Source organism: Paramisgurnus dabryanus, chromosome 16 (genome assembly GCF_030506205.2).
Source record: "Paramisgurnus dabryanus chromosome 16, PD_genome_1.1, whole genome shotgun sequence".
NCBI lineage: Eukaryota > Metazoa > Chordata > Actinopteri > Cypriniformes > Cobitidae > Paramisgurnus > Paramisgurnus dabryanus.
In genome coordinates, this window is record NC_133352.1 from 22193224 (window position 1) to 22265312 (window position 72089).

Genomic DNA, 72089 nt, shown 5'->3' on the forward strand with positions numbered 1-72089 from the left:
TTTATGTGTTATTTCTTGGAAAAATAATGAATTAAAAATAACACAAAATGTATTGTTCCAATCATAACACAGAGATGTGTTAGTTAGGGACAACACATTTAATGTGTTGTCCCTAAACTAACATAGAATGTGTTGTTTTTAACACATCTGTTTTTTGGAGTGTGCATAACATCTCCTTCATGTTAATAGCACGTGTCATATGAAAAAATGTGACTGCACACTCACTTGCAATAAGTTTTACAATTCCAACGTTTCGGCATAAACCATGTGTCTTGTCATGATTATGAAGGTTTCATGTCAGTCTAATGAACACCGCTTCAAGTGTAACCGTTTTGTGTAACCAGTGTCTATGACTAAATCAAATGTATACATAATGTAAAAAAAAACAATTAAACAACTTAATTTAACTTAATATTTTCTAGCACTGCCAACATTTTGTAAGTACCGCCAAATTGATATAGTTTGTTGGTTGAACTCAGTTTCAAGAGAAGTTTTCTTAAAGGAACAGTATGTAAGAAATTTATATCAATTAATCATAAAATGGCCCTGATATGTCACGAGACATTAAGAAATAATTTTCATTTCAAATACTTATATCACTGACAACAGTGATTCGACCAGGATTATGTCATTTAAAAAATGGAGTTGCAGCCCTCAACTAATTGTAACATCCATACCGCCACGCCGCCAGAGGGAGCCCTCGCCGGAGTACTGACGGGGCGCCGCCTCTGCTTCTCTTCCTGTTTCCTGTTTGTCCCTACTTAAGACTCAAGCTAGCCTAGGGCTAGCGCGAAGTATTGCCAGTTTATCTGCATACCAAGCGTTTTCTGATTGTGATTTCTGACTGCCTATTGTTGTGACCATTTGCCTGCTTATCTGTTTATCTGCCTTTTGGATCTGCCCTTTTGCTTAGTTTGCCTGGATTGGATTGTCTATCTGTGTTTTGATCTGCCTGCCTGTATACCTGACTACTCTTCTGCCTCACGTTCTGATTTGTTTGCTTGATTGGTTTGTTTTAAATAAACACCGCAAAATGGATCCCAGTATTCCTGAGCGTTCCTTACAGAATACTTCGCCACCCATCGATCCAGCGGACGTAACCAATCTTATGGCTGCTTACGAACAACAAAGCACGCTTTTGCAAGGCTACCAGGAACAACTCACACGGCTTCAAGCTATCAACAAACACCTCACTGGCTATATTCAAGCGTTACCATCCACCTCTGTGAAACGAGTGAGCGTTTCGGAACCAGATAAGTTTGATGGTACAGCGGAACACGTGAGAGGTTTCCTCCGCCAGCTGGATATATATTTTCAAGATCATGTGAGTGACAAACTATCTGATAGTGCCATGTGTTATAAAGTTTTCTCATTGTTGACTGGTAAAGCGGTCGAGTGGGCATCCGCTGTTTGGGACAACGATCCCCGTATCCGCACATCTTACTCCTATTTTGTACAGCAAATTAAAGAAGTATTTGAATACCCAGCGGGTGGAAGAAGTGCTTCATTACAGATCATAAATATGACCCAGAACCATCGTCCGGTTGCAGAGTATGCCATTGAATTTCGCACACTTGCTGCACAGAGCGGGTGGAATGATCGATCATTAAAGGATGTGTTTCAGAACAGTTTGGATGTTGATCTTCAAGCTGAGTTGGCCTGTAAAGGTGAGAACCTTTCTTTTTCTGATTTTGTGACTTTGGCTGTCCACATTGATAACTTGATGAGAAATGTTCCTGCACGCATGAAACTGAGAGCTTCCGATAGGCCCATGCATGACACTAGTAAAGTGTTTCATACTGCGGTTACCACTAATGACGGTGTAGAACCTATGCAGATGGGGTTCGCGCCTTTGACTATGGCAGAAAGACAACGACGTCGAGAGAAGAATCTATGCTTCTACTGCGGAAAGCCTGGACATCGCATTGATAACTGTCCAGCTAAGAAACCCCGCAACACTAGCACGGTAAATCAGTTTTTTAATCTCCCTTCTTGCTATGATATGTGTTCTCAACCAGTAACCATTTTCCACAATAATGAAACCATGTCATTTACAGCATTAATTGACTCAGGCTCTGCCCTTTACTTCATCAATGAAGATGTGGTCAGTAAATTTCTCATCCCTATCATTCCCTGTCAACCTCCATTAAGCATTTCAGCAGTCAACAATGTACCCATAGGCCATGGTATTACTCACCAGACGATTCCCATCACTCTTCAAGTCGGCTCTCTTCACTATGAAACTGTCACTTTGTATGTAATCTCTTCACCTCGCTATGACATCATCTTAGGGCACCCATGGTTGGTAGCACACAACCCGAAGATCAACTGGAGAACAGGAGAGATTCAACAATGGTCATCTCGATGTATGGAAACCTGTATCACTCCTCTGAAGTGCAAACCTTGTCTGTCTACTCATGTGGACTGGAGAGCCCCACCAGTAAGGAAGTTTTAATCCCTGATGTTTATTCTGAATATACTACAGTATTTAGCAAAAGCAAAGCTACTGAATTACCTCCGCACAGACCCTGGGACTGTGCTATTGAGCTATTACCTAACGCTATGCCTCCTAAATGTAAAGTTTATCCCCTGTCTCAACCTGAAACCCTAGCCATGGAGGATTACATATCTGAAGCACTACGTAATGGCTTCATTCGAACTTCTACATCTCCTGCAGCAGCTGGCTTCTTTTTCGTAGAAAAGAAGGATGGTGGTCTTCGACCGTGCATTGACTATAGAGGTTTGAATAATATCACTGTCAAATTTCCATATCCTTTACCACTTGTACCATCTGCTCTAGAACAACTCAGAGAGGCCAAAGTTTACACCAAATTGGACCTGCGCAGCGCTTACAACCTGGTTCGTATCCGTGAAGGAGATGAATGGAAAACTGCATTCCACACCACTAGAGGGCACTATGAATATTTGGTGATGCCATATGGTCTCTCTAACTCTCCCGCCGTCTTCCAATCATTTATCAATGAGGTATTCCGAGATCTGTTAAGCCAGTATGTTATCGCTTACATTGATGATATTTTGATTTATTCCAATAATATGGAGGACCATATCTGTCATGTCAAAGAAGTCTTGTCCCGCCTCCTTCAGAACAAATTATATGTCAAAGCAGAGAAATGTGAATTTCATGTCTCCAGAACAAACTTCCTGGGCTACAATATTAGTTCACAAGGTGTTGAGATGGACACAGCCAAGGTCACCGCAGTCACAGAATGGCCTCAACCGCGCACCATCAAGGATTTACAGCGCTTTCTGGGATTCGCCAACTTCTACCGTCGATTCATCCGTAACTACAGCACGGTAGCGGCTCCCTTGACCTCCTTGCTGAAAGGTAAACCCAAGAAACTTCTCTGGAACTCACAAGCTGAGCATGCTTTGCTAAAATTGAAAACCTGTTTCACTACTGCTCCTATCCTGAAACACCCTGACCCTGACAAACAGTTCATTGTAGAAGTGGACGCATCAGATACTGGAATAGGAGCCGTACTATCACAACGTCACGGTCCAGAGAATAAGGTATACCCTTGTGCCTACTTTTCTAGGAAACTCACCCAGGCAGAGAAGAACTACGATGTGGGCAACAAAGAACTCCTCGCTATAAAGGCAGCTCTAGAGGAATGGAGACATTGGCTAGAGGGCGCTAAACATCATATTCTCATTCTGACTGACCATAAGAACCTTGAGTATATGAAGGGAGCTCACAGATTGAATGCACGTCAGGCAAGATGGTCTCTGTTTTTCACCCGTTTTAACTTTTCCATTACCTACAGACCTGGCCACAAGAATGGAAAAGCTGATGCTCTGTCAAGATACCATGATCCCACTCCTGTTGACCGCTCACCAGTACCGATTATCCCACCTTCACACATCATTGCTCCGATAGCATGGGACATCATGCAAGAAATCACCCACGAACACCAGAATGATCCTGTTCCACCTGAATGCCCGCCTGACAAGACTTACATACCTTTGACTCTACGGCCCCGCATTATGCAATGGGTGCACACCTCGCTCAGCTCTGGACACCCAGGTATTAATCGCACCACAGCTTTAGTCCAGACCTCCTTCTGGTGGCCTACCTTGAACCATGATGTTGCCCAATTTGTGAGATCCTGTCGTGTGTGTGCCCAATCCAAGACACCTAAAGAACTCCCCTCTGGTCTTCTCAAACCCCTGCCCATACCTCAACGTCCCTGGTCCCATCTCAGTATAGATTTCATCACTGATTTGCCCCACTCTAATGATTATACTGCTATTTTAGTCATTATTGATAGATTTTCTAAATCCTGCAGACTTATACCCCTCAAAGGCTTACCCACTGCCATGGAAACCGCCGAAGCTATGTTTCACCACGTATTCAGAAACTATGGAATACCCGAAGACATCGTCTCAGACCGTGGAACCCAGTTCACCTCACAGGTTTGGAAAGCATTTTGTAAAAATCTGGACATAAATGTAAGCTTAACATCTGGCTATCATCCCCAGTCTAATGGCCAAGTGGAGAGATTAAACCAAGAGATCGGACGCTACCTGAGGTCCTATTGTACTCGAGAACAACACCGCTGGTCAGAATTCCTGCCTTGGGCCGAGTATGCACAGAACTCATTGAGACACTCCTCCACCAATCTCACTCCCTTCCAGTGCGTACTCGGCTATCAACCCCCCATGTTCCCTTGGTCAGGTGAGCCGTCTGATGTTCCGGCCGTGGACGACTGGATGAGAAGAAGTGGAGAAGTCTGGGAAAGCGCTCATGTTCAGCTCCAGAGGGCTATCCGCAACCAGGAATTCCACGCTAACCGTCACAGACGTCCTCATCCCCTGTATCAGCCTGGTCAGAGGGTCTGGCTCTCCACTCGGGATCTGAAACTCCAGTTGCCATCTAAGAAACTGAGTCTGAGGTACGTAGGACCTTTCCGAATCATTAGACAAATCAATGATGTAACATACCAGTTGGAACTCCCTGTTAATTATCGTATTTCTCCCTCTTTCCATGTTTCCCTGCTGAAACCTTACCATGCGGAGTACGACCCCAACGCCGAGCCTCCTGAGCCACCTCCTCCTCTCGACGTTGCGGGGGAACCGGCATACGCCGTGAGAGAGTTGTTGGACTCGAGGCGGCGTGGGGGTCGTCTCCAGTATCTGGTCGATTGGGAGGGCTATGGCCCTGAGGAAAGGTCCTGGGTAGCCTCGGACGACATTCTGGATCCCAACCTCATCGAGGATTTCCATCGAGCCAGACCTGACCGTCCTGCACCACGCCCTAGAGGAAGGCCTCGTAGAGCGCCAGGAGGCGCTCCTAGAGGGGGGGATTCTGTAACATCCATACCGCCACGCCGCCAGAGGGAGCCCTCGCCGGAGTACTGACGGGGCGCCGCCTCTGCTTCTCTTCCTGTTTCCTGTTTGTCCCTACTTAAGACTCAAGCTAGCCTAGGGCTAGCGCGAAATATTGCCAGTTTATCTGCATACCAAGCGTTTTCTGATTGTGATTTCTGACTGCCTATTGTTGTGACCATTTGCCTGCTTATCTGTTTATCTGCCTTTTGGATCTGCCCTTTTGCTTAGTTTGCCTGGATTGGATTGTCTATCTGTGTTTTGATCTGCCTGCCTGTATACCTGACTACTCTTCTGCCTCACGTTCTGATTTGTTTGCTTGATTGGTTTGTTTTAAATAAACACCGCAAAATGGATCCCAGTATTCCTGAGCGTTCCTTACACTAATGTTTATGTTGTCATGCTGTGTACTGGCCACCAGTTGGGTGATTGCAGTACCAGTTTTAGCCACAAGGTTTCTGATTGCAATACCAGTTTTGGCCACAATCCTACATACTGTTCCTTTAACTTAAAATTATTAATGAAGCTGTTTTTCTATTTTTTTTTTTTTTGTACTAATAAGTCCAAACAATATATTTTTTAGAATGTACCATTAAAAACTTATAAACTTTTTTTCTAAAAGTATAAGGCCTTCCTAAAGTAAGCCCATATATAAGTTGAATATATAACATTATATTATCATGTTAAACGTATATAAAAAGAAAGATATATATTTATATCTTTGACCTTTAATTAAATTGAACTTACTCTAAACCACTATGGTTAATTTAGTTAAATAGTGTCTTTGACTTATGTCAATTATTTTAAAAAGTTAACATTTCAGAAAATAATTTTAAAAATAAACACATTTATTGTTGAGAAGAATAATAACAAACACAAGAGTATTTATTAACAAGTACACCAGTGTATTTTATTTATGCAAGCAGTTTGTCCCTACAGATCAGAAAAGCCACTGTCAAGCGGTTGGCACATTTATGTACAAAAACAAATTAATGGTATAGCTGGCTACTAAGCATTCTTTAGTGAGAGTACAAAAGACTAATACTGGGACAGAGAAATTGAGAGAGAGAGAGAAAGAGGTGAGGGTACAGAGAAAGCATTAAGTTAGGGGCTCAACAAGCAATAGTAATAGTAACTGTGAGAGTAAGACTCAGGAGGAGTTAGAGAGGGTCACCACAACGTAAACAGGCACAAATCAAGCACTACCATCAAAGAGAAGGAGTTTCAGCTCAATGTATTCAGCATATGATTCAAATTACTGCACATTATGAAGAAGGGGATGACCCAGCAAGACAGTCGCATATAACAAAGGGTGAAATGTTTTTTTTTTCTTTTTGATTTTTCCCATATCATTATTTATTTATTTATTTATTTATTTTCGACCCAGTTAAACGATTACCATTGAATGCATGACCATGCCACAAATAACACTTAGGTTCACAGTCTTTACCTAACATTACAGGGACCTGACTCTGCAGTTGACATCCCAATGCACTTACACCGAGAAAGAGCTCACAAAATGGTCAAATAAGTGCACAAAACTATCTTTTAGAAACACTGACATAACATGACTTGCCAGGCATTGAAAGAATAAGACATCTCCATTGTCCAATATAATAATGACTTGTTAGCAAGACAACGAGTAACTGTACTGTCATCGAGATACTATTATAAGCTCTTGAAATATTTGTTTCAAGAAAAACCCCACTAAAATACGTGATCTGTCATAAAACATTAACGTGTCGCCTGGATTTTGCTTCTCCTCTGCCTTTTTTCTTAGGTTTTAAAAGAAATACCCTCCCTCTCCCCACCCTATCCTGTCATGGAATGTGTTTTGTCAATCTAATACGATTTCACCTGAAGTTTAAGTGCTAACGTACAAGTACATACATTTACAGAATTACTATATACAAAAGTGGTCAAATTAAAACCCTGTTAACTGTGTCTACATTTATATCTATAGAAAAGCAAAAAAGTGGGGGTCATAACACTGTAGGCTTGTGCATATGTAGCTTGCTGCCAGTAAAGGGAGAGTTGCATTGTTATCGAAGAGAGAGTCTGGTAGATTTGAAAAGCTTAAATAGTGATCACAAGTAGCCCTGTTCCTCTCCCTCTCAGAGAAGTTACAATGCCACCCACTGGCACACTGAGGACTACCTGAATATTAGACTAGCACAGCAAGCAAATAATAACCATTATGTATTCATCTTGATAAGCTATGCAATGACATTTGTAGAAAAATAATAAATAAACACTTTATGGTACATCTGTTATATCTTAATTTTGTTTTTTTGTCTTTCTCAGTTTTGAGTTTTCTTTTACCAAAATAATGCAGAATGATTATGCCATCTGCTGGTGTCGGGCTTTATACCTTCTAACAATAAAAAAAAGACGGAGAAAAGAGAGGGAGAGAGAGAAAGAGAGAGAGAGAGAGAGAGAGAGAGAGAGAATTATTTATTTTTTACCAAAATGTTGTCATGCTTTAAGTCCTTGATAATGAGACCATAAGAGACAAACACATATGAAAAATGTGCTTTTTACCCCCAAAACCACCCATCTACATAAGAATGTTTTATGCATTAATGTTAAATTTAGTTTAAAAAGAGAAATGTTTTTTTTTTTAAGAAAACTGAAGTGGTGGAAAAACCTTCACAATTTCTTATAAACTGAAATACAATAATGTGAAAAAACCTACAACACTACTGCTAGCACTACATAATAATAATAATAATAATAATAATTAATAATAATAATAATAATAATTGTGCGAGAGGTAATGGGTTGGCCATGGGGTTCATCGTTTGACACACCACCTGGACTGCACCAGTGCCAAAACTCCCTTTAACAGGAAGTGAAGGCACTGAGGGTCCTCTCGCCGCTGCCTCCTGTCTTATGTGTAGGCATTAAGCCTTTCCTTGGAGCGCGTAGAGTGGATATCATGCAGCTCCTGCTCCTCCTTGGACTTGCAGTCTTCGTATTTCTGCATTTTACATGCGTCCTTCACATAGGCCCAGTTGGCAGACAGGACCATCAGATAGTGGATCTGATGCAAAGTCATAAAAACAAACAGATTAAATATAAAATACAGATTATATATAAGTGAACTAAATCCTGAATTCGTAATACATTTGTTAATAATTCTGACATTGTAAATGTAAATTTACATTATTTTTTTTGGCCAGTACGTTGCCAGGTTGCAACAACAGGTGTGCAAGCCCTGTAACCTGTTCTTGATTTTAAGCTTTTAATTTGCATTTGCATTTTTTAATGACTTTTAACATTTTATATTTGTAAATAATTATTTTGTATCCCGTTCTCGTGTGTTCATTTTTAAATAAACAAGAACGGCATAAACCAGTGATGACAGACTGGGATGACGTATGTTGGTCTCTCTAAAATTAGCAGTGGCACCAGCAGGAGGCAGCATTACACAGCAGCCAGACATCTCTCATATGAGCTCTGGCACTATGCCTCGGTTTGGTTGAGAATCTACAGTCGACTTGAAAAACATGCATGAAAATGCAGTGATGAAAGTCTAGTACTAATACTCATTATGCAACCGCACCAAAGCATATTCAATGCTGTGTATATTTAATATTATTTAAAAGAATATAAATTGATATTTGTCTCTAAGCATCTATTTTTTTCGAATTTAAACTTACAGATTTTAAACAATCCAATACAAACACTATGTATATGATCAAGTGCTATATCTTGCATACTTCAGTGTATTTCATTATGCAGATCGCATGCACATTATGCATGCTTATTTGAATACGGCCACACCCTGATTTTTCCATTTTAACAAAAGCTTGGTCATTTTTATCCTTCTGGCAGAGTGTGTGGATATGTTGTGTTTAACAATCAGTAAAATTAGCTTTTTTCACAGCAAGGGACAGAAACCCTCTTAATATAATTTGCTACATCATCCCAAACTAACAACCGTGTTCTCTTTCTCTGTTCAGAAAATGGTTCCTCGCAAATTACTAAGCTCTGCCTGCTACAAGCTCTAGGGCCTTTCTTCTCTCAGTTTCCATGACAACCAAAAGACATGCCCAGCGTCTCTCCATGTATGTGTGAGAGAGAGACGAGAAGAGACTTACAAAGAGAGAGAGAGAGAGAGAAGAGAGAGGAGAGGAATGAAGGATAAAAGTTGTTAAATAACAAAAAAGGAAAACCAATAAGAGAGATGCCAGTGCCACCAATGCTTAAAAAACTGCATTGGGAAAGCCGTGACAATGATTCAAGGGTTTATCCTGCTTATTATTATTTAAACCCACATCAAGAAGCTTAAGTAGGTGATGTCATTCATTCAGGCTGCATCATCACTGGGTAAATAAACACATGGTTGACCGTCATGTTACTTTTTTTTTGCAGTAACTCTATGTTTAATGGCAACCTATTGACTTTTAATGAATTAATTTAGCATGGTTTAACACAATTTAATTTGTGATAAAAAAAATGTGCAGACATTATGCAGCATCGTACTGTTGGAATCCAGTATAATCATACTGTAAGGTGGCAAATTAAATGGGCAAATTTGCCAAAACTCACCATTGCAATGACTGCTGCCCCAGCCCCAGCCAATGCACAGACAAACAGATGGAAAGTCATATCCAGCTGTCAGATGAAGAATATTAAGAGATGAGTGGGATATTAATATGGATTCTCTTCATTGTAACTGTTAACTATATTTGAAGACGTCTATAAAATTAGCTTTCCATGTCTACATGTAGAGTATACACATGCCTATGCTATATATATTTATACCAATGTTTACTCACCTCATTCGATTCACACAATTTCGAGAACTTTTCTGTTGGTGCACAAATAGTCTTCTCCTCTCCGAGGGACACAATACCTAAAAATCCATAATATATCTCATTCCACAAGAACAATCTTTTTTATGAGGTTTATTAGAAAAATACACATATATATTATTTTTATTATTATTCTTGCACAGTTAACCACAACTACACATAAACTGGCGAAGCCAATCGATTGTGAAGCTTACCATACTGGCGTGGGTCAAAACATAAATTTGCTCCCCCTAGAGCAGTCGTGTTTTGGCAGATGGTCCAGATGTTGAAATACATGAAGACAGGCAAAGAGGTGAATGCTGTCACGCCCAGCCAAGCCAACATGAAGATGTAGGTCAGCATGATAAACTACAAAAACAAATCAGACTTATATCTAGATGCTCAAACACTAAATAAAGATCAGTAAATTAAAAAAATAAATCAGAATACAGGAGGATTTAAAGGGCACCTATTATGCAAAATCCACTTTTACAAGGTGTTTGAACATAAATTTGTGTTGGCGTGTGAACATTCTGGGCACACCTGAGACTTATATTAAATCTTGTAAAAATGGGCATAATAGGTGCAGTTTAAATAAAAGGCACTCGTAACTGTAGGCATTAAGAATGACAGATAACTCAAACAAAAAACAGACACAGTGAGTATATATATATATACGGGAAAATGTTTATTGTTAAAGAAACTGTTAACACTAATATAGTTGGCAGTCCGTGATTTCACTGGCTGGGGTTCAAATCCATTATAAACACTGGCACAAATGAAATGAGATTTAATGTGTAATCTTTTACAGCCTATAAAAGAAAGTGATCTTTATGTGCTGCATTTACTCCTAGTGGTTACACACTTGCCCTTTACCAAATAACAATGCATGAAGCTTTCACAGTGATTTCTCACCCATGCACTGACGCAGCGTCCACAGGCGGTGATCTTGAAGTCTCCATACAGGTCCTTGATGGCTCCACTGGTGAAGAAGCCTTCTACCATCAGAAGAATGCCATACACGAAAAATGCAGAGGCAATGCCATAGATCACATACTTAATGATGTCAATGCTGAGGAGATAAGAGGGTAAAAATTAAACAAATGTGACCCTGCCTGTGAAAACACAGCTAAAGATTTTTTTTGCGATTTACTGCCAAAACATTCTGCAAAAATACAACCTTGATATTTTTAACTCTTTCCCCACAATTGACGAGTTATCTTGTCAACTAAAAGAAAACATCCTGCCAATGACACTTTCTTGACAAGTTTTTACAGTAATCTGTAATTCTGCTATTATCCACTAGATGGCGCTTTATAAAAAACTGAAGCAAAAACTAATTCAACAACATTTTAAACTCTGTGTATGTTTTGAGCAGCATTCTGAATCTGATCTCTAACAAAAATGCAATTATTTCAGCTTTTTGCTCAATTCTTTTTATTTTTAAGAGACCTATAACCATATTTAAGAGGTTATAAAAAGAGAACAAATGAAGATAGGATGAAACAGGTTTTTTTTTCAATTTTGTGTTTTTGAAAGCAGAGGGTCTGTTCTTGCATTTCATATATTTGTATGTTTATTTATTTATAAAATACATTTTCCTGGAAGGTATTTTGTGAAACTTTTGTGAAAATCACTAAAAATGCTGGCGGGCAACTTAAAAAAAAAGGCTGGCAGGAATGAGTTAAAACTGACTAAGGCCATGTCAAAAATTGAAATTAAAGTGAAATCAATGATTGACTTTTATCCTTTAACTTTGATGCTTTATCTAATAATTATATTATGAGATTTTAGCCTTTCACATACTGTACAGGTTCACAAATACAGTTTTTGTCTAATGTTGCATTAATTTGCATAAATTGATTAGGATTTTATTTGCACTGAAAAATAAAAAATTACCAGCCTGATCTCATGAGACTTCATATGTATTTTACGAGTTGGCTTATCTGACGAGAATTCGTACGTATTTTACAAAAAACATAAAAAAACAATAACAAAACCCCACCCCAAACCCCAACGTCACAGGAGCAAATGCAAACTGTTCAAAAATGTTTGAATATGGTCGTTCGCATTCATACGAATTAGCTACCTCATAAAATGCATACGAATTGTCAAGAGATAACATTGGAATTTGTACGAAGTGAATTGTATAAAACCATACGATTATCATAAAACAAACAATAACAAAACCTGTCGCTTACTCTAACATCACAGAGGCAAAAGCTAATAGTACAAAAATGTAGGAATGTTGTTGTATGAATTAATACGAATTTGCCACCTCAAAAAAAAAAAAAATAAAAAAATACGTATTAACTGCCATAAGATAGCGTTGACATTACATAATCAGGGTTTTGCTCCTTTTCCAGTAAAATGTACAATCTTAAGGGGATAGTTCAAAATTACCCCATGATTTTCTGACCCTCAAGCCACCGAGTTACATATGTCCATATGTACAAATATTTTTTTAAATGTAGCTCTTCATTTACACATAGGCTACTGTATGTTACACAATAAGTTTATCAAGTACATTTATTTTGGTTTAGTATTAGGAGATTCATAATAATTAATTAAAAGGTTTCACTTACATTGTAAAGACATCCAAGGCATCTCCAGGTGCCCTGATCACCTCAAAGTAGTTTTGAAGGATAGTGACCGTTCCAGACAGAGCTTCATGACCACATCCACAGAAAAGTGCCACCCCAGCGTACAGCAGGATAGTAGCAATCAGAGATGGATAAGGGATCCCGCCTAGACACTTCAGACAACACTCCATACATCCTGACAGGAGAAAGAGATAAAGGTTTAGATGCTACATACTTATCTGAAAAGTAACACTGTGGTCAGTGAGTCTGTGATTGATTTTTACAAATTACAAGTGGAGTAACTGGATACTTGCTTTACTTGTAGAAGCTTCTATACATTTACATTTATTGAAGCAGACTCTTTCATTCTCTATCTTCTGCCCCCCCCCAATTTTTTTTTTAATGTGCTGTTAAATACATAGATGCCATCCTCATTCCAAAAGCAAAGCAAATATTTGTTCTTCTTCAGTGCCACTGCATGACATGACTAACAAGTATTCAGACGTTTGGAAATAAATCCTCAATCCATTCACTCTGTGCCAGGGCCAGTGAGGTCCGGTTGACCACTGTTTGTTATTCTCCAATGGTTTGCAAAATTGTTCCTGCAGCAGTCTGTTTCTCTTCTTGGCATCGTATATCAGAGTGAATCATGACAGTATGATTCATGAATAACAAAATGGATGGAGTGCGTGGATGGACTTTGACACAATTCTGATTGAGTTTTTCCAAGTGATTGCATTTATGTATTTGAGTTTCATTACTTTGACCTGAGGTTCGACATGCCTCCACAGCTAGCATGAGTGCGTTAAGCTTGGCAACTCAAACAAATCAAAGCAGTTTTAAATTTGGCTCATGCGTTCATATGTTCGCACTCAGTAAAGGAACTTCAATGATTTAGACTGCAGAAGAGTTATGACTGCGGCCATCGGTTGCGACCGGTTACAATTCAGGCCTTTGATTGTGAATTATGGAAGACTGTCAAACCGTGTTACGGTAATAATGCAGTAAACCTAAGGCCTGGCCTTACAGTGGTATTGGCAAGGGACCAACCTGTTGTCATAGCAACTGCCATGGATGAGAGAGTAAGGAAATAGACGGGATTCTTTCAAGTGTTTGATGGATCTACAGGTTTGCATTGCTACATCGTCACATACATGCATCATTGTTAAACATTCAGTTTCATTGACAAATGTTTTGAAGTCACAAGAAAATTACATTATATTATATTACATTACAATGCGGACTTATAACAAGCACTCAGGGTTGTTTGCTGATGAAACAACATTAAAAATGCATGCAGATTGCACATTTTATTATTACAAGATTTTAAATATATTTGTACTACAAATCCTCAAAGGATCACCTCCCTGACAAGATTCAATACAGATCCCATGCATTTGCGTATCCTGGCAGACACTTTTATACAAAATGACTTTTAGTACCATTTAAAGTATACTTTTAATCATGAATTGGTGTTCCCTTGGAAACAAACCCATAACTTTTTCATTTTTAATACTGCATCCATAGCTAAAATGATTTACGAGACCAAGCTTGAATTAGCACAAGATGCAAGCTTTTCTGTCATCTTTATGATTAATGTTCACTCTTTTAAAAGTGCAACTACTTCAAAAGTATGTTGATGGGAGACACAAAAAATCTGCTATGCTTGTTTATATTTTAGTGATAAAAAGTATATGGCAAAACCATAACACATAGTACCTGAGATCATGCAGAATGATGGTAAATGAGCTGAATCCAAAATTCTTGCAAAGACAGATATTATTTTCAACCCAGCATTCGGTCAAAAAGGGACGAAACCCAACTGGTTGGTTTGAATTCAACCAATGCTGGGTTGTTTCAATCCAAAATGCTGTTTTAACCCATTGTTGGGTCAAATTTAAACATTTTCGAGGTTAATTTTACGCATCAGCAGGGTTTGTCCCATTTTGACCCAATGCTGGGTTTGAGTTTTTAAGAGATTGGGATAAAATAGCAGTAACTGGGTGATTATCACGAAATCCAGACTTGGAAGGTGTACAGCATCAGATTTTTTTAAAAGCCCTTGAAACCAATTTTTTTGCAGATATAAGATTAAGGTCTGAACTTACTATAACCATTTTTTTAGAGGATTTCAAAATATTTCCTATAGAATTATTTAAATTTTTTAGATTATCATTATCAAAAATTATCATTACCGCAACATGAAATTACATTAAATATATGCATTTACAAACTCATGTTTCGGTAATGAGAACTAAAAAGTTACTATGACAAACAAAATGTAAACTTTTATTTGTACAAAAAAAATAAGAACTGCTTACCTGGTAGCCATCTTGAGTGTCACAGTCAATTATGTCTCTTCCAACATTTATTTATTATTTTTTTTTTGTTGTTGAAAATGTTAGTTCCTTAAGGGCTTAAACAATGATTGAAAATTGTTGCGGAGGATAAGAAAAATTTTCTTGGACACATTTATATTCCTTATTATTGTCTCTACATTTACCAATGCTCACAAAATACCACATGTTTCTTTACTGTAAATGTTTATAGTATAACATGCACTGAAGCTTTTAATTTTTAGATTTTTTATTTATAAATATTTACATGTCAAAGAACCCAAATCCAGTCATGGACACGTTGCGGTAATGAAAAATTTCCCCTTAAATGTGGAAAAAACAACAAAATTGGTTTGTATGATTTGAAATCATGTGCAAAATAGTACATGACAAGATGCTTGTAACTGTATGCTTCTTATTTTGATACTCTTTGCATTTACTTTTTTATCAAAATGTTTCATGACACCTCATAAGTCTAATTTCGCGAGAATCACCCAACTATATATTATTATAAAGCTGCTTTAATGCAACTGAACGATGTTCTCAGACACGAAAACAGAAACATATACACACAAAGAAGAGATCTAATCCAAACACCATAAACAAAAGCAGTATCTAAGAGGGCCCTGTATTAATAAAGCTATTGCAACTCCCACCCCATACCCCTCCAAGTCCCCCCCAATTCTAACCCCACCCAGCCCCGACGCCCATCTGTCAGTCTGACAGCCACAGTTCTCCTCCTGCCCCTCCCCCAGCCTCCAATTAATCCCAAACTGTGGGGTCACTATGAGCCACTGGTCACCCTGATATCCAGACGGATATGTTTGAAGGGAAGCGTTCTCACAGGACTCTCAAAGACCATACGACAAAAGGCCATGTTTTAAACACTAATGCTAATCCTCACCATGGAGGGTAGAGAGAAAGAGAGAGTGACGGGATAAGAGATTGCGACAGATGAAAGAGAAAAGACAGTGGGAGACAGGCAGATGGAGAGAAATAGAGACGTAGAGGAAAAGCTTTGATTATTCAGAGCTTTAAAGCTGAAGGTGCTGAAGGTAAAGAGAATGACGATTACGTAACAGACAATGTTTTCTTCATCCGCAGTCATATTTTCATCTCTTGAGCTCAATCAGACCCTCTTCAGCTCTCAGCCTTTGTCTTAATGATATTCAACAGGATTTGAATAATTTGTCAATTAAAAGCCATTAGCATTTCATTAGACTGAATGCAGTTTTTCTGTCGAGATGAAAAGAATCGAAATTCAATTGAACTCTATGGCATTGAGTGGCAACACAAGCGATGCTGTGTTATTTCATCTCTGACCCCTCCCTACAGAAGCAAGCGGGTTTTTATCATGACACGTCTACGCGACTTCTCTGCGCATGTTTAATCAACCAGCAGGGTTGCCATGGCGATGGAGGTGCGGGGCCTGAGAATGGGCCGGGCCTGCGCGCACCATGACCCACTTACAGCGTCGTGTGTCAACATTCAACGGCAATTGGTAAGAAACATTTACAAGGATTACAGGAGGAAAACACATCTCTGCTTAGTGCAGCATCGAATGATACATGGGAAGACTACCCTGCTCCATTTGGTGACGCTGACGCTAGAAGATTCCTGTATTTTTCAAAACCGTTTCAGCTCTTCTCACAACACGAATCCAGTTTAGACATGCTTAAACCACACCCTCGAAAATGCTGGCCAAACCCAACCAATTTTAACCCAACAAATTCAGCATTTTGGGTGGAAATAACCAAGTAGGTTTAAATATAAATCAACAGGTTGTGTCGTTCCTTTTTGACCAAACGGTGGATTGAAAATAGAGTACAGGTTAATTTAAATCAACAGTTGAGTTTGTCCATATTTTACCCATCCAAGGGCTGTAAACAATCCAGCCTTTTTAGTGTGCATTTAGTCTCCTATCTGTCTGAATTTGATGTGTATCAGTTGTGTATATGGCACTTTTGCAAATTACTTTAACATCTGTAAAAACCTGTTCGGCTCGTAGCTGTTCTCATGATCATAGCCTGTTGGAAACAATATGGAGAACAATAGTGTACATAACTAACATACTATAAATAAGCATGAACCATTTTTTACAATAATTAGTAAAACTTCAGGGTCCCTGAGAGGAAAATGTGATAACAATAGAAGGGTCTGGATTCAAAGGTTGCCTATGGATCACAGAAAGTCAGGAAGGAAATGCGATATCTATAAGGGCAACCTGGCAAAGGCATTGAATTAAAGCTACAAGCATTTAAACATTGCAGTTAAGTCCTATTAGTACATTTCAATAACATATCACAGGAAAATAAAGTGGATCAAGCATCTATGAGTAATTGCATGATTGTTCATTATAAAAATCTTATCAGTAGATGTTACAAAGCCAGTTGGGACTGATAAGAATCCATCTAATAGCAAGGGTCTGTCAACAATAGAGGGGGAGAAATTTGCAGGAAAACCCCATAAATAAAAGATGAGTATCAGGATGGTGTGTGCGTGTGTGTTAACAGCCTAATGTCCTGTAATCCAATAATCATGAGAGGTAATGAAATGTCCATTCTCCCATGAGGCTGCTTAGTTCCTCTATTCATCTGATGTGCACTAGGTCAGTGCTCTGGTCAATGCACTTAAGTGAATAAATTACACTTGATCATTGGAAATTTGGGGTTTCCATTATGGATTTCAAAAATCCAGGCAACAAGTGTTTTGGAAATACACATTAGGCCCATCCATTTAAGACGAAAAACACTTGCATTTAAGCTTCAATAAGGTGAATAAGCTTCACTTGTAAAAACACCTAACTACTGTATAAAATACAAAGCCAAGAAGACTCATAATTCTGCTGGGTTATTTTTAATCCAATGCTGAGAAAATAGACAGAACACATGTAGGGTTATAAATAAATCTATTCTGAGTTGTTGTTAACCCAACCATGAATTGAAACAACCCAGCATACCTAGCATTGGGTTACAAATAACCCAGCCAAATTCAGAGTGAAGAAATGTACATACATGTAATAGTCGATCCAGCCAATCATGTCATAGAATCTCTTGATACAACAAATGTTACAATAAAACACCAAAACATGATGCTAAATACGTGATGCTAACTGTATAAGTCATCCTATCGCTGTGAAATGGCATTTAATGCAATACATGTAATCCATGGCTGCTTCCTATCATATATACTGCTTTGGGGGGAGGAGGGGAAATAAAAAAATAAAGAACCAGCATTGATGGAAGTATACTAGATGAAGAGTTCAGAAGACCGCAACCGAGATATTTTGATATTTCCTTTATTTATTTTACTATGCAGACATGCAAAAATGTGCAAAATGTTCTCTATTCAGCATTAAGATGAAAACGACTATATACAATCATTTGAAACCACAGCCCCGACAAATGCTGGTATTATAAATAGCAGGCTCCCTCTTGCACACAAAGCAAACACATGCTTCTGCACACAAATGAGGAAGAAAACCCCATGTAGTCGAGGAAAGAAAATAAATGAGGTTTTGGTAAAAAAAAAAATGCATTCGCTTTGACGATTTAAATGTCCATCGTATGCAAAAGTGGCTTCTAGTGCGTCTGTCTCAACCTCCCACAGACAGACTGACAGAAATGCGCGGCAAACAAAGACAGTTCCCTCAGCTTCATCACACACACACAAAAACATTCACACACAGGACCCATCCTCTGTACACACCCCTCTACACAATCATTGATCAATTGTTTTTGTTTAGACATGGAGTTGCAACATACTTGAAAGAAAATATAAATATAATTTATAATAATAATATAATATAATATAAATAAATAAATAAATAGAAATCTTAATATATGCATACATAATTTGTGAACTAGTTTAATTTGAATAAAAAAAAAATATTGCATCTACATGCACACAAAATACCCCATATTGTGATGTTTTGAATAACCCTCATTTTATAATCCATAAGATCAGAGTCAACGGAGAACACTGAAGGGATTAGGCACAAAGATAAACAACAGAACCAAAAACAAGGATGGAAAAGCATTCCTTTACCCTTCTGGGTCTGTCCTTCATCCATATCCTCCTCCATGTTGCCTTGTCCGCCGGATTCGGGGGTCTCCACAGCAGTGACCAGGATTGCGCCTTTGGGTTTAAAATCCGTTTCTTATTCGCCTTCCCTTGCCTGCTTACCACAATAGAGGCTGAGGCTGGGTCTCAGTGCTCAGGTCCCTCTCTCTCTCTCTTTCTCTCTCTCTATCAGACTCTCGCTCCCTCCTCCCTCTCCTCACTCGCCCGCTCCTGCTACTACCCTGTTTCTCACAGTGGAGAACTGCTGTCAACACTGATTTTTTCCAGTTGATCTCTCTTCTGTGCAAGAAGCTTCAGTGTTGCATCTCAACACAGGCTTATGCAAACCAGTGTGTGCCAAGACATTCAGACTTCTATATAGCTTACAACATTTATTTATGTGTATGAATGGTAACAAGAAGACCTCAGGTGCTACAACAAAAACAACGGCATCCACCCAAAACATGGATCAGCGCACTGGGCAGAAAGAGAAGAGATAGGTGGGTTTTTGGGGGTGTCAAGCACCAAGCCAATATAACCCATTGCTTTGCACCCCTCTTCACACAAGAATGGTTAATGCTGGGTTACATCTTGGTTGAGCTCTGCTGAATCAAACTCAGTGTAAAAGCTGACATTTATATGTGAATGCATCAAATTAATATAATTATTATATTGAAATAAATGGCAAATAGAATGACATTACATTACATCTGAGATGTAAATGATAAAATATTATGATACAATCTAAAAGAGTAGCTTTTGTTCAGCTTTCCATGCTTCTGTGCACATGGATAAAATATACATGCATGTGATTAATATAACATCATATGAGGCAGTTACGTGATGCTTTTAATATACAGTAGGGATGAGCGGGGCAAAAACTAAGGCGGAGTTAATTGTACTTTACATATTTATACAGGGCCGAGCAATGCGTGCTTTTGGTCTTTTTCTCAGAAGTTGATCTCCTGTGAATTAGTGAAAATGTTTGATGTGTTTTCATTAAAATATTGAACAAGTGTTTTGGAGGCATGAAAGTAAATTTCTTCATCTTATGTGTTTTTAGATTTCTGGGTTTGGTATGTTAGTCACCAAATCCAACTTGATGATAATTGTTAATACAATATCATGGGAAATAACTGACAATTATGATTTCTTTTGTCTTGTTGTACATCCATTTCAATATATATATATATGCATTGATGGATAATACAAGGATATAAAGCAGGGGTTCTCAAAGTTTACATTCAAAGGTCCAAATCTGAATTCCCATAATTTTCATAGGTCCGGAAAAACTTTATGTAAATCATTTGTTTATATAACAAATCAACACAAATAGTTTGGGAAAAATATAAGTGTATTTTGCATTTAAAGTTAAAATAAAATAAAATATAAACACAAGAAATATGCCAAAAATAACCAGGTGCAAAATACAGAGCAACCTAATTAGAGAAATGGCACAGTTTGTTCTCCATCATATGCATAAACCATGGCAAAAAAAGTGTGGTTGGTAGGCAGAGACACTGACCAAAATTAGGGGTGCACCTATAAATTGGCTGATGATGCTTGCTATGCTTCTCAATGAATTACGGTGAAATGACGCTACATCCAAAAGCCAGGGGGCGCTCTTGGGCAGAAACTTAATATGTGCTGCAGACGAAGAACCAGACACGCGGAGCTCCAGGAAATGGCTTAAGGATATATTTATATTGCGGTTCTGCAAACCTTTTCAGGTATTTTCATGATAATAAAGCATATGTATAAGATTATGTTTGACGAGTGGTGCTTTTTTAAATGCATGTTTTAAACGACTCAAACCAACAGTGATTGGTAAGGACTGATCAAAAGCCGTAGTACATGAAGTAGCTGTGCATAATATCTGGGTGTGATGGCTACAGCGTCACACAGGACATTTTTAAATAACTCGTTTTATTTTCGGAACAGGAATACTCTTAAATCTAAAAAGAAAAAAAAACTAAACGAATGGTTTACAAGTTTAATATGCATTTGTAAAATAGCAAATGCACACATTTAATCAATGACATAGAAATTAATGCACTTGTAATATGAAGTGGATGCGGGTCCGGGTCAAGTTGCCGTCGGGTCCGGATCCGGACCGGAGTCCGGACTTTGAGAACCCCTGATATAAAGGATCAAGGATGGATGAATGCGTGAATATCTATCTATTAGTTGAATAAACAATATCCACCTTTAGTATATAGACACAATTTTATTGAATTATTTGTGTTTAAACCGAGGGACAAGCTTCCGATCTCAAACCCCATTCACACAGACCTTTGGTCCCAGAAAATACCCTGGAAAATTGCCAGACAAGCGTCTGTGTGAACACAAACTCGTCCTGTTAATCTTCTGGGATCGTTGCCGGAAAGAGGACCTATTCAGATACACAGAAAACCCTCTGTGTGAACACATAAAAGAATATCGCGTCACATGCTCATTTGAGCTATAATAAACCAAGATGCCCGCGCGTCATCCCAACAAGATATATCGTTCAGCTCCTCAAAATCCGGGTTTTAAATGCATATAAACAATCACGATGAGAAATGTCTGAAAACTGTATCCATTCTGAACCTGAGATCATTCACCAGCATCAGTACGGCGCGTCACGCGCTCCTTTATAGTCTTATCATAAACAAAAATTCACGCGAGTTGTTTCTGGAGAGAGAAATAATAAATTATATGCAAACTTAAGACGCTGCGCATAAGAGAGGGCGGGACTTTCAACAGGTCACGTGTCTTTCCGGGACCATCAGATGCCGGCTAATCATGTCAGTGTGAATGAACATTCTAACGATTCCGGAAAAATCCAGGATGCCTTTTCCGTGAATTTTACGGAATGTCTGTGTGAAAAGGGCTCTGATGAAGTCAATACGGAAGTGACTTAAACTGTAATTTATTGACTGGCCGCTAGAGGCTGGCTCCAAAATGGAGTCAATTACCATAGACTCCCATGTTAAATGCTCAACTTTACAGCAGGAAATAATATGTTTACAGCCTGGTACAAAAAGTGTTTTTGGTCTATATAGCTAATTTTACCGTTCATGACAAATGTGATGGGGTGAATTTTTTTGTAACTCATCTGTTTAAGCCTTAAAGTTCTGCATAATTAAGGGCGTGGCCACTTGAGTGACGGGTGAACAGCCACTGTTGTCACTAGAATCAAGCGAGGCAGGAGTGGTTTCAGCAACCAGCCACCTTAGCTTCACCCATGTCCCACCTCTTTACCTATTTTTGGTTATCCGGGAGTGATGCGCGGTGACGTGTGGCCAAGATGGCGACAGCAGGCACCTATGGGGTAAGCTGTAACGTTTGCACTCCTGTCACTTACAGTGTGATTGTACAAGAATGATATTAAACTCATGATTTACTAACCCCCAAGCTGTCCGAGTTGCATATGTCCATCGTTTTTCAGACAAACACATTTTCGGATATTTTAGAAAATGCTTTAGATCTTTCAGTTGATTAAATGTAATGTTACGGGGTCCACGACCTTCAAGTCCAAAAAAAAGTGCGTCCATCCTTCACAAAATAAATCCAAACGGCTTCAGGATGATAAACAAAGGTCTTCTGAGGGTAATCTGCGTGTTGTTGTTGAAATATCCATATTTAAAACTTTATTAACGTAAATAACTACCTTCCGGTAGCGCCGCCATCTTAGTCATGTCCGCATTCAGGATGAGATCTTACGCAGCCTATGGAGGCTTCTCTGCTGCTGCTCTGTCCCCCCGCCCTCCGAATTTGTCATACGTCACTAAGAAAAGTGTGTACACTATGCTAATACTCTCTCCTGAATACAGAGGAGTCTAAGATGGCGGCGCTACCGGAAGGTAGTTATTTACGTTAATAAAGTTTTAAATTTGGATATTTCTACAACAACACCGCGCGGATTACCCTCAGAAGACCTTTGTTTATCATCCTGGAGCCGTTTGGATTTATTTTGTGAAGGATGGACGCACTTTTTTGGACTTGAAGGTCGTGGACCCCGTAACATTACATTTAATCAACTGAAAGATCTAAAACATTTTCTAAAATATCCGAAAATGTGTTTGTCTGAAAAACGATGGACATATGCAACTCGGACAGCTTGGGGGTGAGTAAATCATGGGTTTAATATCATTTTTGGCCGAAGTATCCCTTTAAAAGGATAGTTAATCCAAAAATGAAAATTCTGTCATCATTTACCCACTTTCATGTTGTTAAAACCTACATTTCTTGGTACACAAAGAAAGGTATTTTGAGGAGTGTTTGAAACCAAACTGATCGTGAGCCCTATTCACTTCCATAGTAGGAAAAAAGAATACTATGGAAGTGAATGGGGCTCACAAATCTTATTTGTATATTTTAGTACAGTCTGCTTTTGCTACTGTAATGGTCAGGTTTAGGGTTGGGGTTAAGGAAAAGATTTATCATTGCTTTTTTGATTGTATGATTTACATCAGAGGTACTCAACTTCAAGGGCCTAGAGGGCCACATTTTGATCACATAAGATACAAAGGGCCACTGGCTTATATTAATTTTTATTTAACCTTTTTTTATTCGTTTGAACCAGGTTTTCTAGATAAAGCACATTGTTGCATGGGAAAGGAGTATGAGAAAACTATAACTACACATTACTTCATAGCTTAATAAGCACAAAACATTACTGATGTTTACTTATTATTTTTAAAATAATGCACAAACTGCACAATACTTTTCTTTTCATGGAAACAGTGAAAACAGTTTTCTAGATAAAGCACATTGTTGCATGGGAAAGGAGTATGAGAAAACTATAACTAAACATTACTTCATAGCTTAATAAGCACAAAACATTACTGATGTTTACTTATTATTTTAAAATAATGCACAAACTGCACAATACTTTTCTTTTCATGGAAACAGTGAAAACAATGAACTCCAAATGATATTTCCACACATCTTAAAAACTAAGTTGAAAAGTACATGAAGTGGTATTTTCTTGCAGTCCCAGTATGGTTGCATTGTGGATTTTTACTAGTGAGAGATTTGAGTCTGCATATTTTTCACAAGTACTTTAAGTTCTGGTTGTTGTTCACTTGTAGCTGCTCTGAGATAGTCTGTGAGATGTCTATCAGTTAGACGGAAGCGGAGCTTTGATTTTATAATTCCCATGGCAGAGAAGGAGCTCTCACAAACATATGTAGATCCAAAGCAGGTCAGGATTTTCTGAGCACACTGAAATAGTGCGGGATATTTGTCCTTAGGAACGAAGGATATCCAGAATGTGTCTGCGCTTTCTTCCTTGTGCCTTTCTTTGAGAATGGTATTGTGCTGCAAGTCGATTAGCTGCTCCTCAAACACAGCCCTTTCGACTCCAAGCTGGAGATCTCTTACTGACAGTGAAGTAGAAAGTACGTCACAAGCAAACGGATTTTCCGTAAATGCCAGCACAGGTTTCATGGCCTTGATGTCTGCGAATCGTCGAGAAAACTGCTCTTTTAGTTCAGTGATGTATGGGCAGTAGGCAATGGGTGACAATGATCGTGCAACAGACTGCAGAACAGGGAAGTGTGTCAGGTCCTTTTCCTTAAGTTGTTGAACAAATAGGTCCAGTTTTGTTTCAAATGCGGACACATCATTGAACATCATCGGCAGAATTTTTTGCCTACCCTGAAGTTTGAGATTAAGTGAATTTAAATGACACGTTATGTCTGTTAAAAATGCAGCGTTTTCAATGAATGTGTCATTTAAGAGAGACAGTAAATTATGTTGACCCTTCTCTTCCAAAAACATGCGCACAGCAGGAAGCAGTTGCATAAAACGGCATAACACCTTTCCGCGACTAAGCCATCGGACCTCTGCATGCATTGCCAAGTCACCATATGCACTCTCACACTCTTCTACGAGTGATCGGAACTGTCTATGTTTCAGCGCGTGTGCAAGAATAAAGTTCACTATACGTACCACACTGTCCATTGTTTCTTTGAGTGCTCCGCCTCTTAGTTTGCTGCATAATTGCTCCTGATGCAGAATGCAATGATAAGAAAAGAATGCCGACATTTCAGGATCTTTTCTGAGCAGAGCAATTAAACCTTTCTCCTTTCCGACCATTGAAGGAGCTCCATCGGTGGTCACAGAAACAAGGTTTTTAAGATTGATGCTGTTGCCTGGACCATGGAAAAAGTTTTTTAACGCAGAGTAAATGTCCTCTCCTCGCGTCTGGCCTTTTAATGGTAACAAAGTCAGCATTTCTTCGGCAAACTTTTCCCCTTTGAGAAAACGTACCCAGACCATAAGCTGTGCAATGTCTGTGCCGTCGGTGCATTCATCCAATGCCAGACTAAAATACTCCGCACGTTCAATGTCTTTTAAAAGCTGCGAGAAGAGATCATCTGTAATGACCTCTACTCGCCTGGTAATTGTTGAGTCGGACAACTGTAGTTTAGAAATTTGTCTAATAATGTCATCCTTGTTCTTGAAATCTGAAAATAGTGTTTCCGCGCAGTCCATAAATGTATTTTTCAGAAATTCTCCTTCTGTAGCTGGCTTTTTTGCTTTTGCAATATTCCAGGCGATTTTGAACGATGCCTCCGTAACACTGTCACTGCATTTAACATGACGGTGAAACAGCGATTGTTGTGACTGAAAGCCATCTCGCAAAGTCTGTATTTTATGCTTTCTGAGATTACTGTCAGGAGGATACACGTCCTTGAAGTCCGGGTGAAGTTGTTCGTGGTGTCGTTGCAGATTAGCCCGCTTTAATACAGCAATCGTTTTTTGACAGATGAGACACACTGGTTTGCCCTTTACCTCAAGGAAAGCAAATTCAGATTCCCACGCAGGGTTAAAAGTCCTGTTTTCATCGTCCACTTTTCGTTTTTTGGTCGCCATCAAAATAATAACGTAAGAGTTGAAAAAGTTCTGTGGGTTTTGCTAATGAAGTAAACTGATTTGGCGCTTACAGACTAGTCTCGCGATAGGTTGCATGAAAATTGTACACATGTAATTTATTTTTTGAAATTATTTAAGTTATATAATAAATATAATGATTTGTTCTGTTGTGATCACATAATTTTAATAATAAAATGTAAAAGTTTTTTTTGGTGTTCATGACTTAAAAAGTGTGCTCCACCTCGCTGCACAGACCGCTCGGCGTATGACGTAAAAGTCCCGTGAGAGCAATTCAAGTCTGCGAGGCTGCGGGCCACATCTTAAAGGGACACGGGCCGTATTCGGCCCGCGGGCCGCCTGTTGAGAACCTTGGATTTACATTCTACAAATTCATATGAATTAGCCACATAAAGAGTTACAAATTTCATTGTGATTAAGTTGGAACAGATTACAGTTAACTGACAAAAAGGGTTATTATCAAGTTTAATCATTTAGATTTTTTACCTCAAACTATGCATTAGCATTAGCAGAGTCCTTTCCCTGCTTAAATGAACCGTCTGTGACACTTTGTATTGCAATGTGTTCCTAATGGTAGGTTAATACATTAGTTACATTGAACTAACAATGAACAATTCTAGGGCCCTATTTTAACTATCTTAGCGTATGGGCTAAATCGCACAGCGCAAGTGCACTAAGGATGTGTCCAAATCCACTTTTGCTAGTTTAACGACAGGAAAAATGGTCTATACGCCTGGCGCACAGTCTAAAACATTCCTGTTTTGGGCGTAACGTGCAATAAACCAATGAGGGTCTCATCTCTGATTCCCTTTAAAAGCCAGTCGCGCTCATGCCATGTCGATTCCATATCTACATGGTGGAGTTTGCAAGTGGAAAAACTGTAAGCAGAGGAAGAAGACCACCAGTTTAAGATTAATGTTAAAAAATGCATTGTGTTTTATATATTGAAATTGTTATTTGCGTAATGAAAGCTTTGGTTCTCTTAAAAGTCGTTATTTCAGTCATGTAGTAAAATAAGAAAAATAAGCAGATAAAGTATGATTTTTTATAAGAATAGTTTACAAAATGCAAAAAAGGTATGCATAAATAAAAAATACTTTATATTTGTAACAAACAGAAAATTTTTACAAACGTGTAGAGATGCGAAACGTTTTAGCACTGGGACAGCACAGTGAGTGTTTTGAAAAATATTATAATCTCACCATATCCATATCTATATATTACTGATGCGCTATACAAATAAATGTAGTTTAATAAATAAATGTTGAAAAAGTACATGGCTCATTTAGTTTACGCTAGCTAATGCATTTACTAATGTTAACAAATAAAACCTTATTGTTAAGTGTTACCAAAATGTTAACACTTTCTGTACTGTTTTCTGGCCCCATTCGACTTAGTGACAGCAAGTCCAAGTTCAAAAATATGTCAAAAAATAAAAAACACTGACAAATTTAAATCTAACAGCCAGTATTAAGTTTTTTAATTGCAAAGACTGACCTTTTTCTTAGCTGGAATCTTAGAATAACATTAGATGGTGTGAGATGCAGCTGTTACTTCAAGTATTTAAGAGAACCTTTACATGGAAATCGCTCTCGCATTTTTTTATAAATGCGTCAGATGGACATTTTTTGGCTTCTTCAAGTTGAAGTAGTTGAACTTTGAGAACACATCGTAAGGTCCCTGTTTTCTACTCCGCTACACTCCAGCAGCTCTTAAATCTGCTCCACAAAAAGATTGTTTATTCCGTGACAATAACAGTTTGCCTTATGTGTTGATACTGTTTTGCCATGTTTAACATTCCTATCCTGAGTGCCTATATATAAAGAGCTCTGCATTACTGTACAAGCAGAAAAGGTCAAATGTAGTAACGATAATAAAACTGGTTAGATGAGAATGAAAGGTATTTGATGCGAACAGGCTCACATTTTCCACTTAAGGTATTTAGGCAACATAATTGATTATTTGTACAGTGAAAACTAATGATAGGCAGATTATATATTGGAATTGTCCATTATATAATTCACCTTAATTCATTTTTTGTACCATTCTTGACATAGGTGTACAGGGGGTGAAAATTTTGAGTAATTTTGATCCTAGTCAAAATTGATCTTGCCACACCCATCGATCTAAATAAAGATAATATTTTATTTTTTATTTACCCTTTTTTAAATTCCAAAATGTCTTGTTGATGGATAATTGCATTATTTGCAATTTAGAAGAATATTTTTATATCACATATTTTTAAGTAAATATAGGTAATTGAAATTATTAAATTATCCTAATATAAACATTTGATGTATACATATAAACCCCTGGTCATTAAGTAGACCAATCATATAAATGCATGCATCAGTATAATAGTGTTTTACATTTACATATATGGATTTGGCAGACATCTTTATCTAAAGCAACGGACATACTTGCATTAGCAAGTATACATTTTATCAGTAATTGTGCTCTATAAATATACAAAAAAATACTATAATTATGTTTATATAAAAGCATATATATTTCTATGCATATGTTAATTTAGACAAAATGATTTCCAGTGTGACTGTCACATGCCATCGAGTCTATGCACTGGCAAATACACAGCCACACCCTGGTCCCTGATGATGCAGCTTTTCTAGGAAGGTGCTGAGAGAAAAACATTAGCGCTCCCTGCCAACTGTGTGTGTTGCCCTTATGTGCATGTGTTAACGTGTGATGCATACAGTACACAATGAAAAGGGATGGGTTTTGGAGGCGGAATCCAAAGTTAATGAGCTATACTTTAACACCCGAACCCCCTTCTGGCTAATCATGTTTCTGTTTGAATTAAACACACGAGTCTGAACGGTCCTCCTCTCACTTTCACATACATGCATCCTCCCTGTTTTGCGCTGCAGGCCCAGATGAAAAAATACACAACAGATGGCTTAGCGGCCTCTACAAGGGCATCTAGCCGTCTACATGGAGTTAGCTGGCAGTGGAATGCATCGCACAAAATGTGTTCGGTGTGTGTATTTTGAGATTCTTGCAGGCGCGCTAACATGTTCCACTCGATTGTAGCTCTAGCTGCCTTGTTACCATGGTAACCAGCTTTATATACTTGTCCAAGAGGCGACACATGCACACATACGTTGCAATCAGTGAGCAAAGAATGAATATGAGTATATAACATCACAGCGTTTTATTTATGGTATTTACAATGTAATTACTTTAGCAGCCATCACTTAGCGTCCAAGATGGCATTTTCCAGATGGGTCAAACAGAATACTTCTCAGAAAAAAATGTGCATCTCTAAAAAAATTTTACATTTACAATTTTGAGTTTGTCATCATGTTGGATCAATTAGAACAGATAGTGATTTAAAGGGCCTGGCAATGCCAATAATTAAACAACAAAAATCTCTATTGTTAGTTTTTTTTAAATGTCTGTTTAGGGTAAAATAGTATAAATGTTTAATAGGGAAGAGAGCCAGAAGAAGAAAGAGAGCGTGAGAGAGACTGGGAGGTCTTAAAAGTTAGTTTCTTGGCCACATTCATGAAAAGCAGTACGCTTGCTTTGGATATCCATGGCAACCTGTGAATTGAGTCTAAGAGGAGCATGGTAACAGCAGATACACTTTTTATAGTTTGACAGTGGTAGTGACCGTGTGAGTGTTTCTGAGCGAAAGAAAGACGGGGTGAAAAAAAACAGTCTGACAGTGTCTAAGGGAGAAATAAAGAGGGTAAAGAGAGGCAAAGTGGGTAAAAAGGGTCTCGGGCAGCTTGCCTAAAACCTGCCTGTCTCACAGTCTAATTCACAGTGGGCCTGCAAGAGAATGTGGTGTGCCTCCTTAAAAAAAAACAGAAACATCTTAATAATGTGTCAACAATAGGCCAGGGAGCTGCTGTGGTTAACTGATAAATGCTGGATTTATGCTTACAGACATTTTTATTGCTTTTCCAAAGAGACCACTTAAACAAGCATTGTCATGATACCAGCAACAGTTAGCTGGGATGATGGATCTCTACGTCTATCTGTTTTCACTTTCCAGGACAGGGTTTAGATTAGTCCAGGACTAGGCCTTAGTTATATAGGGGCGGTTTCCCAGACAGGGATTAGAGTAGTCCTAGACTAAAATAAAAGTAAGAACTGTCCAAACTGAAAACAACTTGCACTGACATATCTTAAAATACATCAGTACCCTTTGTTTTGCCTCATAATGCACACAAGTTATGTTTTTAGTAAGGCATGTTTGTTAAAACTAGTTATATTTCCTAATTAAACTAAGGCCTAGTCCTGTTTTAAGATAATCCCTGTCTGGGAAACCACCCCATAGTATATAAGTAGTTTTTATAAACAAACCTTACAAAAAACAATAATGGTGTGCAGTGTTGGGGGTAACGCATTACGTAATAATATTACTTTTCTGAAGTAACAAGTAAAGTAACGCATTACTTTTTAAATGTACACATTAATATTTGAGTTACTTTTTCAAAAACGTAATGCAAGTTACTTTTTTAGTTTAATTAATTTGATTTAAAAAAATTATGTACTGAATTAAACTGAACATAGTGTCATTATCCACTCTATGCGTACATGCCTATGTGGCAACAGTTGGAGTCAGAAACTGATATGGCAGGCCAGAGCTTGATATTTTTGCGATCATAAAAACATGACGTGCAAGGCCTGTACGAGATCAAGCCTCATCAAAGTAAGAAAAAGTAACACAAAAGTACCTTAAAAGTAACGTAAGCATTACTTTCCATGAAAAGTAACTAGTAATGCAATTAGTTACTTTTTTTGGGAGTAAATTAATATTGTAATGCATTACTTTTAAAAGTAACTTCCCCAACACTGCACTTATAGTGTGCATCTTGAAACCAAACAATGAGACTGATATATTTTAAGATATGGCAGTACAAGGTGTTTTTAAATTAAGGCAGCTCAAACATTCATTTAAGTTTGGGACTAGCATAAGCGCTGTCCGGGAAACCGCCCCCCATGTACTAAATTTTTATTCCAGTGAAAAGTATGCACTAATACATATGTTTGCATAGACATGTTAGTTTATTGCAAGTCTCATTGCTACATCCACAAACCTTGAATACATACAAATGATCATCCTATAGATAAAGACCGCTGTTGGACATCTATCTGAAAGAGTCTCTGTATCGTCTCTGGGATCAACAATAAATGTATTAACAATGAATTTGTAGTTAAATGTGTACAATAGACTATTAACAGAAATGAAAAAAGGAAAATAAAGTATAAAGACTTTTGGCTTAAACGTCTCATCTTCTTGTTTGAAAGTTCGAGACAGAATCTTAACAAGCAGCAACACTGGAGTTTATCTGAAGTTCTGGCTCACTCTGGTGGGCTAAAAGTGAAGCAATTCTGACAGCCTGTTCTCCAAGAGTGGGTCTAACATTGAATCGATCTGTCAAGAAGCAAAATAGATATATGTCACCATTAACAAAATACAACTGTAATAAATTCATACTGCATAAAAACTGTATTAAAATATGTAAATCTATCCATTTATTTTCTAAAAATACATCTTAAACCCTAACGTAACATACTCTTTAAAAATCAAACAGAAATCAATGTGATACTTAAAGATGAGCTTACTTGGGTCTTGGTTCCTCTCTTCTTTTCTCTGTTCTATGTGCCGGTGTATGATGGCCTGGACTTTACGCTGGTTGGCCATGATGTTTGGTTCAGCTATAACCTCACTGAGACACAGGTTGTTCTTTATGGCCACTGAAGCTGTGGATCGAGCCACCATGGGCAGCTGTTCTTGATAGGCCTTATCAGTGAAGCCTTGCTCCACCCTCTGGATGCTTTGGATCCTACATGAAACAAAACAAAAATAACAGGCAAGCTTAAACACTAATAGCACTAAAAAGAATGGAAAGTTGTACACTTAGTAAAGATAAAGGATCAAATATGACATCTGCACTTCTTGAATCCTGGTTTTAACATGCCAAAAGCTTTAGAGATACCATAAACATTGAGAGGGTCTGAATCAAATATTTATTATCAATATAAATAAATCTACATTATGATATGATATTTGTTTAGAGTGATGGCTTAGCTTAGTAGAACCGTTTGAGCCAAAGCTGGTGACTGACGTATTCCTGTGGGCGGAGTTTAGTCAAAAACTCTTATATTGATGTCATTCAGCCGGGAAGTAAAGGGCTGTAGCTCAAAAGGGCCGTTCACTGTAGGCTTTGAAAGGGGACTTATGTTAAATAAAATATATATTCGTTGTATGCTCGCTCACCTTCTGTTGGTCAGGATGCTGTAAATGTCCTGGACAAGAAGCTCTGCAGCACCAGGTTTGCAGTGGATTGTGCCATCTATGACTTCCTTCGACAAACCGATGTTTTGCTTCACCAAAAACTTTTTAAGAGCAAAATACTCATTACAGTTCCTTATTAACTTTTAGTATTTTGGTAGAAATAATTTTACACTAGTTAACATTTAAAGTGGATCAAAAAGTGAACCAAAGTGTCCTTAGAGAGGTATTGTTTAAAATTATAAGACGTTTATGAAAGGTTTTGATCCACTTCAAATGTTGACTAGTGTATATCAAGATAATAAATAAATCACAATATACAACTATTCACTATGTGACTGACTTTCTCAATTTGGGACCAGTTTGATTGCTTGGTAGGCAGTGACGCTCCATTTTCATATGAGTGCATATGGAAATCCTTTGGGAAGTACCAGGAAAATATTTCTGCCACCAGGCATCCATTGGAAAAGTCTCTTTAAGTAAAGAAAGTTGAAGAATACAAACATGATAAAGTCTTTGTTATCAATCAATGCATGGCAACATTGTTGGCTACAGATAAAAATATTATTGACCTCCCTTAAAAATTAACCCTTAAGTTTTACTACAGTAAAAAAACATGGTTACTATAGTTAAACCAGTGTAGTAATGGTTTTGCTAACAGCAATCAATTAACCAAAAACCATGGTTAATAATAATTCTTTATTACACTTTTACTTACTAAACTTTTTTACCACAAGTAAAACCATAGGTAATTTTCGTAAGGGCTAACGTTATGCTGTTCGAGATTAATATTTGTACTTTATTGCAAAAGTTTTTCATTTACTGGCATGGCTGTGTTGACTGAATTTCCTTCTTACATAAACACTGCGGGCTCTTCATGAATCTTTTTGTAAATGATAAAGGAAGTAATTAAGCTATTACAATCTTGTATCAAAGACAAGTGCAAATCTATTGAGATCAAAATACTGCTTTTGGGGCTGCAGACAGAGATTTTGTTATCTATCTTACTCACCTGCGCACGTTTTTGGTCGAAAACGATAAATCAAGACTTTGCAGCCATTTTAAAACCTCTCGTGGCAGGCCAGCCTTCTTGGGCGACGGTGAATAGGCCATAACTTAATGATTTTACGACTATGCTACGAGCTCTGTGATATTGTGTCGGTGAAAGAGGACAAAACCTTGTACATTTCTTTGTTTACTGTTGCATGGAAACCCCAGAAACACATTGTGAAGTTGGTGCTGCCACCTGCTGGTCACGTGCGTGCGTATTTATACTAGTGTGCTCCAAAACATCGAGAAAACATCAAGAAAATTCCCATTCAGAAGACATAGCCTAAGCATTAAAAACATATGATTTATTAATTAATTTTAAACTTCAGCTTCTCATCATCCAAAAAATGTAGGCTACTTGAAATTATTTTGGATTCATTGTGCATAAAATTTTGTGCAATTTTGTAAATTGGTTTAGCCATTACTTGCTTTGTTTTTTTTTAATGTTGTTTAAGGATGTGTTGTTTGGTGTCTATAAACAAAACACAGAATAATGATTACGTTATAATTAATCTTTTATTGCTACTTGCTAAATGTTATGTTCATCATAATTTCAACAATATGTAGGCCTACATCTAAGCTTCAAAACACTCCAAAGCTTTTAAGACAATAAATGGTGTATAATTTTTGTTAAATTGCTAACAGTTATTATGCAATACTTTTCAGTAAATTAAATAACTGATTTCGTCTCTGTGCATAATATGTTAAATATGTACATTTGCATTTAATGTTTTTATTATTATACTCTGAAAATATTACAACATGCAACATGCCACATAAGTCCCACAGCAAAACTGACAATATATTCTTTAAATAAAAATTAGACCACCCAAAAAAATTATTGCAAGGAATAAATGTCAGCATTTATGGTTAAAAATTATTCAGCTAGACAGCTAGTGAGGGTAAAGACATTATCTATACTGTAAAAAATCCTTCATAGCTTTTGGGAGGGGCAAATGTGGTATGCAATGCAGTCGGGAAGGACCCAAATTCTCTCTGATTTGCTGACGGCACAGCTGACACAAAGTACGGGGAGTAGCTGCAAAACAAACAATATAGTTAAAGTCTAGTCACATAAAATAGTGACTATACTGGTAAACCTGTTACTAAACTATTTTCCCCCCCAAAATAACCCCAAATCCTTACCTTCATAAATCAACAGGAAGCCCTCTGTTAAACTCCCTGGAGGAGCAACCTCTACGGGCCGTTTATACTCCAGGTTGCGTGCATTTATATCTGCCCCATATTCCAGCAGTAGCTTTAATATGCTTACACAGTCTTTCTGGGCAGCTGCATGAAGAGGAGTTTCCATATTTGAGCCTCTTTGCACATTTGCACCTACGGTGTGTGAAAATGACAAATGTAGTATACTGTAGCTTATACCCAAGATGTACAACTTTAATTATTTGTATGAATTATGAGATGCTTACCTCCGTCAAGCAGCTTGCGGGCACAGATGAACTCCTTACATTGACAAGCAGTGTAGAGAGGGGTGCCCATGTGAGGAATTTCATAATCTACATCCACACCCCACTCGACCAATGCCTCCACTAAATTGCTGTAGCCTTTAAAACAATGTGGAATAATTAAAGTGTCTTTCAACAGGTCAGCTAATTATTGCTAATATTGGTTATGTGGGGCCGTGATTCCCCAGAGCCCTTTTCCCACCTCTGCTGACTGTCTCATGGATTGGGGAAGGCTGGCACAAAGCCAGGGCCTGTGATCTAGCATCACTTTGCAAGAGAAGCTCGAGACAGCGAAGACTGCCAACTGAGCAGGCATTGAACAATGGAGTCACACCATCAATAGTTGTCACATTAACCTGAACATACAGACATAAATTACAGTGGCTGAACAACAGCATGCAGGGACATCAATAACCCTGAAAATAGCTGAAAATACAGTACATTTACTCTATACAAAACTCTGAATGTTTTACATTTTATCTTTACATGTTTTTACTACATTGTTAGGGTTGTCTTATAACTCATTGAATAGATAAAATGTTAAACAATACAAATGTAAGTCTTAATGCAATAATTTATTGTTGTTATTAATAATTAGGGTTGCGAAAGAGTGAAAAGTTTCTGGTTAATTTTCCGGAAACTTTCCATGGGAACTTAATCTGGGGAATTTTGGAAATATTGCAAATTGGAAACTTCATGGGAATTTATGGAAATTTTGTGAAATGTATATAAACTATATCATATGCAAATATAAATAAACATTTTGTTTGGTCATAAACAGACATGCATGCAAGGTAATACATGCAAGTGTCCTTTTTAAACAACTTTTTAAAATGATCTCACCAAAATGTTTTCTTTACAATGGCATAATGTCGTTGCACACTAGCTTACGCACAGAACAAGGAAGTTTTAAACAAATGTAATTTTTGTGAATACATGCAAACATTTTGACATTATTTTATGTGTTATTTTGTTCTTAAAACTACATTTTATTTCCCTCTTATAGGCAACTCTGCATTTTTTTCAAATTTAAATTTTATTCCCATTCCTGTTAATTCACATATATTCATGTTATTATTTGCCATGGAAAGTTTCCAACCCTATTAATAATAATAATAATAAATTTGACTATAAATAACAATAATAATAAAAAATATAAATAGTCAGTATTTTGACACTGTCTATAAAATCCAGGCTAAAATCTCAATTTAAATAATTGATTTCACTTTAATTTTAATATTTGATATGGCCTTACTATACAATATTAAAGATAACAAGATTATATGTTCACAGAATTTTCTTTATATTATGTAGGAGGATTTTATGTATAGTAGAAAACAGTAAATCACCAAAATGACTTTTGTTGGGTTTCACAGATTTAGTCAGTATTCATAAAGTCATTATTTAGGTAACATAGCACAGTCTACAGTACATACTGTCTTCTACAGTGTCTTGAATCACACAGGTTTTCATATAATCTCAGTAAAATAAGCCTTGGCCAAAGCTACTCAAATCCTGTCAAATGAAAATGTTACCAATCAGCCCTGCAGAGACTAACGTTGGCTCCAGCATCTATCAGGGCTCTGGCACAGGCAACATGGTTCCCTACGCACGCTTCATGAAGAGGACTAATGTGGTCTACTGTCAGCACATTCACACTGTGGCCCTGAGGACAGATTAAGAGATACAGTATGAGTATGCATTTGAATGTGCAGGATTGTCCAATTCCAGATGGTGGCAGCAGTGCCCTTTAACTATTGTGAATGACGGCTCACAGTTCTGCTTTGCACTAAATGCATATTAAATTTTTTATCCTGAAGGGTGCATGTGACCACGTATAATAAAATGACATGGTTATCCATTTACAGTTCAAACACGTTATTTGAATTACCTGAGCAATCAGGGTCTTGAGGGCCAGCAGTCGTCCTTGGCAGGCAGCATCATGAAGAGGGGAGCGATCGGACCATGAACCTAAAAAGCAAAAAGTGATTTGGTAAATTAAAGCAACCTGAAACAAAAGCAACATAAATCACAGCGGGTGCAAAAGTCAAATTAGTGACTGCTTCTATTTTGCATTACAATATTTGAATATAAAAATTACAGTATATAAAAATAAAAAGATTTGTATTTTTTTATTATATACCTCATTTCGATACAATGACAGCATGCATTTAAAGTAAGATAAATGGTTTCTGCAAAACTTTCTAAAATATGTTATCCAGTATAATTTTGAAAATATCTATAGACCATCTTGTACTTTTTTATTTAATGTAATATTGTTAATATTTGTTCACATTTGAACAATGACCTAGAAGTGCAGAATCCAAAAGATTTCTTATTAATTTTAGGTTGGCATTTCTTTGTTTTAAAAGTTTTACAGCCCAATAACCCAGTTTATTTTCAAATTTGAATAGGACTTCCTATTCAAGATCTCAGATTTCCAATTTGGTCTTAAAAAAAAAAAACTTTTACAGTATAAGTCAATGTACACACCTGAGTCAATATCCAGAATAACTGCTGATGCATTCCACACGTCATCATCATCATCTTCACCTCTCTTCATCTCTCACTGAACTACAGTATTGTATATAATGCTATGTGCAGAGGGCTAAATCTCAAACCTGATCTCCTTCATGAGACATAAGGCTTTCTATCCATCTTATTAATTTCTCTTAAACATCTACTTATTGCAATTCTGTTCCTTGTTAGCAAGCAAATTAATGGTATCAGGCATATTGGAAAAGTTCAAATTCTGCAGGACCAACTCTCTGTTGTTTACACATCAGTGTTTTTAGTTCCCATCTTCAGTTTCCCATTCAGGAACAATAATTCAAGAATCTAGCTCACTTCAGCACTTACGATATTGTGAAGCACTCCACGTACACATGAAACATATCAAAGCACCAACCTTGGCTGGTTAACCAGCTCAGCAAGACTTCCACTTTGACAGAACTTGCGTCCCTTAAGGAAAATGTTTCCTCCTTATATCATTCTCTTCAAAAATGTTTTTAAAAGAGTCACTAAAGCTGTCTGCTGTTTTCATCTGAGCTGCCCTACTTAAGTTACTTGGTAAATGCCAGACTATGGCAATCCCCTGTGACCATCCCTCAACTCTGTTCCTCTGTCCCTGATCTTAAACTCAGAGAAACGCTCTATGAAACAACTTGTTTACAGCAAAAAAAACCCTCACTGCTGTTTAAACGACCCGGTTGCCCTACACAGATTCCTAGACAACCGTATTTAGTCTGCATCACTTGCTAGACTAAAGATGATGACTGGGTTTCTTGTGTGATCAATGTATGTATGTGTCAGATGACATGGCCTCAATTCTATTTATACAACACTGTAAACAGCAGCCCGGTGGCCATGCGCATAACATGCTTAGTGAAATCCAGCATGGTGGTCATGTGATCTCATGCCATGATGCAAAGCATACAAATAGAAATGATGACAACTTGCTTTGGAATACAAAGATTATGCCTGTTTTACAACACTTACAACACCAAATTGTAAAATGTTCTCCCCTAGCAGGTCCTTCACACATGCAATGACAGCTGCCATAAATAAATCCATGGCACACATTGCAGTAAAACCATTGTGCATGTGCAATAATACTAATACTGCTCCAAATATATCTATGCAAACATCATGGGCAAAATGTTGGGGCTAGGAAATTAAACCCACACTTCTGCTGTCACAGTGGTGTACTTACCATAACCTTGACCATTACCATAGAAGTCAGCTGAAATCCGGGCAGCCTCCCTGCGGTTGCCTTTGATGATATAGAAGTGTGTGAGTAAATTTAGGGTGATTCTAACAAAAAGTTTGAAGCAAAAGAGGGCCAGGATGGTAAGGTAAACATTGGACAGCTGTGCTGCAAATGGTCTGTATTCCTCAGTGGTTTCTGTCATGGCTGTGTGTGTGTGTTAAAATGTTTTGGAAATGATTATGCATACAGACTTTGCATGCTACCCCAACAGCACCCCCTATACATTTGGGCCTTTACTGCAGCTCATATGAGATTAGACTTTTATTGATAGACACAGATTCATTAAATTTGGGGAAATATTATAAAATTAAGACATTGACATACTGACATAAAAATGTGAAATTGTTTAATTAAACTTAAATACTGTAATGAAAAAGATCAAAATTTTCTTTCGATTTGACTGTAACGCTTCCGTTCGCGCATGCGCATGTTTAAATCATTGGCGGGTTTCTTACGTCACCCGTCGCGCTAAAACATACACGGTAGACGTTTTAGCACTTGCATCTGATTGTTTATAATTTGCTTGAATACTGTAATATAATATAGATCGCAATGGTCGAGGGTCCGGGATGCACCTTAAATGGTGAGAAGATTCGCGCAAAAGTTCAAAAGGGACATAAAGTTTTAGACATACACGGGACTGAAACGAATACATCAGTAAGTACAGGGCACTGGGCAGTCCAATGTGATGAGTTTTATTTACACTTCTGTTATTAAAAGCATAGCGCTGTAATGTCTTCTGCATTTTAAATGTTTACTCGTATCTCTATCTAGTCAGCTGGCAGCAGCCCGAGCTCCTTTCAGATCTTTATGGGCTGTGAGTTTACAGGAGTGGAAACGTTAGGCAAAGAGATGTTCATGTATTTTGGCTTAAGAGCTCTAAGGTGAGTAGAAAACACAATGTGATATCTAAAGTCTTATAGATTAAAGTCTGCAGTAAATTAGTGATTTGTTAGTCATAATGGACAAAATCATATGTACACATGAAAGGGATAGTTCGCCCAAAAATGAAAATTCTTCATGAAACTCATTTTCTCATTCTCATGTTGTTCTAAACCTGTATAAATTTCTTTTTTTCTGATGAACACAAAAAAATATATTTTGATAAATGATGGTAAGTACACAGCTGACTGTAACCATTGTCTTCCATAGTAGGAAAAACAGTTCAATCAGAAAAAAATAATTAATTCAGGTTTAGATCAACATGAGAATGAGAAAATGATGACATAATTTTTATTTTTGGGTGAACTATCCATTGAAGACGGATTGAACTGATATACTGAAATACTGAATATTAAAAAATATATACTAATTGTTTTTGCTTTGTAATGATAATTTTGTCCTTGTAAAAGAGCAATTCATTGTATTGGAATGATGTAAATCTGAAAATATGAATTTATTTCAACGATATAAATGCAATAGTTTACAACAGTGGTTCTCCAATTTGTGTTGGGTCCATCACTTTACAGCCCCCCAATAAAAATTCATGACATAAAACAAACCATATCTTAAACTACAAATTTGACTGAAAAAATATAAAATAATACAGTGTAGTGCTGTTGGTTAGCCTTATTTTTCTGAGGTAAATTACACAGAAGTTATGATAAATGAATGTATTTTATAAAGTTGTTATAAAACTGGGGCCCCGGCACCATCTTGCGCCCCCCAGTTTGGGAACTGCTGGTTTACAAGCGTGTGTATTGATTTGGTGTATTTTAACTTTATCTGTTAAATTTATTTGGAAAAATGTTGTCTAATCTCTACATTGTAAATGTATCTTGCTTCAGATTGCATTTTGGCATGAATGGTTCATTGAGGATAAATCCCCAGAAAACTGATTTGAATGGAAAACCACCAGCGCTGGTTATTCAACTTTCTAATGATGTTGTTTGTTTCTTTGAGACAACTGTAGAAATCAGGTACAATTTATACTATTATAAAAATGTTATATATTCTTTGTGTTTCATATAACAAGTATTTCTGTATAAGGATTAGACCTAAATTTAATCCTGGATTACATTGCATCTTCACTCAAAGTCTGTCACAGTCGAACAGTTTATCCTAATGTTCATCTTGGGGGTCATTTTATTAACTGCAGCTCTTAAACAGGTGACTTTTCCCATTCAGAAATGCTTGCCATACTGGATTAAATTCTTAACTGCCAATGCCTCAGCAAAGTCCAGACAGCTCAAACTCTTTTCAGCTTTTTTACACTGAGCCTTCAAAGATTTTGACCCCTCAGGGAAAAGTAATTCTGTTTACATTTCCTAGACTCACAGAAGACTGTAAGCAGAAAGTAAAAGCCATGGAGAGTCTAGATGTCTGTTCACCCAAGTTTAGTTTCTCTCGGGCGGTGGAGGCTGTGAAGAGAGAGAGTGCAAGAATGCTCTGTGATGTGCTTTTGGATCAATCTGTTCTTCCTGGTGTAGGAAACATTATTAAAAATGAAGCCCTTTTCGACAGTGGTCTTAACCCTGCTGTCAAGGTACTATTTGCTTTGTAAAGTCCTAGGCTTGCACCCATGTGTCATTTGGGTGTAACAGTTGAGTGGATGTCTTACCTATTTGGCTTGAGGTTTTGAAGTGTTATTTTCCAATTAAATCTGCTGTGCTTTGCTTTATAGGTCAAACAATTGACTGATGAACAGGTCCATCATCTTGTGAAGATGACGCGAGATTTTACACTCCTGTTTTATAAGGTACCTTATTCAGTGCTCAAATATTTCCTATAATTTACTATAATATACATTGCTTCTCAAAACATCTATCAAAATTTGTGTTAGTTTAATGGAATAGCCAATGTTCATGCATATTTACTTGAATTTAAGATTATACACTCTTAAAGGAATAGTCTGCTCATTTTCAATATTAAAATATGTTATTACCTTAACTAAGAAGAGTTGATACATCCCTCTATCATCTTAGTTCGTGCACGTAAGCGCTGGGGCGCGCTGCGACACTTCGATAGCATTTAGCTTAGCCCCAATCATTCAATGGTACCACTCAGAGATAAAGTTAGAAGTGACCAAACACATCAACGTTTTTCCTATTTAAGACGAGTAGTTATACGAGCAAGTTTGGTGGTACAAAATAAAACATAGTGCTTTTCTAAGCGGATTTAAAAGAGGAACTATATTGTATGGCGGAACAGCACTTTTGGGAGTACTTCGACTCGGCGCAGTAACACCCTTCCTCTCCCATTATGAGAGGGAGAAGGGGAGCGGATTTTTCAGGCGAGTTGAAGTACTCCCAAAAGTGCTGTTCCGCCATACAATATAGTTTCTCTTATAACCTAAAGATGCTACCAGAAAGATTGTTACAGAACATGTTTTTACCAAAATTAGTCAAAATGGATTTATTGCATTTGGTGGTAATATAATTACTATTGTAAACTTTAGTAATATTTCATGACATGCCATCGACTAAGAATGCACTATGCATGAAAACCTAATGGCAGCGTCCACAGCTTAAAATGACATTATTGTTTGAAGTAATGAAAATATTTAATGTTTCTATCAATGGATTTTAATAACAGAAAGCAAATATAAAATTGAGGCGCCCTTTAGTGTTATATATACATGTTGTTTTAGATTAAGCTGCATTATGCACCAAATGGCAATAGCTTATAAAACAGTTTTAACCTAATTAAAGGGGCAGACAGTTAATCTGTCTTATGATTGCTGAGATATTATATAATTGATAGAACTGTGAAAAAAATAGCAAAAAAATACTTGTTAGCATCAGCCCTTTTCAAGCTCTTAATTTATTATCTTTCAAAACACTGAAAATCTAAGTGAACTAATGCTGGAACGTTGTGAGATTTGTCCTTAAGCATTTTACATTTTGCTTCTAACTTTTCTTCCAGTGTAGAAAAAATGGATCTCCACTTTACAAGCATTACAAAGTGTACAAACGTCCAAACTGCGGCCAATGCAGTGGAACCATCACCGTCTGTCGACTAGGAGACAATGGCAGGATGACATACTTCTGTCAGCGCTGTCAGACAGGTGATCCAAGTGAAATCAACATCAGGTGCGCTGCACATCATCTCGCATACATTGTTTTGTTTTTCTACATACACACACACTTATACACAGAGATCTAAACACTCGTCTTTGCAACTTGACAGTAAACTCCCAACTCGTAACAGTTTGATTGGATGGGTATATCAGGGTGAAATGTGCAGTAGTCATGATGATGAGGTGGCAAAGAAAGAGGAAGAGGAGTGGGCGTGTCCCCTTTGTACTCTCATCAACCTCCCAAGCCACAAATCCTGCGAAGCATGTATGAGCCCCAGACCAGAAGGTACGTTTCAGACAGGGACGCACCTACAGAACAGATGTTATGCAAGCCTAATCTAACAGCCTTTTGATTTAACTTTTTCTTAGTGTCTAAAGAGCCCCCAAAGCTGGAACATTCATCCTTGAGTCGAGACCTGATCCGCTACCCCTGCAATGCTTTCGGCAAACCCCTGCAGGAAATAAAGATAAATCGCAGAGCTGCATTTGGGAACACCACTCTAGTCCTAACCAGCCTCAGTGCAAAACCTGACTCTCCTTTAAGTCTTGCCATTAACCAGACAAACACTCCAGAGACGGCGAGGGGTCCGAGTGGGCGCAGCAACTTGCAGCAGAAAAGTCACAGTAATGGGAATAGTGGGATGTGGTTCAAAGGCAATGAGCAATATAAAAGAGAATCTCCGGCAGACCACAGTCAACCTAACAAGAGAATGAGAACCATGAATGGAGAACTTCCTGGAGGAAGCATGCAGCACTCGGGGAGGTGAGCGAGTTAAATTATGAGATGGTATTATCAGTTAGGTTTTAAGCATCTATAAACCGTAGTTCTTAATATGACAGTTAAGTTAAAATGTAAAATATAAATATTATCTTGCCATAATTACACAGAGACGCACAGAAAAATGATGCCTCCTTATCCACCACCCCCTGCTGCAAAAGTCATCACCGACCATGTGCCCTTAGGGTGGTCACTAAGGATGGAGAGAACAAAGGCAGACAGTTTTACACCTGCGCCCTCCCCAAGGAGACTCAGTGTAACTTCTTTGAGGTAAGAGGCACAAAATGCTTTCACTATTACCAGATTACCAGCCAGGTGTGACCAGTCTACCTCTATTAATCATCATCTTACTTATTACTTCATATTTTTATTTTTAAAACTGTTTTTTTAATGTAAAGTATAAAAACACATCATTTGCTTCCTTAGAGCAACATATTTTGTGTCAACACATTTTAGAGTAAAAAATAGTAATGTAATTGCCATTTTTTGCTGATTTCAAGTGTGATTTTTGTAACAGTGGGCAGATCTGCATTTTCCCATGTGTCATCATGGTAAACGGACTCTAATGAAGACCGTTCTAAAACTGGGACCAAATAATGGGCGCAACTTCTTCACATGCCCAGTTAAAATGGGGAAGCAATGTAATTTTTTCCAGTGGGCTGAAAATGGGCCTGGCATCTCCAATCTTCCTGGCTGCTGACTTCATACATTACTTCCAACTCAATGTGATTAAAATTACTTTTTTAATTAAATAAATGTATTGAATTCTTAAAGAAATGTAATCATGTTATAAATATTTTTTTATACAATTCTTATAGGGCTGCCACTAATGACTACTAACACTAACTAGTTTATCGATTAATTGATTATTCAACCAACTAATTTACCACCAAAAATAAACATTCAATCAAGCATTCCTAAATCCCAGTTATTTTAACATGGCATACTCTTTTTATATTGTATAAAAATACTATTTACTAACTGTATATATCTGTGTGTATTTATAATCAGGGCCGCTGCAGGCCAAATGGGTGCCCTAAGTGCATTTTTACAGTAGTTAAAAAAAACAACAACAACAAAATCACACACAACTATAGTATGTGTGAGAATAAAACTTTATTAAAATGCTATTGTTATAAATTATAACTGTATAACACAAACTTCAATTATACAAATATGCAATTATATATTATAGCCTATATTTCTGCATCTGTACCTGTGTAGCTAATGAACTTTAGCTTAATCTAATGTGAGAAAGCTAATCTTACATGTCAGTATAAATCCAAGCAATTTTGAAGGATGTCTTTCTTGTAAATTAAAAGTCAGCTTTAAGAAAACAGCAGATGTCTATCAAAAGCAAAAGGTGTTTGTTTGATTTAACACTCAAGCATTCAGTTAAGCAGGTTTTGAAAATTCAAATAATAAGGGTAGTATAAACCATTTTGGAGTAGTTTTTATCGTTTTATCACGTTACATTTATAATTTATTTAGAATAAATATTTTTTATACTGAAAAAGCAATAATATCCAAAATAAATTATATTTCATAATTATTTTTTTTTAAATTATATTAAATTAAATTATATTTATTTAAAAAAAATGTATTTCATTTTTTTTCCGTTTTATATAATTTCTTTTTATTTCCTTATCTTAGCTTATGTCTTCATCCTGTTTGTTCTAAAATTATTATAAATAATTATTAATAAATATATAAATACACACACACACACACACACACGTGTAATTAATATATAAACAAGCCTTTTTAATTTGTGTGTAAACATAACACTTTTATAATAGTTTTCGAACAAACATGTAGGCTATAAATATAAAGAAGAAATAATAGAAAACAGGAAAATGATGAAATATTTAATAAACTTTATTATGTAGAAAACATGATAGTATTGCTATATGTATTTTAAAAATAATTGATTTAGCAAAAAAGAACAATACACATGCATTACATACATGCATATCAGTAGCCAAGCCTTTTAAACTTTTTATTTATCTAAAAAAAGAAACGTAACGTGATTAAAACGCTATACAAAACATTGCACTAAATCAGACATAGGGGAATCAGACTCCGACAGAACACCAGATCCATAACAATCACAGTTTAATGCTAAAACACTTCTCACAACCTTTCTGCAACCAGTTTGGCTCCGCCCACAAAAACGTCATCTCGGTTTGCAAACACGAAAGTGGTCTATTAGCATATACAACACAACAAATGTCTATAGCATAGATATCTTTACCATGCTTCAAAACGCAACGCAGCACAATGTCATTTAAAAAACTTGATTGATCAACATTCCCTTGATCTAACGGTTTACTAAAATATTTTATTCAAAATGTTGCATAGGAAACCTTGATCGTAAGGCACAAACTAATAAATAGCAATTACTAGACAGAACTGAAAGACATTAAAAACCAAGATGCGTGTGATTAAAAGCAGTCCACTTTCTCCAGCCGAGGTTGATTTGTCTGCGAGTTAAACACCATGAAGGAGAACTGACTGAGCTCAGGAATCTTGTTGCAAGCAGCACCTTTGAATAAAAGACTTGTATGATCATCTTATTCACATTCAGATTGGACTTACGAAATGATTAAGAACAGACATTTATTTTCCTACCGTATCCACCAGTAGTATTGGCACAAATAACAGCTCCAAAAAATGTGGGGTAGTATTTCTTGATTCTAGAGATGGCTGTCTTGCAAGCAATGGATGGTTCAGCTCCAGATCTCATTAATTCAACAGCTAAAAAACTTAAACAACAACAATAAATGTTGGTGATTAAAAACATTAGAAATGTCAAATTATTTCAGAGTTTATGGATTTACACTCCAAAATGTTAATCTGGTCAGAATCAACTATCGATTAAAACATATTTGGATTGTATTCTATTCCGGTGAGGAGCTTGTCTTATTCTGTTGATACTTTTAAAAAGTGTTACCAAGTCATTTAATCTAAATGTAGCGTTACTTTTTTAGATGAAATGAACATTAATTTTATATAATAAAAAGAAAAAAATTGCTTAAAGCCGGATCTCTCCAGAAACACAGAAGCTGGCGTGGCTTTTAAAAGAAAAAAAAGTTTATGGATTTAGCATTGCATGTATTGGCTTACTAAAATATATATAATTAAGGATTGTAAATTTCATTTTAATAATCTCCCACAAAATTACCTCATCAAGGCAGCTCGTACCATTTTATGGCTGATGCTAATAAAATAATTAATCTTGTAACAAGGGTGATTACCTTGGAAGAAAACGCATCATGACGTCACCATCGCCAGTGGCAGCAGCTCCCCCCGCTATGCTATCTGCATAAGCTCCAGCTCCAGCCACTGGTGAATCACCTACACGGCTACACAAATCAACATGCGTGTTCATCTCAATCAATAAGGGGATGGAAACATGCAACTTTAATGCATTACTATTACAGTCAGTACTGTCTCAAAGAAGATTTTCTGATAAATTTCTCTTCAGTTTTAAATTTTCACAGACCTCTACCATTATTATTTATGTCAGAACATCCACAGAAAGTTTATACCTACCCAGGTATCTTATGACTTGCTCCATTAGTTGATGTTGCAGCAGCCACCTTTCCATTTTTATCAATCACAATCATTCCTAGATATGTAAATGAATTGTAACAGTGTAACAGGTCTACAATGAATGTAATCAAAAATGTGTTTTTTTACATATCCTCTTATAACTTATTACACATATTGCTTTTATAAGGAATAAGCATTATTAATCATCGCAATTAAATTGAATCGATGATTTCAAAGTTTAACATCAAAATATAGTTCACAGACATAATTCGTCTAAATCGCATCTTGTTTAATGCACATGGTTTATTTATATTTCTTGCATTTACAATAAACAAGCGTGAATTCTAACAGGAATATTACCAATTGTATCATGAGCTCTGGGGTCAATGTCTCTTTTCTTATGTTTTGGCCTCCTTAGCATGGTTTTAGGCTTGTATGGCCCACAGAATTTGGAGGGGTCTGGAAAAACATTCTGAAAAATAAAAATACAATGTTCTTAAATAATGCATTGATTTAAGAAGAAGAGAAAACTTTGACTTAAAAGTTTGTGTTGCAAAGCTGACGCGAGGCTATATTTTTTGTTCACTATTGCTTCCTAGTTTGCCTTGTCAACTTTAGGGTTTTCTAAGCTGTGAAAATATTTCTTTTTTTAAAGATATGATTAACTTGGCCAACAATGCATACAGTTTTATCTACTTGCGTATGAGAACACAAATGTATTCAGAATATTGTTCTCTGTATTTCCATAGGGCTTTGACTGTGCCAATAGCACAATGTTGGAATCAACTCTTGTATTCTTCATAAAACTCACAATGCATTATTCATTGTTGCTATGTTTCATTTTGCATTTTGTTTTACAGTGATTAAACCAAAATCCTCCCTAAACATCACTGATGTAAACCCTGTTCCCTGTATGGACCTTTATAAAATTTGTAAAGCACAAGACGTGCTTGATTCTAGCCATAACACTGACCGTTTATCACGAAGGCGTTTGGTACATTTGAAGTATATCGAAACATTTATCTACCACAATTCAGCTTCTAAAACCATGTTTGAAGTTGCAAAATGTGCTTAGGAACTTGATGGTTAACCCCGGGGTGATGATTACAAAGGAGTTCCTGGTTTTTGGGGAAACAAACTCACCTTTCTATAGTTGGGTTGACAATTGTTCTGCAACCATTGGGAGAAAATTGTTATTGATTTGTTAGTGGACAAGTCTTCAGATTTAAAGCCCATGTTTTCAGCAAAGATTGAGGCTGCAAAAAAAAAGAAAGTTTGCTTTAGTATTAAAACATTGTGCAACCGAATCGCATACAGAGCTGGTTTAAAATAAACATTAAGGGGCGGTTTCCCAGAAAGTCGTAGACTAAAATAAATTTAAGAGCTGTCCAAACTGAAAACAACTTGCACTGACATATCTTAAAATACATCAGTGCCCTTTGTTTTTTCCTCAAAATGCACACAAGTAATGTTTTTAGTATGGCATGTTTGTTAAAACTAATTATATTTCCTAGTTAAACTAAGGCCTAGTCCTGGCTCAAGCTAATCTCTGTCCGAAAAACCACCCCTAAATGCAGGAAAAAGCAAAACTGGGAGCAGTGGGAGGCTGACTCAGCTTTTCTCATTGTAATGTGGATATTACGCATGCAGTAGAGCAGCCTTGTATACAGAAATAATGCTGCTTTAATACTCCATAATTCCTTTTGATTAAAAGAACAGATTACATTAATAGTTTTCATGCTTTATAGAAGTACAAGTGCTTTTTCGACTTTAAATAATAACTCTGTCTGAACAGGGCTCCAATGCCTAAACATATTTTAGATGAATGAATGGTTGAATAGGCCAGCAGAAAATGACTGTTTGGTTACCTTTCCTGTATTTTCCAGTGATGAATTCAACATAATGCTGAAAAAATTACTGTTGGATTAAATCTGGTAATTATTGTTTTTGTGAAACCAGAATATGCTTATGATACGGTGTGCTTTCCTGCAGAATTAGCCATTAGAAGATGGGTATTCTGTGGCCATAAAGAGATGCACATGGTCAGCAAGAATACTAGGACGACTGCAGCAGATCTGTAATAAGGGGCTTAATGTGTGTCAAAACTATTATACCACTGCCAGTAGCCTCAAGTGTTTACAGTAGATTAGATCCATAAACTCATATTGTTCAAAACCTATTCTAACTCTACCATCAATATTTGTCAGACTATGCAATGATTTTCCAATCCAATTTTCCAGTCTACTTTTTGTCGTAGCTTTTCCTGCCAGGAGATGTTGCTCTGGTGCATAACACTGTCGCAAAGCTCTGTTATATCCGTGTTGCTGTCTTGTCAGTGTGAGCAGCATTTTCCTTTGAACGCTCCCACCGAAATGTGTTGTTTGTAAATTGTTTGTAAACACTTGTTATGTGTGACAATGCCAGGTAAATAGAAAGTTTGCTTCCCTAATGTACTTAAGTGTTTTATTTTCACACACTAATTTTGTCCCTTAACATGCCAAAAAAAAATTGTACTTCAACATCTACTGTACTATTTTAAAAACACCATGTTTATAAATAAAATATGCTTTTAACATACAATCTCTATTAAAAAATGTATTTGGTTACCATTTAAAACTTTCATGCAAAGACGGTTTTTATAAGTGGACACTAAATAATATATATATATATATATATATATATATATATATATATATATATATATATATATATTTAAACAGATGTATTTAATACAAGGTTAAAAGCACATTTTGATTTAAATTAATGTTGCCTAAAAATAGCACAGTTGAGTACACTTAAAAGTTTTTAAGATTATTTTAAGAAGTACTAAAGAATAATTTTTAATATATTATGTATATAAATAGAGCACTTAAAGTACATTATGGAAGCATACTTTTTTTCACCTGGGATCTCAGACCAGCAGTTGATGAGACACTTAAGCCACCCCACCTAAGCACACATTTCTGTCCCATTCTGACATTTGCTTATAATGACATTTAAACATCTTGACCATATCTGCAGGCTTTTACATTTATGCATTCAGTTGACTTTTAAATCTTTTTTAATCTAATCTAAAGTGCATTACAATTCATAGACTTCATGCAAAAAGTTGCTTGCAGGTTTATTGATATTGGCTTTAATAAGCAAATATAAGTCTCCAATAAGTATATAGTTTTTGTACCTGATTCTCCCACTAAGAAGGTATGATCTGTGTTTTCCATTACTGCTCGAGCCACGCTCACAGCATTTTTAATCCTACGCAGGTCTCCCACTGCACCCACTTCCATTGTATCTCTGAAAAAATCAGGGGAAAACAGCACAGTTAGCATTTTATGTAGATAATAAATATTCAGTTTACAAAGTTTTGGATACCAAATATTTTAAGTACGGGATGATGCATTTCCAACCAGTAGTTGTCACAAAATAGCATAGACAATGCAATCACAAGTGATGATAAACAAGTGTATGTATGTACACTATCCCGCTTATAGGCGGTTTCATCGGACGCACGTACTATGTCGCAATTACACATCTAGGCGAAAGGGTACATATCATGAAAATTGACTTTTTGCATGTTTAAGTGCTATAATTGGGTCTGGCTAGTAGCTAAACTGAACTCTTGAACAAATACCTTGTCAAAATAAAAAAAAAATTTGGTTTGCTAAAGACGAGGGGAGACGGCCATCATGGATCACCGCTATGTGAAGGGAGGTTTGGCAGCCGATCTGTTGTTAACATTATATACATAATTCCTTTTGCTTAGGTTGTTACTGCTGTAACCGTCTATACGGCTAGTTGCCTCATGAGGACATAAGTGGACATGATGGTATATTGTTTTAAAGTATTTTATTAGCTAATTTGTAACCAATTAAGACCTGATAAAGTAGTACCAGTACCCAGATGAGCAGTGTTATGATACTTTTAGCAATTGTTATGTAGGGGATAATGCAGGGGTGTAGCCAGTAATGGGCCAGGGCGGCACTGGCCCGCCCACATAACTCCCTTGCCCGCCCAGGCAAGTTTAACCAAAATACATTTTTAGTTTACTTTTATTATTCAAATGTATTTAATAAAATATATTAACATAAACCGGATTTATTATTGACTGGTGTGTGTTTAATTTGCTTTCTAAATAATATGGAATTGTTGAAGCAAGTTGTAGGAAGCTTCCGAAACGTAATTGGTTGCTAGGAGTTCTGATAGATAGACTCTGTGGGGGGCGGCGGCCAGCGGGCTCTGGCAGTCTGCCAGCTAACTTTGCTAACTGCTTTTTTAGCTAATATTAACATTGCCACAATAATGGCTAAAGTTTCTTTAATGTGTTATTTAAAAAAGCAAGATTTGATGAAGAAGATAAGTTACGCCACTGCCTCCATCTAACGAGTGTTACCAGCCCAGTTCTTCAGACGCTGGTGGCGCCGGCTGCCGCTTGCTCCCTGGCGGCAGTTCCAGTGCTCTCTCCCGGTCAGTCTGACACAGGTTACCCGCCGATCTAACTGCAATTGATGAACCACCTTCACAACCCAATTTGCATCCATAAGTTACTACCCGCCTCAACAACCTTTTGTTTTTTGAAAAAGAACTCTGTGACTCTTTGGACTATAATGAGATCATTTCTGTTTTCAACATCAAACCCAGGCGTTTGCGTCTTGTTTTGTAGAATTAAAACAACAAAGGTAGGCATGCTGTTTAACTAATTTCCTTATTTTTGCTCGTGAAGTGATTTAACTAAGTGGTGTGTTGTGTACTATAGATGTATGCCAGCCTTATAGGTTAAACTTACATTGTTTAATTTAAATGAGTTGCTATTTTTGGCACAAAAGCTTAATTTCCAACAGGCTGATTGCACTGTATATGGTTGATTTAACATAACTTAGGCAGTGTGTTGTTATTTATTTCAAACCGTGCTCTGCTGAGAGTTTCGTCATTTCAATTTATTTTTAGCCTACTTTATTTCAGGTGAACTGTTTTTGCACTGCTGACTAGCCTGAATAATCCTGGTTTGTCCAGCCTTTATTGAGCTCTGTTGGTTTAACATGTTTAGACAGTGTTTTATTATTGACTTCGCCAAAAATTGAAAAGTAAAGATGTCACTGTTTTTGCAGTTTGTCTATTGTTTTTTTCCACTTTAAGGTTTATTTATTATTTAAGTAATTTTATTCTGATAAACTATAGGCCCACTCACTTTTGCTCCGGCCCGCCCAAAATACAATTTCTGCCTACGCCCCTGGGATAATGTACAGTAAGCCGACAGGGTGGGAATATCTTTGCAATAACATCCGGCTGGATGTACATTATCCCATTTATTATATGGCTACTTGTAACATTGGTAAGTATGTTTATGTACTTAAAATATTGATTTGATATATTTTGATAGATTTGTAAGAATCTTAACAGTTGTAAGAGAGGAGTTTCCTCGGCTTTAAGCCAACACAAAATTCCAAAAAGAGGAAAATGTAATTTAATTGATTTACTTGTAAATGTAGTCTCATCTGTTAGTTTTTACACATTCACACACAATTTTGATGTTTGTTGTACAAATAAACATTTAATATGATGGAACTGCTATTAGAAGATCTCAAACTTTTTAGAACAAACATCTTATTTTGCCCTTCAGAGAAGCAATCAGTTTAAAACAATATCACCTATACTTTGCCAGCCAGTCTAATTACAAAGCCTTTGCAGTAAGAGTAGAACGCGGTACTGTATTCCCATACCCATTCATGATCATAGCATCCAAGGTGGTCTCTCCCTGCTCGTCCGGGTGGTCACCAAACCCCACGCTTCCGTCACACTGCTCCATCTCACACAGCCCGCAGCCCCTCTCCACCGCATCAACAAACGAGCCGCCTTTTTGCAGCGTGCTCCAGGCTAGAACGAGAGAGAGAGAAACACAATTTAGATTAAAGTCCGCACTGGCATGCCTTTGAGGATCAACCAAAGAAAATAAAACCGTGGCAGGTAGTATCGGAGACGCACGGGTCGATCAGCCATAATAATAGTGCTGTTTGATTACCCTCGCTTGTTGCATCTTCAAAACGCCAAGTATTGATAACCAAGGGCAGAGCGGCTTTGCTAAGAGGTAGCAAGCAAATTATGAGACATATTTTTATCATAATGAAATACTCTTATGCACTTCCTCTAAAAAGGCAAATACTCAAAACATCTTTAAAGTTGACTATCATGTCATGTGCCTCGTCAATGAACTACTGTATGCACTTCCGTGTTTTGTCACGTGGTTTCGTCACGAGTTTATTTAAAGGGACGGCGCAGTCGGAATGTGCGGTGCAGATGACCATTTGTTACTGGACGTTTTTTTTTTGTTGTTGTTGTTGTTGTTTTTTTAACATCTCAGATATCAACTTTCTAAATAAAAGGACGCTAAAAAAATCTGCTAAAATTATATCACCTTAAAGTCAAATAATAAAAAAAAAATCTTATTTTGCTTTTAGTACAAATATGTAAGCTTAACGGATATCTGGTTAGCTTGCTTTAAACTTTGGAAAAATTCACATTTAAAAGATATAAGCATTTATTCTCTCTCATTTTTTATCAATATAGATAAATTATTTTTATGACGTTCAGCTTCTCATCAGATTCCAGTTAGTGCATGGGCAAAGATTAATCATGATTAATCACATACAAAATAAAAGTTTTTTTGCATAATATATGAGTGTGTGCTGTGTGTAATTATTATGTATATATAAATATACACACACACACACACACACACACACACATTCATTTATGTATTTAAGAAACATTTACATATGTATTTATTTATATTTTTATATATTCTAAATTATATACAAATTGAAATTTTTTAATGTATGTGGTTAAATATACATAATACTTACACACAGTACACACATATATTATGCAAACTTTTATTTTGTATGCCAATAATCGCAATTATCTTTGCCCAGCACTAATTCCAGTCTGTGAGGTTAACTTAACACCAAAAGTGCCTTCATTATTACCTATACAAAAATCAAATCATTATTATAAAGTATACTAACCATTTGGTGGGCTGTTTTATGGTAAAAATGCATTACCATAGTTTTACAACAATGATGGTTAAACTGGTTGCAAGCACTCCATCAAATTATACCTTTCACTTGGATTTTCTTTGGCATTAGAATAATTTCTAAACTGCCATTCACTTCTGCCACATTAGACCCAAAATCTGTTAAACAAAGATGCCTGCAATCTCAAACTCCAATAAATGTGATGTATGATAATATCCATAAAAACATATGCCTGCCCTGAAGGCTTGCCAGGTAACCAAAAAGCCTACAATATTTACATAAAGAAATTGATGTTTGGCTATGTAATATATTCCTGTCTGCTATGCCAGGTTGATGTATTCATGGCATGTGATCTGCTGACTAAATAGTGTTTTCTATATTATAGTAAATCCTATAATTATTTGCCCTGCCCTTGTATATGCTAACCCAGAAGCAGCAGAACATACAGGTTGTGACAAAACATTGCTCTAACCAGAACAAGAAAGCAAAGATATTGAATTTGCTGTTACATTATTCATTAAAAGGAATATACAGTTTTCTAACATATTTTATTCATGGATTTGCCCTCATACAATAATGCCTGATAAAAGAGTCTGTGTGCAGCAGAGGAGAGTGTTAGAGCTTAAAGGAGGGGCTGAAGGACGGCTCTGAACCGGTTATTAAAAACACTGAGGACATAAACAGATCTAACACTACAAACTTCAAGTGACTCAACAAAAATCTCTAGGAATCTATTACATAGCCAAACATCAATTTCTTTATGATAATATTGCAGGAGTTTTTTTTTTTTTGGTTAACTGGCAAGCCTTCAGGCATATGTTTTTTAATGAAAAGCATGTCCTATAGTATACATAACATCTAATATGATTGAACTTTACTGAAACTTTTTTCACTTTTTCAAAATAAATTTCTCTTGACATACTGCAGATGATTTTTTAAAGATAAACTGTTTCATAGAGAATAATACATTTCACCTATTTTATATTAACCGAATGCACACATCAATAAAATGATTTATTGCAACTCAGTACCATTAAAAACATTGACACAGTCATTGCTGTGTAATCTCATTAGTTTCTTTTTCACCACGACAATACTTTTTCAGGATTTGCTTTGTTCTTTTGACATTCCCTATATGTTTCTGTCTGTTTTATATCATTTGTTGTATTTTTTTTGTGCACCTTTTGTTCTGTGATCTTGCTTCTAGTCCTACAGTATGTATGAGCCATTGTGATTGCCGTATTGCCTCTTAACTTTTCCCACCATTAACAAGTTAACTTGACGGAGGAGTTAACTCATCAATTAAAAGGGTCATAGCGTGAAAATGTGACTTTTTTCATGTTTAAGTGCTATAATTGGGTCCCCAGTGCTTCTATAAACCTAGAAAATGTGATAAAGATCAACCCAGTAACTTAATTTGAGTAAGCCATTTTCTGCAAGCATGTGAAAAATTAGGTTGTTCAGATTTCGCCTGTTTTGTGAGGTAGGTAGCAAGGCGAATTACAATAATACCGCCCCCTTTATCTGCACTATCCAACCACAGCACTGCTATTTAGTTCAGAGAGAAAGAGGAAGAAAAGAAGGACTTGACAGCACAATTGAGTTTCAATTACAACAAACCACCATCATTGTGATCAGTGTTTGCATTTCATCTGCTCATTTGCATTTTAAAGGACACACCCAAAAACGGCACACTTTTGCTCAGGCCTACAAATTTGCGATTTTAACATGCTATAATAAATTTTCTATATGGTATTTTGAGCTAAAACTTCACATACACACTCTGGGGACAGCAAAGATTTATTTAACATCTTAAAAATATCTCATAATATGACCCCTTTAAGAGAAAACGCTTCCCTGCCGATGCCGAGTTTTTCCGGAAATCTGTATTTCTGCAATTATCCTCCAGATTGTGTTATACCCAACCCAGAAGCAACCCTTCACATGTTCTGTCCAATAGTCACCCAGCCCTGGGTTAAAAACAACCCAATATTTTTTTGAGTATAACAGATAGTAAAATGAAATTGGACATACTACATTCGCCATGTTAAAAACCTCATGTGACATACATCGTCATAACAAGTTTGTCCTTAACTGGAATTACGTTAAACTAGCCCAATTAAACCACAATGGACAGCTGTTTAATATATATTCATATATGCAACAACACCCCTCTGTCTTCCTCTTCGTTGGATAACTCCTCTCCCGGGGGCAAAGTTGGATGGGTGACCGAGTATTTCTGTGCCAAATGCATTTGTACAGTTTTTTTTTTTTTTAATGGGTACATCTTACGTACCATGGGCAGACGTTACATGACATATTTCTTTTATGGGCCCATCCCTAGGAAAAGCACGCCCACTTCTGTGTGTTTGTTTAATGCTGGATTTCGTTGAAAAGTGCCAACCAGGTCATGAGTTGCAGGCGATAAGAAAATCGTTTTTGTTATGTTGGAAATCGGCTTGTTAGTGCATAATGTAAATGACACAAACATAGTGAATCCTAAGTTATCCAGAGATTGTGTGTGTTGCTTGTGACTCACTCCTCCCACTGCACGCCCAAGGGGGTCGTGTTTTTCCAGAAACGTTCGCTAGAGCTGATCTGTCTTTTATAAATCTGATGAAACTTAAGACTCTTCTGAGATTTGAAGGATGTCATACTATTCTATACGTTCCTCAGATTAACATGAGATATGCAAAAACAGCTTGTGTTATGGGAGCTTTAACATTACAAATTTGAAGCATTATTTTATACAAATCATATAAATGGATATGTCAATGATAATCACTAAAATCTTACCAAAATGTCATGAAAGATTGAGAGCATTTTGGATGACTAAAATGGGTTTCAATAGTAGGGATAACAACTAAAACGAGGGCACACGTAAACTAACATTTTAAAGGCTCAAAAGATTTATTATACAATACAGTATACAAGTTTATACTTTACCTGCTTTCATATGTATTCAGAGAAAGTTAAACAGATGGAAGAATTTGTTTGTTAATAATGACAGACAGAAAAATTACTTTTTAAATGATGTAACACATGGAAATCAAGAAAAAAAAAAGATTTGAAGAGTTAACTTACACAGCAGTCACCTGACCAGTGGGGAGAATTTTTATGTTTGTTGTGCGAATAAACATTCAGTATGATAGATCAGCCAACAGAAGATCTCAAACTTTTCAGAACAAACATTTGGTAAGACAAGGGGAGACAAATCTTTTTTTACCCTTAAGAGGAGCTATCACTATTAAAATAAATCAAATACTTTGCCTAATTACAAAGCTTTTGCTGTTAGCATGAGTTGTCTGCTTGTCTATCTCAGATCTAATTAAATGAATGCCAAAAAGTGAGAGTTTGACAGTCCCCGAATGTCACCTATTAGAAGTAACTCATTATGGCTCAAAATAAAAGATTTAACACATTGTAACACATTGTTCACAAAGAAAGATTTATTTCTGCTAAATTGTAAACTTGCATATGCTTATATATACAATGAATATCTCACAAGTGACCCAAAGGTTAGCAAAGAATGTACTAACGATGACTCTGATGACGAAGAAATGTTCTCCCCATATGTCTCGCCAGTTTTTCTGTCATATACTGTGATTTCTGTTTTGAAGAGGAACTTAACCCTGGAGCAGCTCTATATTTTTGCCACCTATCTTGGGTCCATTCCCGCTTAAGTCTTAGCCACTATCATTAATGTAGAATGATGGCCTCTGGCAAAACTCAAGCCACCAGAATAATGGGTCTGAGTTTGCCAGCTTGCATCCATCTCTGCTGCATAAGCAACAAGATGGAAAGAATGGAGGCCTTTAATGATGCAGAGTCAAGCACAGAAGGATGGGTTGATTGAATTTGTATGATCGTCTCTGAGAACATTACAGAGGAAATGCATTTCATCGTGGGAAAATCAATTTTGGGATTGTGACCCAATCTGTGAAAACCCAGCTCAAATCATTTTATATTATTAACTGGTTTCTACGTGAATTCACCCTAATATAGAGAACATTTTATGAAAATATTACATTGACATCTTTATTATGGCTGTGTTAGGTCATGTCAAAGATTGAAATGAATGAGAAATTAGTGAGTGAAATCATATGCTCCTAATTCCATAATTCGATTATGGATGTCAGGGTCACATATGATTTTGCAATAACCAGTTGAGTTTTCTTGCTTTTGTTTGCAAAAAATTAAATAAAATGCTTGTTTTATCTATTATTTTCACCATTGAAATCAACAGAACAGCTGAATTGAACTTGTAATGCACTTTTCCATAAAGCATGTTTATGTTACCCACTTGCTTTTAGGTGGAAATGCAAAGAATCTTGTTATGGTCAGCGTCAATTCCAGCCTAAAAAGAGAGACTTCCAGTATGGTCCATATGTCTGGAAGTGGAAGATTAAATGTATTTAAGGTAACATTTTAATAAACACATATGCTAACTCGATGTTAACTGTCACAATTGAACATGATGGCCATCAATACTCCATAAAAAGCAAGATAAAAAATGATTTTGATGAACATTTAAGGAATAAATAAATAAAGTCTCACAACAAACAGGTTCTCGGGCAGGGCTTATCATAGTCCCAAATTAAAATGCATGTTTGAGCTACCTTAATATAAAAACCCCTTGCACTGTTATATCTTAACATATGTAAGTCTCATTATTTTGCACACCAGTATTGTTTTTTGTAAGGTTTGTTTGTAAACTACTTAAATGTCCTTATATAACTAAGGCCGGATAAATCTAATCCGTATTTGGAAAGTATCTACTGAAAAATACACTTAATAGAAATAAGATTAAATAAATTAAAGTTATTGGCTTGAAAGAGCCACCGTCCAGTACAAAGACAGACAGTAAGAGAGAGACCACTTTATCTTGTAAATTGTAGTGTGATGTTTGATTGTTAATGGCCAACCATTTAAATGAAGATCTAGTAGGTGCTAGATAAAATCTAAAATGTACTTAAAGCTCTCGGGTAAAAAAGCCTTTTCTTTGACCAGTTGATGGGGCTGAAGAGTCACAATAGTACACAAACATAAAAAATGTAATTGGTCTAAACAGTCCTTGAGTCATTGCTTTGGGATTACTTTGCAAGTGAGTTGTTAATAAATTCTTTGAAATAACGCTGGACAGTTTAGAGATTGGTATCCCCAGGACTGTTGTTTCGATTATTGCTTTCTTTATATCTCTATATGGCTGGCAAACAGGAAAAATTTGTGTGTGTGTGTGTGATCTGCACTAGGGTTTGAATATATTTTAAGGTGTAATCTATCACAAACAGAAAAAACCCACTAGGGCCTGCGGTGTTTGTGATCACACTTGAATGGTTGACTTATTCCCCATTGCACTCTTATACCCTCTGTCTGTTTAGTGCAGATAAGGCTGCAGTTGTATGGGCTCTAATACGTTGTATCTGAGGTTAAGGTTAGATATCGTGCAGAAACACCTCAAGGGGCTTTGAAACATTGTGTAATTGTTGCCCTCCTGTTGTCTTACTTCAAGCAGCTGCTTGCTATTATAATGAATTACAAGTAGGATAACAAATGGCAAATACTTTATAAATGTAACATTTGTAACATGATATTCTCTTTTGTCCTTATGAGTGTAATTGTCTACGCAAATGTACAAAATGTTTATTAGTTTTTTAATAACCCTAATGTAGAAGGATTTAGAAAACAATTAAAACAAAAATGATGTTTAAAGGTCCAGTGTGGGTTTTTAGTGCAACTAGTGGTGAGATTGTGAATTGCAACCAACAGCCCAATCCGTAGCTTACCCCTCAATTTCGAATGCAAAGAGAAGCTACGATAGCCACCACAGGACAAACATGTCATCGTCTAAGACAAGGTAGAGACGAAGCGCGCTCTGTAGAAAAGTAAGGGTGTCGCGATTTCGATTTTTTTAATCGAAATCGATCGAAATTAAGTCACAACCTCGAACTTCGAATTAAAAAATGGGATCGTCGATGCTGCCACGCCCCCATGTCACGTCCGGTCGGCTTGCCAAGCGTTGGAAAAAAACTATCAAAGGTGCCTTTAAAAACATCTGTCCAAAGGGAACGCGATTTATATTTTAAACACGAGGGATGTATTGCTACAACTCCTTGAAATGCATATCATAAACAGGATTACTACCTAGTGATCTGACTTCGGACAGAGCGCAGCTCTCTGCACGTGCGCGAGAGTGAGAGAGGCGCCAAGATGCAGCGGGTTATATTTTAAACAAAAGGGATAGTTTGCCTCAGCTCGCATGAAATGTATAAAACTGAACAAATACGTAAGGATTACTACTTTAGTTTATGTTTAGACTTCGGACAGATGCGAGAGCACGTGCACGTGAGACAGAAAGAAGCGCATCTGCTCATGACGTGCTGGTTTTGTTTCAGGTGCTAGGAGTTCAAGACGCACGCATTAAGTCCAGGTGCATGCAAGAAGGAATCCTCTCTCCCCAAGCTCTCCTGCGTAAAGTGAAGCCCACGCAATGTGCATGTTATTGTGAAACTATAATTGTAATAATAAATAACAATGGCATAGCATTTTTATGTCTTTCAAAAAATGTAAAAATCGAGGATCGAATTGAATCGTGACCTTAGAATCGAAAAATGTAACCGAATCGAGGATTTGGAGAATCGTGACACCCCTAGTAGAAAGGTTTGTCCATTTAGGGCTACTGTAGAAACATGACGGCGAATTCCAAGGGGACCCTTGGTATATAAACACGCCTCCTCCTAAGGTAATAAAAACAATACAGTTCATTATGTAAGGTCTTTATACACCATTGATAATATAAGTTATGTTGCATTTCTGTCAATAGGTCCTCCTTAAAGTCCCACACTGCACCTTTAAACGAAAAGCAGAAAGAAACATGTTCATAGAGTCCTATCAATCACTTTTACGTGTCTTACATAAAGGGGACATTTCACAAGACTTTTTTAAGATGTCAAATAAATCTCTGGTTTCTCCACAGTACATATGTGAAGTTTTAGCTCAAATTACTATATAGATCATTTATTATAACATTTTAAAATTGCCACTTTGCAAAAATGTGCTGTTTTGGGTGTGTCCTTTAAAATGCAAATGAGCTGATCTCTGCACTAAATGTCAGTGTCATGGTTGGATAGTGCAGATTAAGGGGCAGTATCACAGACATCACAGGGTGAGCAAAATTTCAATTACCTATTTTTTCCACAGGCTTGCAGAGAATGTTTTACCAAAACTAAGTTACTGGGTTGATCTTTTTCACATTTTCTAGGTTGATTGAAGCACTGGGGACCAAATTATAGCACTTAAACATGAAAAAGGTCAGATTTTCATGATATGTCCCCTTTAAATATCCCCCTTTCCATTAAAGACAGCAACCCAATTCTGTTTATCTCAGTCTATCTCTCTCAAGGTTGTCAATGTATGAGCCTGCAAGGCTGTGAAATATCACTTATGTCATTGTCTATCTCTGTCATCTCTATCATCTCATTTTGTGTTCCTATGTTTTCCTCAGTCAAACTGATTTACATAAATAAATCAAAATGTTATCATAATTAGGATTTTATATCCATTAGAGAACTCACCCGTTATGTGGGTGTTGTTGAATTTAATAATGACTGGAGCATATTACAGTGAGAGTTTGCATGAGCGAGGTGTTGCCTAAAATTCAACAGGATTTTATGGATCTATGGCTCACTGAGAATCCCATCCTCTCTGTCCTTTTGTGAGTTTTGCCAAGCTGGCATCTCTCAAGGCATTGATTCTGCAGTGTAATTTAATGCTTCTCCATCTCTAAGTACAAGCCTCCCTTACTCACCCAAAATAGCCGTGTTTCTTTGCACCCCACTGTGATATGAACACTGTTTGGATCATTATAGCTCAGAGGCAGAAATAAATGGCAAAATCATATGTGAAAGACAGTGTAACACCCTGCCTGAGATGGTCAAGAACCATCTGTGAGAATTGTGCTTCTGGTGAGTTTTAATTTCCCCATGAAAGCATTTCCTCATATCTTTAATTAGCTAAAGAAGATTCAGTTCGTAATAGTTGATGGTGAAACCCCAAGGGTGTCTGATATTAAAATGGCTCTCCTCGCTGAGGTATTCATTCTTTGTCCATTCAGTATTTTCCCCTTTGGGCTTATAGTCCAATATCGCATACAGTGAACCTTTCAAACAGTGGGAGGCTCAATGAAGGCACTCTTGGTGTATCTGACAAGAATTTCAATCAAACAAAAGCTGATATTTATGGTAGATTGCTGCATTGATCTATGTTTTATTCTTTGTCTTTCTTTTAAAAGTGAATCACTGGAGACTCTTGAAGTCACATCAGTGCTTTTACAATGTATTTTTTTATCAGACTGTAGTGGTCAATTGCCATTTATGGCACAAAGATTTTGGTTTAGTTTTAAGAATCCAATTTATCATTTTCTTATATTGTTCTCATTTCACACTTTAGAGATGAAGTCTATAACCTTTGCATTGCTAGGATCACCAGACTCAATTGCAAAACAAATAGTCGCACCCCAAACCGCAATTGGTTGAACTAAGGATGCAATATCATACTGAAGGCTATTTTCACAATGTACATAAATCCGATTTGGCATTCAGATCTGATCTTTGGCAGTGACTCTCCATAATTTTGTTTTGCATGCGATAAAAGCAGACCCATTTGTTTAAGACAGATTGGTAATCGTTTATAAACATTCACCCTCTGCTTGTTTGTTTATTAAATATTTTTGCTAATCTGATTAGCATTCACCAACCCAAAATCAGTGTAGAGAAATATCAGCAGATTCCATCTGGGCCTAGTAATGATGTAAGCGTCAGCATTATGCCAACAGCTTTACTCACAGCTGAGAGTTGCTGTCAGCGTGAAAAGACGGAGAACTGGAGTTCTTGCGTCTGCTCATGACATCTCATCGCAGTGAACCCGCAAGATGCATGAGAGATCATAAACGACAAAGGCGTTTTTATACATTCATGCACATACTGTGTCCAAAACTGCTGACTTTTTGCTCGTTCACTACGTAGTGAATGTCACACAGTTCACTATAGGAAAAAAGTCAGTGAAAATGAGCGCATTAGTTTGAGCTCCGTTTCAGCTGCAGCAATATTATCCGTTTTATATAATATTACAGTATACAGTGGTGTGAAAAAGTTTTGGGTTTCTTCCTGTTTTTTTTTTTTTTTTTTGCATGTTTGTCACACTTTAATGTTGTAGATCATCAAACACATTTCAATATTCATGAAAGATAACACAAGTAAACACAACATGCAGTTTTTTTATTATGAAGGGAAAACAAAATTTAAACACACATGGCCCTGTATGAAAAAGTGCTCTTTTGACTGACGAAACAATAGTTTAACATTTTGAAAGGTGCGTGTCCCATTACGTTTGGCGTAAAAGCATTTCAGAAAAAGAACATCGTACCAAAAGTAAAATATGGTGGTGGTGGTAGTGCGATGGTCTGGGGCTGTCTATCAAAAAATCCAGAAGGACAATGTCCAGCCATCTGTTCGTGACCTCAAGCAGAAGCGAACTTGGGTTCTGCCGTAGGACAATGATCCAAAACACACCAGCAAGTCCACTTCTGAATGGCTGAAGAAAAATAAAATGAGGCTTAGGGTGGCCCAACTAGTTGTTAGGTTTAGGGGGCAAGCACTTTTTCACATAGGGCCATGTGTGTTTGGATTTACAATAAACCCTTCATTTAAAAACTGGTTTTTGTGTTTTCTTTGTGTTATCTTTGATTAACATTTAAATTAGTTTGATGATCTGAAACAACACTTTTTCACAACACTGTATATGTATTGTGTCATGGATAGGGGCTGATGTGCCAAAACATGAGCTAGTCAGGTGACAGGTCATTCATAGAAATGTAGCAATGTATTGATCAATACGTTTATACTTCCAAACAAGAAGATCAGTCTACTATGAATAACTTTCTTATTGTTGTCTCTGCATATGTAGTTAAGACTAGAAGTAATTTAATGTCTCAAAAAGTACATCAACTTTAAAAGAGTCGGCAGGTACACACAAGTGAAAGGTCATAACCAACTTTCATCTTGCCTCACCCACATCCTCTTCTTTTATATTTGTAACACGTTTATCAAAAGCAGATGACAGAATGAGTCTACACAACAGACAGCTTTCTTCTTTGATATTGGAATGATTCTCTGTGGATAGGTTCCCATATTTGGAACGGCAGCGATTAAAGCTGTAGCATGAACGCCGGTGAGATTTCTCATTTGTGCATGAACAGCGGGCGGTCTGTGAGATCCAAGCCGTCTTTGAGCGACACTGACTTTGAACATTCCTTGTCCATATAGCTACGATGTAAATCAAGCCATAACCCTACCAAGGTGAATTGCAAAATTCAAACCCCATCACTGTCCTGATAGCCACTCCTTTAGAATATGTAATTTCATACATGAATGAGTGAATATAAAAATATGAAGTTCCAGGAGCTCAACTGCTAGAACATTATGTTAACAAAGCAACAAATGTGGGTTCAATTCCCAGGGAATACGCTGGTAAAAATGTATTTCCTAAATGCACTGCAAGTGTCTTCCAACTGCATACATGTAAATAAGCTTCTTAAATAAGCAGGAAGCAGCAGGAGTTTATAACATATAGAGTAACAGCACATTTATTGCCATCAAAAAGATTATCAAACAAAATGTCCCGCTGTGAAACAAATATGTTCTCTCCTTCCATCATTTTCTCAAGGTGATTAATTAGCATTAGGCTTAGACATGCAAAATTCATGATGGATACGCTTATCAAGGTAAAGCAATTGTGCATTTAGGCTGATAAGGTTTATGACAGTTTGATGTATTTTTAATGAACTAAAGCCTTTGACCAAACAAGTATTACCAAAGATTTAATTTTCATCGTAATGCAATATATATAAGTGTGTCTGACATGTTTTCTTGTAAATAAGCATTTTTTATTAGGAACTTATGTTTAGGTTCAGTCATTTCTCTTTAATGGCAATTAAAAGGTTATTAGTCAGTAATTAAAATGCCTTATTTTTAAAGATGCCACTTTAGTAATTTCATTGGTATTTAACAAATCTGACGGTCTTTAACAGCTAAACACTCAGCTTTTGCATCTTAGCTCTTTATTTACAATTATGCATTTGACACTTTTATCCAAAGCGAGTGTATTCAAGCTATATATTTTATTCAAGATATATATATATATATATATATATATATATATAATGAACCCATAACCTTTGCACTGCTAATGCAATTCTCTACCAATCCAGCTACAGAAACACATATACAAAATACATGTGCAATATACAGTATATAATGGCTGTATGATAGCAAAGCAAAGAAAATGTATTGTAACCTATTTAAACTGTCATCATCATCATCTTTATTTATTTGAGCATCTAAGTTACACCAAATTCAATATAATATCAAGTTTCAATACAATACAAGAAGCTTAAGCTTATTAACACTAACCCCCTTTTATACAATTGAGCCGTAATTACATTTGCTATAATCAATAAGACAGTTGCCACATATTTATGTTTTTCTATTCCAGCGACTATACAATCAACAATATTAACTCACAACCCTTCTGCTAATGCCAAGACAAGAAAAGAAAACTCTACTTTAAGTACAAAACTCATCGCCCGAACCAACTACTCACCAATCTTTTAATTTGATCCTTTGTTACTTATTGTTATGATTTTTTTTATTATTGACCACAATAATTTAAAACGATAATCGTTTAATTATCTTTATTCACTTATATTTTCTTTTTAGTTTACAAGTCCCAAAATTGCTCTATAGCTAATTCCATTTCCATACTTAAGGACATTCTTTCGACCTATACTTAGACAGTATAACTTGTTTGTACTTTGATTTGAATTGATAAATGGATGGGCACTGCTTAAGTTGGGCTCTCAGGTTATTCCAGAGCCTGGCACCACACACAGACACACCCATGCTTTTCCTCTTCGTTCTGAAAGCAGGTACTTTAAAAATCTATTTTTATGAATAATTTTTGAATATTTGCTGGTAGAAGGACCCGGTTTCTTTATACAGTGATTGACCAATATAAAAATCAATTAGGTCCATGAATTTAAGCATGTTACATTGTAAAAACAGTATTGTTATTGATAACCTACCTTGTATATAACTCTGATCGCTCATTTCTGGAGTGTATAACTCTGATCGCTCGTTAAAATCAATATAAATTTACCAAATCTGTGTAAAAAAACCTTCCATAGGGAAAATATGCTTGCAAAAATAATCATATGGTGTCTTAGTTTCATCTGTTATAAATAATTAGTTTGGCCAGATGTATTCATATGCTTAATACATCTGAAACCAGTTGCCTTTTGTGTGTGTGTGTGTGTGTGTGTGCACGCGTGTGCCTCTGTGTGTGTGTGTTTTAATACATTAGCTTATGTTTAATTGGTATGTTCATTAAAAAAAACATTTGGTGCTTGATTCAGCATGCATTCAAACAGCTGACATCTGTTTTATACTTAAGCATTGCCTTTAGGGTGCTTTGCGCTCATCTCTGTCTGATTTTTAACAGCCAGTTCTAAATTGTTTAGAGACTTTCCAGCTATAGATTTGTTGTGATTTAGGACCAGCTCTTATTATCCAACCTTGCTACATGATTTTAAAACACACACACACACAATGTGGCTTACTGGCAAAGCTGTTCAACGCTGTGCCTCATGACTTGGATTGCATCACATTTGTGTTCAGTTATTTATCATTTTAGCACGCACTTTTTATCCAGTTTGACTTGCGGTACTTGTCGACTCTCTACAAAGGGCTCTGCGGAGCTACCTGGGGTTAAATGACCAGCTCAGGTGCACCGTGGTGATATAAGTCAACAATTCCCCACTTCTTAATTCTTTCTCACCATGGTTTGAATCTGCAGTCTTCAGAACGATTCCAGTACACCACTGCCAATCTGACTTCTTCAGTAGTTTTTGCAAAGTAGTATAGTGATCACATTAAATGTAATTGCAATCGTTAAATAAACGTTTTAAAGGAAAACACCACCGTTTTTTAATATTTTACTATGTTCTTACCTCAACTTAGATGAATTAATACATACATATCTTTTTTCATTGCGTACACGTAATCTTTGTACAATGCGTTGTGAATGTGTAAGCATTTAGCATAGCCCCAATCATTCCTTAGGATCCATACAGGGATGAATTTAGAAGCCACCAAACACTTCCATGTTTTCCTTATTTAAAGCCTGTTACATACGTAGTTACACGAGTAAGTATAGTGGCACAAAATAAAACGTGACAATGTTTAAGCAGATAAAAATGAGAACTATATTGTGTGGTGGAAGAGCACTTAGTTTGTAGCACTTTAGGGCAGTAATATTGACAGAAGTTTGAGCCAGAGGGGGAGTAGTCAGGAGTGATGATGTTACTGCGTGCCTATGTCGAAGTGCTGAAACCAAGTGCTCTTCCCAGTACAATATAGTTCTCACTTTTTATCTGCTTAGAAAATCGCCACGTTTTAATTTGTGGCCCCATACTAACTCGAGTATATACTCATGTAACTTAAATAGGGAAAACATAGAAGTGTTTGGTTGCTTCTAAATTCATTCCTGTTTGGATCCTAAGGAATGAATGGGGCTAGACTAAATGCTAACACATTCATGACGCGCTGTACAAAGATTAAGTGCATGCATTTAAAAAAGATAGGTATGCATTAATTTGTCTAAGTTGAGGTAAAAACATAGTAAAATATAAAAAAACAGTGGTGTTTTCCTTTAACCCACATTAAACATTAAGTCTGAGATTTACCGTTTGTGATGCACAGATCATTAACTGTCATTAAATCTTTGTAAAAAGCTTTGTGCTTTCTTAAATATTCACATTTATGCATTTAGACACTTTTATCCAAAATGAATAGCTATGCATTTTTATCCATATTTGTGTTCCCTGGGTTCAACCCCATGACCTTTTGAACTGCAAATGCATTGCTCTACCACTGGGCTATACAGGAACACTACAGGAACATTTTATTTGACTATACAGCTTGAGGTTAGAGATGTGACCTTGTCCGGTGTGCTAAAAGCTAACAGCTACTGAATGGCAGATTCCCATCATGCTCTTGTCACTGAATTTTTTAATATGCCACAAAACTATTATAGTTTTACCTGAGTCAGGTAATCATTACTAAACCAATTTCATTTCAGTGCTGGGTAAATTATTGGCAAGGAGAGAACACAGAAGGCAGAGATGAATCTGAATTCCACTTATGTAATGAAATGTGTGTGGAGTATTGATCCCTAAGGTTGTTTTCCAGGTGTCTTGCAGTAGTGACCTGCTCTGCATTAAAGTAATGGCTTTATAATTTGGCATTTGTCTCCCTCCCCCTTCCCTAGATGGATGCATTGTCAAATAATGTAATATGATACACATGCACATTTTTGGTTTAATTTATAAGGTGTCCATAATTCTATACAGATGAAACTAAACCAATTTGAAGCCTAAGCAGAAACACTTTAGTGTGTATACATGAATGAAAGAGTGCGTGAGATTGCAGGGCAAATAGAAAGAGAGCATGCTCAAACCCAACTTTTGTATATACTATGTGTACTGTGTATACACACAATATATGCAAATTATCTGTTCACACCAAGATGACCTACTACATGTGCCAAAATGGGCAGTATACTGCAATGCATGTAATTCTGTATCCTAAATTGTAATGTTCCTGCCGTGACCTTGTTTGCAACATAGTGAAGTCATTCTGACAACAAGGCGGCAAGCTGGTGATTGAACGCCTTATTACATACTGCATATGGCTTCGCATACTATTTTGGCTGAATACAGTGCATACTGAGCAGTATTCAGAAAGATTAAGATATTATTCCATTCTTAACACAGCCTCTGAAATAAGATCATCAGTTATGCCAATTCACATCTTTCTGGAATCTAAATAATAGTCACATAACATTTTTCCCACCAGTCAGTTCAGTTGTAACCCAAGCATTTTTTTTCCAATAATTGACTAAAGGCCTTAAGGAAAAGAACTGAAAGAAAGCAAAAGATACTTTCAGCTTTTTGATGTTGCCTCGCTCGAAGAAAGAGCAGGATCTAGCCGACGCATACTAGTGAGATGAAAGCCTAATTATTCACAAAAGGAGGAGGAGAAGAGCGGGTTTAATTGGGCTGAGGATGAATCTATGCAGAGAGAATGCTTGTATTGTGATAGATGGAGTGTGTATCTCCTTAGACACTGCAGAGGGAATTATAATGTTGGGGAGTGTGGATGGTGGGTGCCAATTGTCGTGACTCGCAGTTGCTTGGTCAGAAAAAAGAAACGGTTAAAGGAGAAACAAAAGAGAGAATAGCAAAAAAATTATCAAGGGTCCTATATAGTCTTAGGCCCTGTTTACATAAGTGCTTTCTCATTTTAAAACGACAATCATTTAGACTATACTGGGTATGCGCATACAGGTGTAAAAATGCATACAAATAATATGCTTCTTGCGCATGGCCGCAGTGCTGTAAGTGCATAACTCCTTTTAACCTTTTCTTCTGTTTATGATGAATTTCATAACTGAGACACTTTCAAAATGAAGCACTGTCCATTTAAAGCCGGCTGTCATATATTGTCATTAGAGGTCAAAACAGTTATCGTAATACTTATGCACTTGTTTGGGTGTTGGTGTCATAAACAAACACATAATGTGGTTAAAATGAACAGCTTGATCTCACAAGAATTTATATGTATTTTAGGAGTTGGCTAATTCATATGAATTTGTCCGAAGTGAATCGTCTAAAACCATATGATTTTCATAAAAAAATAAAATACAATAACAAAACCCCACCCCTAAGACCGCCCTATCCCCAGAGTCACATAAGCAAAAGCCAATTGTACAAAAATGTGGATGTATGAATTAGCCACCAAAATATGTACCAATTTCCATGAAATAGCCCTGGAAACTCTTGATGAATCAGGAAGGATTCGGTCCATAAGACCCAAGCAGGGGGTGACTGTGGGCACCATCGCTTTCGTTTGTTTTAAACTGAAATAGCACGAATGTAAACATAGTCTTACTGTGGGTTCACACTAGATGCGAGTTCAACAATTTGCGTACATTACATACAAAGTCAATGTAAAGACGCGATTAGATGCTTCCTCATGTGGGGCGATGCGAATGACGCGATATGGGCGTCGCGTTTGCCACGTAAACATGCGCTATTCGCCTCAAACGCGTCTTCGCCCAAGTTGAAAATATTCAACTCCAGTGAAAAATTAGCATGACGCGAAGTTAAATCCTGTGAGTAATCTAGAGCGAGGGACGCGATGTCCCGCGTTTGGTGTGTACTTAGCATTATGGGGCATGAACACCAAAAGCAAGTTCAACGATTTGCCCAAATAGATTACGTACAAAGTCAATGCAAAGACACGATGAGACAGGTCCTTGCGTGGGCAATGCAAATGACTCGATATGGGCGGCGCGATTGCCACAAAAACACGCACTATTTGCCTCAAACGCGTCTTCGCCCAAGTTGAAAATATTCAACTCCAGTGAAATATTTGCATGACGCGAAGTTAAATCCTGTGAGTAATCTAGAGCGAGGAACGCGATGTCCCGCGTTTGGTGTGTACTTAGCATTATGGGGCATGCACACCAAATGCGAGTTCATCGATTTGCCAAAGTAGATTACGTAAAGGTCAATGCAAAGACACGATCAGACGCGTCCTCGCGTGGGCAATGCAAATGACGCGATATGGGCGGCGCGTTTGCCACGTAAACATGCGCTATTCGCCTCAAACGCGTCTTCGCCCAAGTTGAAAATATTCAACTCCAGTGAAAAATTAGCATGACGCGAAGTTAAATCCTGTGAGTAATCTAGAGCGAGGGACGCGATGTCCCGCGTTTGGTGTGTACTTTAGCATTATGGGGCATGAACACCAAAAGCAAGTTCAACGATTTGCCCAAATAGATTACGTACAAAGTCAATGCAAAGACACGATGAGACAGGTCCTTGCGTGGGCAATGCAAATGACTCGATATGGGCGGCGCGATTGCCACAAAAACACGCACTATTTGCCTCAAACGCGTCTTCGCCCAAGTTGAAAATATTCAACTCCAGTGAAATATTTGCATGACGCGAAGTTAAATCCTGTGAGTAATCTAGAGCGAGGAACGCGATGTCCCGCGTTTGGTGTGTACTTAGCATTATGGGGCATGCACACCAAATGCGAGTTCATCGATTTGCCCAAGTAGATTACGTAAAGGTCAATGCAAAGACACGATCAGACGCGTCCTCGCGTGGGCAATGCAAATGACGCGATATGGGCGGCGCGATTGCCACAAAAACACGCGCTATTCGCCTTAAACGCGTCTTCGCCCAAGTTGAAAATATTCAACTCCAGTGAAAAATTTGCATGACGAGAAGTTTAATCCTGTGAGTAATCTAGAGCGAGTAACGCAATGTCCCGTGTTTGGTGTGTACTTAGCATTATGGGGCATGCACACCAAATGTGAGTTCAACGATTTGCCCAAGTAGATTACATACAAGGTCAATTCAAAGACACGATCAGACGCGTCCTCGCGTGGGCAATGCGAATGACGCGATATGGGCGGCGAATTAAAATTGAATTGAAAGGACAGATTGATCAGGCTCCACCTGAATGTGCCTACAGTTTAAGTTAATTTTAAAGTCACTGTTAGCAACTGTAATGTCAATATTGTTTGTGTTTATTTATCAATTTGTATTATCACAGCTACAGTATTCACAAATAAAGATCTCTTGATATCATGAACTTCATTTGGAGGGCAGAATTATTTTTCTAGCTTTTGTTGTGTCACAACTGCCTACACTGCAATATTTTGAAAATTCATTTTAACTCCTAAACGGATTAAGGAATGGATTGAACTACCCTAAAGACTTACTCATCGCAGTTTACAGTGTGTAATAACGATTTTAAAAAGGGCTAAAATGCAGGAGCACAAAATTGATACAAATCAAAAATGCTTCCTGCATTATTTAAAAGGAAGAGATCTATTCTACCTTAAGTCTGCAGATATTACCTCCAACCCCTTAAAAGCTAAAACATACAAGTGCAGCCCTGACAACCGCACAGTGAGCCATTACTGTTCAGAGGAAAGTGCCACTGCCATGAGAGTGTAATT

The 72089-nt window shown here is 36.9% G+C and overlaps 6 protein-coding genes across 8 annotated transcripts; 1 reads left to right on the forward strand and 5 right to left on the reverse strand.

Annotated features, from left to right (window-relative positions):
* Positions 1-6228: 6228 nt before the first annotated feature.
* On the reverse strand, positions 6229-19495 carry gpm6aa (glycoprotein M6Aa). Its single transcript, XM_065272723.1, has 7 exons — positions 19111-19495; positions 12731-12923; positions 11061-11217; positions 10361-10514; positions 10131-10207; positions 9901-9966; positions 6229-8389 (listed from the first exon to the last, which is right to left on the reverse strand). Exons 1-7 carry the CDS (start codon positions 19145-19147, stop codon positions 8237-8239), a joined length of 837 nt encoding a protein of 278 aa, XP_065128795.1. The 5' UTR covers positions 19148-19495; the 3' UTR covers positions 6229-8236.
* A 4637-nt stretch (positions 19496-24132) lies between these two features.
* On the reverse strand, positions 24133-25989 carry LOC141280868 (general transcription factor II-I repeat domain-containing protein 2-like). Its single transcript, XM_073812095.1, has one exon. It carries the CDS (start codon positions 25987-25989, stop codon positions 24133-24135), a length of 1857 nt encoding a protein of 618 aa, XP_073668196.1.
* A 5055-nt stretch (positions 25990-31044) lies between these two features.
* Positions 31045-33454, reverse strand: spata4 (spermatogenesis associated 4). The gene is made up of 5 exons (XM_065270309.2): positions 33288-33454; positions 32619-32748; positions 32261-32379; positions 31606-31826; positions 31045-31414 (listed from the first exon to the last, which is right to left on the reverse strand). The coding sequence occupies exons 1-5, from the start codon at positions 33386-33388 to the stop codon at positions 31302-31304; spliced, it is 684 nt and encodes a 227-aa protein (XP_065126381.1). The 5' UTR covers positions 33389-33454; the 3' UTR covers positions 31045-31301.
* Positions 33455-33674: 220 nt separating this feature from the next.
* Positions 33675-38722, reverse strand: asb5a (ankyrin repeat and SOCS box containing 5a). Of its 2 annotated transcripts, none has more exons than XM_065272735.1 (7): positions 38504-38722; positions 36683-36762; positions 36350-36457; positions 34994-35147; positions 34756-34890; positions 34472-34663; positions 33675-34364 (listed from the first exon to the last, which is right to left on the reverse strand). In XM_065272735.1, exons 1-7 carry the CDS (start codon positions 38700-38702, stop codon positions 34237-34239), a joined length of 996 nt encoding a protein of 331 aa, XP_065128807.1. In that variant the 5' UTR covers positions 38703-38722; the 3' UTR covers positions 33675-34236. The 2 variants fall into 2 exon arrangements, with proteins under 2 accessions (XP_065128807.1, XP_065128812.1); XM_065272740.1 differs by lacking the exon at positions 38504-38722 and adding an exon at positions 37285-37690 and having other exon boundaries at positions 33676-34364.
* Positions 38723-39016: 294 nt separating this feature from the next.
* On the forward strand, positions 39017-44316 carry neil3 (nei-like DNA glycosylase 3). 2 transcript variants are annotated; one of them, XM_065272758.1, is made up of 10 exons: positions 39017-39217; positions 39335-39444; positions 40348-40479; positions 40832-41045; positions 41184-41258; positions 42425-42591; positions 42689-42864; positions 42957-43341; positions 43467-43626; positions 43874-44316. In XM_065272758.1, the coding sequence occupies exons 1-10, from the start codon at positions 39113-39115 to the stop codon at positions 44054-44056; spliced, it is 1707 nt and encodes a 568-aa protein (XP_065128830.1). In that variant the 5' UTR covers positions 39017-39112; the 3' UTR covers positions 44057-44316. The 2 variants fall into 2 exon arrangements, with proteins under 2 accessions (XP_065128830.1, XP_065128823.1); XM_065272751.1 differs by having other exon boundaries at positions 42948-43341; positions 43874-44297.
* Positions 44317-45213: 897 nt separating this feature from the next.
* Positions 45214-53148, reverse strand: aga (aspartylglucosaminidase). Its single transcript, XM_065272766.1, has 9 exons — positions 52928-53148; positions 52629-52782; positions 50093-50205; positions 48055-48167; positions 47272-47383; positions 46912-46987; positions 46614-46721; positions 45988-46121; positions 45214-45901 (listed from the first exon to the last, which is right to left on the reverse strand). The coding sequence occupies exons 1-9, from the start codon at positions 53025-53027 to the stop codon at positions 45801-45803; spliced, it is 1011 nt and encodes a 336-aa protein (XP_065128838.1). The 5' UTR covers positions 53028-53148; the 3' UTR covers positions 45214-45800.
* Positions 53149-72089: the final 18941 nt, after the last annotated feature.

Coding starts and splice junctions, on each gene's coding strand:
- gpm6aa (XM_065272723.1), bottom strand. CDS start 19,147: ATGGAGGAGGATATGGATGAAGGACAGACCCAGAAGG. Junction 10,208..10,360: donor TTTTGACCCACGCCAGTATG/GTAAGCTTCACA, acceptor ATGGATTTTTAG/GTATTGTGTCCCTCGGAGAG. Junction 9,967..10,130: donor AATTGTGTGAATCGAATGAG/GTGAGTAAACAT, acceptor TTCATCTGACAG/CTGGATATGACTTTCCATCT.
- LOC141280868 (XM_073812095.1), bottom strand. CDS start 25,989: ATGGCGACCAAAAAACGAAAAGTGGACGATGAAAACAGGACTTTTAAC.
- spata4 (XM_065270309.2), bottom strand. CDS start 33,388: ATGGCCTATTCACCGTCGCCCAAGAAGGCTGGCCTGCCACGAGAGGTT. Junction 32,749..33,287: donor TCGACCAAAAACGTGCGCAG/GTGAGTAAGATA, acceptor CTTTACTTAAAG/AGACTTTTCCAATGGATGCC. Junction 31,827..32,260: donor AGCATCCTGACCAACAGAAG/GTGAGCGAGCAT, acceptor TGTTTCATGTAG/GATCCAAAGCATCCAGAGGG.
- asb5a (XM_065272735.1), bottom strand. CDS start 38,702: ATGACAGAAACCACTGAGGAATACAGACCATTTGCAGCACAGCTGTCC. Junction 36,763..38,503: donor TGGTAATGGTCAAGGTTATG/GTAAGTACACCA, acceptor TTTGCTTTTTAG/GTTCATGGTCCGATCGCTCC. Junction 34,891..34,993: donor CCATGAGACAGTCAGCAGAG/GTGGGAAAAGGG, acceptor ATTGTTTTAAAG/GCTACAGCAATTTAGTGGAG.
- neil3 (XM_065272751.1), top strand. CDS start 39,113: ATGGTCGAGGGTCCGGGATGCACCTTAAATGGTGAGAAGATTCGCGCA. Junction 39,218..39,334: donor GGACTGAAACGAATACATCA/GTAAGTACAGGG, acceptor ATCTCTATCTAG/TCAGCTGGCAGCAGCCCGAG. Junction 43,342..43,466: donor AGCATGCAGCACTCGGGGAG/GTGAGCGAGTTA, acceptor ATAATTACACAG/AGACGCACAGAAAAATGATG.
- aga (XM_065272766.1), bottom strand. CDS start 53,027: ATGATAAAAATATGTCTCATAATTTGCTTGCTACCTCTTAGCAAAGCC. Junction 52,783..52,927: donor TGAAGATGCAACAAGCGAGG/GTAATCAAACAG, acceptor CTCTCGTTCTAG/CCTGGAGCACGCTGCAAAAA. Junction 45,902..45,987: donor CAATACTACTGGTGGATACG/GTAGGAAAATAA, acceptor TTTTATTCAAAG/GTGCTGCTTGCAACAAGATT.